The sequence below is a fragment of the Gossypium raimondii genome, chromosome 5 (assembly GCF_025698545.1).
Source record: "Gossypium raimondii isolate GPD5lz chromosome 5, ASM2569854v1, whole genome shotgun sequence".
Taxonomy (NCBI): Eukaryota; Viridiplantae; Streptophyta; class Magnoliopsida; order Malvales; family Malvaceae; genus Gossypium; species Gossypium raimondii.
The window spans coordinates 48,115,442-48,187,530 of record NC_068569.1 but is presented as its reverse complement, the minus strand read 5'-3'; the positions used below and the strand labels follow the sequence as shown (position 1 = coordinate 48,187,530).

At 33.6% G+C, this 72,089-nt stretch overlaps 3 protein-coding genes across 6 annotated transcripts; 1 reads left to right on the top strand and 2 right to left on the bottom strand.

Annotated features, from left to right (window-relative positions):
* The first annotated feature begins 5,215 nt into the window (after window positions 1-5,215).
* LOC105766307 (alpha,alpha-trehalose-phosphate synthase [UDP-forming] 1) lies at window positions 5,216-14,033 on the top strand. 4 transcript variants are annotated; one of them, XM_012585716.2, is made up of 19 exons: window positions 5,218-5,489; window positions 8,132-8,292; window positions 8,383-8,527; window positions 8,622-8,719; window positions 8,812-9,200; window positions 9,278-9,392; window positions 9,474-9,575; window positions 9,705-9,855; window positions 9,955-10,043; window positions 10,474-10,522; window positions 11,058-11,158; window positions 11,330-11,517; window positions 11,845-11,962; window positions 12,181-12,357; window positions 12,437-12,559; window positions 12,647-12,734; window positions 12,836-12,966; window positions 13,053-13,151; window positions 13,366-14,033. In XM_012585716.2, the coding sequence occupies exons 2-19, from the start codon at window positions 8,173-8,175 to the stop codon at window positions 13,828-13,830; spliced, it is 2,748 nt and encodes a 915-aa protein (XP_012441170.1). In that variant the 5' UTR covers window positions 5,218-5,489; window positions 8,132-8,172; the 3' UTR covers window positions 13,831-14,033. The 4 variants fall into 4 exon arrangements, with proteins under 4 accessions (XP_012441169.1, XP_012441166.1, XP_012441170.1 ...); XM_012585715.2 differs by having other exon boundaries at window positions 5,216-5,489; window positions 8,132-8,527; window positions 12,836-12,942; XM_012585712.2 differs by having other exon boundaries at window positions 5,217-5,489; window positions 8,132-8,527.
* Window positions 14,034-39,658: 25,625 nt separating this feature from the next.
* LOC105766306 (trifunctional UDP-glucose 4,6-dehydratase/UDP-4-keto-6-deoxy-D-glucose 3,5-epimerase/UDP-4-keto-L-rhamnose-reductase RHM1) lies at window positions 39,659-43,084 on the bottom strand. The gene is made up of 3 exons (XM_012585711.2): window positions 42,916-43,084; window positions 40,487-42,059; window positions 39,659-40,397 (listed from the first exon to the last, which is right to left on the bottom strand). Exons 2-3 carry the CDS (start codon window positions 42,044-42,046, stop codon window positions 39,954-39,956), a joined length of 2,004 nt encoding a protein of 667 aa, XP_012441165.1. The 5' UTR covers window positions 42,047-42,059; window positions 42,916-43,084; the 3' UTR covers window positions 39,659-39,953.
* An 8,666-nt stretch (window positions 43,085-51,750) lies between these two features.
* Window positions 51,751-65,306, bottom strand: LOC105767119 (uncharacterized). Its single transcript, XM_012586636.1, has 4 exons — window positions 65,007-65,306; window positions 64,662-64,886; window positions 64,359-64,553; window positions 51,751-51,903 (listed from the first exon to the last, which is right to left on the bottom strand). The coding sequence occupies exons 1-4, from the start codon at window positions 65,304-65,306 to the stop codon at window positions 51,751-51,753; spliced, it is 873 nt and encodes a 290-aa protein (XP_012442090.1).
* Between the last annotated feature and the right edge of the window lie 6,783 nt (window positions 65,307-72,089).

Here is a 72,089-nt window from a genome sequence, read left to right as displayed (position 1 = left end):
GCAAAATCTCTGGATTCATTATTGTTTCTGCTGCTCCAGTATCAATAAATGCAATTACAGTAATAGGTTTATTGTATTTGGCACATCATCATTTTTTAATTTTAGTTGTCACACTTCAACTGCCATATCAATTTTTAAATTTTTGTGCCTATCAACTTTCAAATAATTAATGTTAACTACCACGTCATCAATTAGCAGACATTAGGGTTTCAATGGGGAATATAATTTTGAGAGTCTAAGTAAATTCTAGTTTTTAATTAAAGACTTAATTGGATGTGATTCTCAATAAGGGGTTTAAATTGATTATTCATTTATTTTATGAGGATTTTTTTTACCATTTAAGCTTTTTTTTTCTTTTTTTACTTTGGTCAGTAGTGGTGTTCATGGGTCATATTAGGATGGGCTGAGTTTAGTTCTAAAAAAATTAACCCCAAGCCTAGTTTGTCCAAATGGTCCATTTTATTATTTAAAAATAATAAAAAGTATTTTTATTTAAATTTAATTATAATATTATATTAATATTAATATTAATATACAATTATTTTTATTATTTTTAAACAATTAAACAGATCAAACAAAGAAATTAAAAATATAAGCCTAAGCTTGACCCAAATCAAGACAACCAGATGGAACCATGAACATTCCTATTTTATAAAAATTTTTATGTAATTCTTAGTCCTACCCATAATCTTTAATCTCTTACATAAATAAAAACACACTTAAACACTCATACCCATGTCCTTCATTGTTGTAATTGTTAATGTTGAGTATAACTCCTATTTTAGTCAAATTTGAGAAATAACCTTCTAGCTAAACTATGTTTATTTGTTTCAATCAAACTCTGATTTGTCTAGATTATTTTATTATTTGACCTATGAATTTAGCCTATAAATAGGCTCTTTTACAACATTAGAAAATACACCCATTAGAGATTAGAACTCATAACACTTTTAGAGAATTTTGTGTTTACGTTTTAAGGATTCTTTGTTTTTGGGGTTTAGTTTTTATCTCCATTTTTTGTACTCTTCGTTCTTTTACCATGCTCGTAGTTTTTTATCCTCTTTGGAGAGTTTTTCCTCTTTAAATTTGTGTGTTCAATTTCTTAATTTCTTCCGTCATTTTTACTTGTTCGTTGCTTAATCGGGTCGATCCCTAACAAGTGGTATTAGAGCTAGTTCAATATTCATAGATCAGCCCGTTCAGAGATGGCAACAATAAGGTTTGAAATTGAGAAGTTCGACAGTGTCATAAATTTCAATCTGTGGCAAGTTCGGATGATGGCAATTCTGGTTCAAATCGGTCTCAAAAAGGTTATTACCGAGAAAAGGCCTGAGAATCTAAATCAAACTGATTAAGAAGAGCTTGATGAAAAGGCCTGGTCTGCAATCCAATTGTGCCTCGAGAATAAGTATTGCAGGAGGTATTGATGGAAAAGACCTCATCCGCATTGTGGAAAAGGTTAGAAACTCTTTATGCGACTAAGTCTATGGCGAAACATTTAATGTTGCAACAACGTTTATTTATGTTCTGTGTGAACGAATGTGAGCTTCTTAGAGATTACATCAGTCAATTCATTACTCTTTTAAATGATTTAAAGAATGTTGAGGTTCAGATTAATGATGAAGATCAGGTTATGCTATTATTGTACTTTTTACCCCCTTCATACAAGTCTTTCAGGAAGACCTTAATTTATGGCAGAGACAAACTCTTATTTGAAGATGTAAAAGGTCATTTGTTAAGTAGAGACAAGCTTAACAATGAGTTTGGTTCGGATAGCAGTGCAGATAGGCAAGCTTCCGTTTTGGTAGCATCAAAGAAGCAAGAAAAAAGGTGTCGCTATTGTAAAATGTTAGGTCATGTCAAAACAGATTGTTATAAACTGTAAAATAAAAGAGCTGCGCTGAGAGTAACAAGGAAGATGTAGCTGGTACTAATTTGGCCGATAAAAGCGGTGATGATTTCTTGTTAGTGTCAACGAGCGATAACTCCAAGTTTACGTCCGAGTGGGTTCGAGATTCGAGATTTTTTTTCACATGTGTCCTAATAGAGAATGGTTCTCCACATACAGTTCGGTTGAAGATGGAGTTTTGCGCATGGAAAATGATTCATCTTGTAAGGTAATTGATATTGGTATTGTTAAAATTAGGATGCATGATGGAACGATTAGGACACTTTCAGATGTTAGGTATGTACATGATCTACGAAAGAATCTCATCTCTTCGAGTATTTTAGACTTGAAAGGATGTAGAATTAACATCGATTCTAACATCATTAAGGTATCTCGTAGAGCTCTTGTTTTGTTAAAAGGTAAAAAGATAGACAGTCTTTATATTCTGGAAAGTTCTACAGTGACCGGTGAAATTGGACGTCTCTCATCCATTACGGAGTCGAAGTTAACTCATTTGAAGCGGAGGCAACTTGGTCATAGGAGGAAAAAAGGTATGACCTTTTCGTTGAAGAGAGATTCTCTTTTGGATTCAGATTTTGAAAAGTTAAGGCACTGTGTTCGTGAAAATCAGACCCGGGTTAGTTTTGGTTTGGTAGTGTACAAGTCAAAGGCTAGAAGTCTTCCAATTTCTAAGCACATATTCGATTCGGTTAATTTTTGCATAGTTCAAGATAAGCCCGTGACGAGCTTTGGCAAAGATGACGTTGTGGAAATATGAGTCAATGTAGAAATTTGTTGAATATGACTTTTATTTTAGTCAAAATTGAGAAAGAATCTTCTAGTTAAACTATGCTTATTTGTTTCAATCAAACTCTGATTAGTCTAAATTATTTTATTATTATTTGACATATGAATTTAGCCTATAAATAGGCTCTTTTACAATATTAGAAAATACACCCATTAGAGATTAGGACTCATAACACTTTTAGGGAATTTTGTGTTTATGTTTTTAGAGTTCTTTATTTTCGGGTTTTCAGGGTTTAGTTTCTACCTCCATCTTTTGTACTCTTCATTCTTTTGCCATTATAGTAAAATTATTTTTGCTTGTAGTTTTTTTATCCTTTTTGAAGGGATTTTTTCACGTTAAATTTGTGTGTTTAATTTCTCAATTTCTTCTATTATTTTTACTTAATCGCTGCTTAATTAGGTCGATCACTAACAATTAAAATAAGAAAAATTTATTTCGAGAGTTATTAAAGAGTTCTCAATAAGTAAACATATAGTTGACTAAATTAATTCCTTAGTCATAGAATCCTTTTATGTTACTATTAAAAAGAAAACCATCGAGTTTTTGGCAGAATTATTATTTTTGGCGTTTAAATCTTTCTTTAAATTATTCCAAAAGTTTAATGGGTACTTAACATTGAGGTATTCAATTTTCAATTCTTTGTGTAGATGACGATCAAAGAAAATCATTTCTGTTGTGCAATCGTGTATGTTGGATTTCCTTTTTGATAGACATCCACTTAATAATAAAATATTCATAATAAGCTTATCGTTATTTTTATTATTATTTTTCATCACACTGTCATTATTATTGTTGTATTTAAGGTTGTTGAAACCAAATCAAATCAATTGATCGAACTGGCAATTAACTGATATAGGGTCCGAAATAAAGAAAAAAATCTGTTAACTAGACTAACTGTCAATCTTTCAATTTTTTATCAAATAAGTCATATTTAAAAGGAAAAGTTGACGGGTCATTAATTGAGTAACGGTCAGTATTATATTATTCTCTGATGTAACATTCCATGTATACTTAATTATTAGTGAGACTATTTTTGTTTTATATACTATTACATCAACAAATAATATTAATATTATCTTTACCCTTTAATATTAACTCTTATTGTTCTCTTATTTATTACTATGTTTCCACTTTTAGTGGTCTATGATTATATCTTTTATTTTCTTTATGTTTGCATTCGTTTCGGGGAATGCAACAAATCTAGTTGGACAAACTTCTAAACGCTTCCATTGATTCTTTATTTCATAATCACCATCTCAAATATATATATATTTCAAATCAGAATCTATCTATTCATGTTGCCATGATTAATCTCCCATTATAATAAACATAATATAATAAATAAATCGTAGTAAAATATACTTAAAGATCTTTAACATCATCATCATCACCCACGTATAAAATGATTACATAGTGTCCACAGGCCTCAATTGAAGACTGAAATTGCAATAGCTCTAGAAGGCAATCGGCAACTACTTGAGCAGCAGATTTGGAGTGATCGTATTATAAAATAAAAGAAACCCGTGCTGATAACGTGTTATAAAATAAAAAGACAAAAAGTAAAGAACAAAAAAATAGGAGAGTAAAGAGAGAGCGCATTTTATTGATCAATCGGAATCACATACAATGCTTCTCCAAAGTGTATATTTATAATCATAAGAAGTATAAATGAAATATGACTCTACTTCTAATTACTATTAAAATTTTAAGTACATCAAAACTTATCTTGATCTTGATGGATATCTACTTAATAATAAAATATTCATAACAAGCTTATCTTTTTTCATCACACTGTCATTCTTGTATTTAAGGTTGTTGAAACTAGATCAAATCGATTGATTGAACCGGAAATTAATTGACATACGGCCCAAAGTAAAGAAAAATCACTTAACTAGACTAACTGTCAATCTTTTAATTTTTTTATCAAATAAATCATATTTAAATGGAAAAGTTGACGGGCCATTAATTGATTAACTGTCAGTATTATTCGCTGATGTACTATTCTATGTATACTTAATTATTAGTGTGGCACTTTTTTATTTTATATGCTACTATATCAACAAATAATATTAATATTATAAAATCCAACAAAAGAAATGAAAAATTTAGAAAAATATAAAAATTAAAATATAAAATTCAATACTAATTTTAGTTTCACCACTACTAATTACTATATATCTAATTTCACAATTACAATCATTAATTTCATTATCAATACTAATTTTCATCTCACCGAAACTGACATCAAAAGAACCATTAGCTTTTGTATAAGAAAGATAAACATTTGAGGTGAATTTTTTTTCTTTTCCGAAGGAAAGTGAATGCCAGACGGGATGGGTACGGGGAAGTGGCTAGCACGGTAGTATCGTCTCATCAGGTCAGGTGATTTTGACCAACCCAAAGGAATATGTGAGATAAATAATTTTTAAAAGGACCCACAAATGGAAGGTTACCAAGTCCCAACCTTCACTGCATGAATGACAAATTTATGCCTTCACTCTCAAAATTCCCTCACTCACCACCAATCCACCACTCTGTCTTTCTCTCTCTCTCGCCACCACAACCAATAATTCCAACGCAACTCCACACTTGCCTTCAATTTGCAGACTAAACAACAAACCCAACATGCAAATCTTTCTTCTCATCGACTCATTTCATATTTATTATGCTTCTTTTCAATAAAACTCATCTTTTCTTTGCTCATTTTCATCCTTCTTCTTAACCAACATAAGGTGTTCTATCCATTTCCCCTCAACCAAATCAATGCAGCAGAACCAGATTTCCTCTTAGATTGTAAGTAATGCCATTTACATCCTTACGATCTGTAGCATTAATTCATACTCTCTCTTTTCTTAATTCTTTTCAGAGGATCGTATTCTATTTATACGTAGGATATAAGTGATGGTCTTCTGATTTTCGTTTCTTATATGTTTCGCTTCTATTGTTTACTTAAAGGTGTAGTGACAAAATGTTGGGTGAAACTACCTTTCAACTCCCTCGATTTAATCCTTTTATCATTAGAAAAAATATAATTGAATATATTTCATGGATTGATTTAATCCTTTTATACATTCACCCAAAATGTCATGTCTTTATATGTTGTCTCGTTTGTATAAACCATGAATGAGTTATTAATTTGATGATTAAATCATAAATTTCCGTGATTATAATTATATATATATATATAGTTGCTAAATTGAATATAATTCATGCCTCATATCTAGCTGTTATATTCGAATATCAATAAATAGTTAACCTAGTAAATGACTCTTATAGCCAAAAACTGTTTTCTTTTAATAGGTATAATGATTTATTCGGGTTTTTTAACTCTTAAACTTATATTATTTGTCAAATTACTACAAAATGAATGAAAAAGTTAATGTTTGTTAACTTTTCTGACATAGTATTCATGCGGTAGTCTACATTTTTGCAATATCAACAATTAATTAATTTTAAAATTAAAAATATTTTTATAATATTTTTGTATCTTTTATAATTTTTATAATTTAAAAATTAATTAATTGCTTCTATGGTATTCACGTATGTTACATCATTAAAATTAACAAACGTTAATTTTTTATCTATTTTGAGGCGATTTGATAAATAATGTAAATTCAAGGACTAAATGAGACGAAAAATAAAATATATAAATTTAATTTTATTTACAAAATTAAAAGGTCAAATAAATCATTATACATTTTCGATATTATTTTTGGTATTAAAGAAAATCTTCATATAGAACCTAATAAGATTATACCAAATTTGACTAACTAAAATTTGCATTCAGGTGGTTTAATAGTGATAACAACAATAGTACCCAAAATTGGTAATGATGATAGTAACCGCTAAGGAAACTTTATTATTATTATTATTATAGAGAAAGTAAATAAGTAAATATGAACGCCTATTATTTTCTATTTATCTAATATCTTATCAGCTTTATTAATTTTTATAGTGCAGTCGCTTTCTAAAAAGATATTAATATGTAATATTTCTCTAAAATTCAAGGCGTAGTTGTTAAATATAGATAAGTTAAAATTATATTAATTTTTTATTTCATTATTTCGAAAATAAAATATTTATCTTTATATTATAAAGTAAAAAAGTGTTTCAGTTAAGTTCAATTCATTACCATTTATTTCCTAAGAAACATGTATTACTACCATTTTTTTAAATTTAATCATCTAAACTAAATCTACAATTAATAAGAAAAGATGTAAAATTTGGACCAACAAAAGGTGTAAGAAAAAACAGAAGAACGTTTCCAAAGTGCTTTCCTTGCCGAATTCTTTTATGGTAATCATTCCAACACCGTCTTAAATTAGGTGGTAGATTTGATATGTCCCATTTTCTTACATCTTCCGAGGTTTTGCATTTACTTATTTTCTCTGTTTTCTTTTTCTTTTTCCTGATTAATAATTTATTTCTCATTTCAGTTCCATATTATTACATCTCACTGGCACCCTGCATGGCTATCTTCATATAAAGATTTCACGAGAATTGTGTTTCATCCTTAATCTTTTCTCTCTCTCTTTATTATGTTAAAATCTTAAATCTCTCCAACCCCACAACCAAGACTCAAGAAATCTCCTTCTCTTTCATTTCTTATCTAATTCTTTTGCTGTCTCAGTCTTCAAGCAAGAGTTCATATTTTGTGTAGCAAAGCTTAACTTGGCCAACTTTGAGTAGAACAAATTTTGGGATTTTATTTTTCTTTTGCTTGGTAGATTTGATCTTAAAGGTTATATTGATTTTCTTTTTCTTGCTTCACCATATAATATACATACTTACAAGGGGGAAGGGGATTGAAGATTCGAACCATGAACCTAATTTTATTAAGATTTCAAATCAACAGAAGTCTTGTCATTGAACAAGTGGCTTGATGGACATATATATATGTGTGTGTGTGTGTGTGTGTGTGTGTGTGTGTGTGTGTGTGTGTGTGTGTGTGTGTGTGTGTGTGTGTGTGTGTGTGTGTGTGTGTGTGTGTGTGTGTGTGTGTGTTGCTTTAAGTGTGTTAAGATTATGTTAAGGTTGATTCTCTTAGTTTAATTTGAAACTTTCAATGTTTTACTTTATGCATGGAATAGACTGGGTTTTTTTTGGAGATATTGAATATATTTGTTTTAGTTATATGATGTTGTTTTTACAATTTTTTATATTGGTGTTTGTTCTGAATGAAAGAAATCTTGGGTTTAGTTATTACAACAGTTTTTTTTTTTTTTTGCATCAATTTTTTTGTATCCCATTTTATATGTCATCATTTCCTATGTTTTTCTCCTTTGTTCTCGAGGTATTTGAATAACACTGTGTATTTAGGCAATTATAAGTTTATATCTGCAGTGAAAATCTTATTAGCTAGCTGTTGGTACATAATCATTGGCCTCTTAATCTTTTTGATTGCTATGTTTTAATTTACTAAAATACAAATGCAGACATTAAACCGGCATTGGTAGTCGATTTCGAGACCGAGCCTATGCCTGGAAACAAGTACAATGGTAATTCAAACCATATTCCGACTCGTGTTGAACGTCTCTTGCGAGAAAGAGTGTTGAGTGAGCAAAGGAAGAGCATTAGAGCTTCACAGTCGAATGAGGTGAGTGATAATCATAAGGGGGATGAAGTATCTGAGAATGGCCAGTGTTATCGAGAAGGTGACAACTCAGGTGTTGCTTTTGTCAAACAGTACTTGGAAGAGGCTGGAGCTGCAAGGCCTTTCGGGCAACGACTTCTGGTAGTCGCGAATAGGCTTCCTGTTTCTGCGGTCCGGAGAGGTGAAGACTCATGGTCTTTGGACATAAGTGCTGGAGGTCTAGTGAGTGCTCTCTTGGGTATGATATCGACTACATTGTCTACTTGGTTCATATGCCAACATTGCTACATTTTCCATTAAAGGAATCTAATGATTCTAGATGAAATTTATAGGTGTGAAGCAGTTTGAGGCAAGGTGGATTGGATGGGCCGGTGTAAACGTCCCTGATGAGATTGGACAAAAGGCGCTTACTAAAGCATTAGCTGAAAAGGTAGTTAGTTGCAATTCAAACTTTCTTCTTAGGAAACAATTTGATTATATGTGACAGAGACCGATTTAGATCGAATGCACTTACCCTCGCAGCGGTGTATCCCAGTCTTCCTTGATGAAGAGATTGTTCATCAGTACTACAATGGTTATTGCAACAATATTTTGTGGCCTCTCTTTCACTACCTCGGACTTCCACAAGAAGATCGTCTTGCTACAACGAGAAGTTTCCAGTCCCAGTTTGCAGCATACAAGAAAGCGAATCAAATGTTTGCAGATGTCGTAAATGCACACTATGAAGAGGGCGATGTTGTATGGTGCCATGACTACCACCTCATGTATCTTCCGGAATGCCTTAAGAAATACAACACGAAAATGAAAGTCGGTTGGTTTCTCCATACACCATTCCCTTCTTCGGAAATTCATAGGACACTGCCATCCCGATATGAACTTTTGCGTTCTGTACTCGCGGCTGACTTGGTCGGGTAAGTTCTGCTGCTTTTTTACGGACTTTAAATCGCTTGATTGACTATTAATGTACTTCCTTCGTTGCCTGTTCCAGTTTTCATACCTATGACTATGCCAGACATTTTGTGAGTGCTTGTACTCGAATTCTAGGACTTGAAGGGACACCTGAAGGGGTTGAGGATCAAGGGAAGCTGACCCGTGTTGCTGCAGTATGTTCAGATTCTTATATGTTTTCACTTAATTGTTCCTACGCCTTTATTTTTCAGTTCTTTAATTGCTTGAAACTTCAGTTTCCTATTGGGATCGACTCGGATCGGTTCATACGAGCTCTTGAGCTTCCTCAGGTCCAAGAACACATCAAAGAATTGAAAGAACGGTTTTCTGGCCGAAAGGTAGATGCTCATTTACCTTATATGGCATTTTTATGCACTTGAATTTCTTCATTACCTTATGTCCGACACTCACATTCAAATTCAAGTAACATAGTTGTTGTCTGTGTGCTTGTTTTTTTGACTTTCCAGGTAATGCTTGGAGTTGATCGTCTTGATATGATTAAAGGAATTCCTCAAAAGCTGCTGGCATTCGAAAAGTTCCTCGAGGAAAATCCGTACTGGCGTGATAAAGTTGTTTTGCTGCAAATTGCAGTGCCAACAAGAACTGATGTTCCTGAGTGTACGTTCCTTTCTTTCTCTTGTTTCGATTTGTGCTCCAATACCGTTTTTTAATATGTTTGCCTTAATGTGATTCTTTGTTTCTCACTGTTGTTAACAGACCAGAAACTTACAAGCCAGGTTCATGAAATCGTTGGACGTATTAATGGCCGATTTGGAACATTGACTGCTGTTCCAATACATCACCTGGTCTGTCTTTTTCATCCAAAAATGATACTTAATGCGCTTGATATGTTTTCTTTATATTTTAGCTTCATCCATACTTCGATTCAAATCATTTTCCATGTATGATTTCTGAGTAGTTGAATAGTCTCCTTTTCCTTTGGACTTACAGTAAACTCAAAGATTTATCATAATCTGTTTGTATGCCCCAAATGTTGAATCATTACTAAAATGAATTATTGTACTTATAATGAGTCAGATTTCAGGTTGTGTATATATGTTGTAACCTGAAATGAATGTTTCTTAATGTGTTATAATTGAAGCCTTGTATGATCATCTGTTTCTTGGTTTCATCTATGGGTTTCTACAGATGTTAGAAGTTTGGACTGTATGTTTTCTTTGTTTTCATGGATTTTAATCACTGGGGAAATCTTCTATATCTTTTCGGTGTTTACAGGACTGTTCGCTTGACTTTCATGCACTATGTGCATTATATGCTGTTACAGGTACTGGTTCAATCACCAATGAGCTTTTCGAAATTAAGAGTCATTCTTCTGAATTTTAAGTTGCATTCTATGTGATCCTATGTCAATTGGTTTCGTTTCTGCTGTACTTGCATCTTCAGTTAGTACTTAAGGTGCGAACATAGATCCTGGTTTCACTTCAGTATATACTTATTATGTTTTGGGACATTAAAGAATCATATATTGCCTACTGTTCTTCAGAAACTTCCTTTGAATGCTGCATTTAGAGATTCTATTATGAAGTTATTGTTGTTGCCATTAATACTAGCTTTATCCATCACATTTTCCATGCATTGGAACTTGTTCATGTACAATCCCGTAACCTGAAATGTTGATTGATTACGATCACAGAGTTAGCAAGCGTGCCAATAGAATCATTCAACTTCCTTTAATTGTTTCTTGGTTGTCCATTAATCATTCAATCGCGTAACTCAGAATGTCATGAGCTTTTACTAATTTGTTCTAGAGAATGGTTCTTAGTACTAAAATATTCATTAAATTCGGTTATTCACTGCAGATGTAGCACTTGTGACATCTTTACGGGACGGCATGAACCTCGTCAGTTACGAGTTTGTTGCTTGCCAAGAGGCGAAAAAAGGGGTCCTCGTTCTCAGTGAAGTAATTACTTGCTAGTTTTAATGTTTTTGTACCATGCTTTTTGGGGTTGAATGAAAGTAGTTTCCACCGAACTTGATTTTCTTGCTACATAGACTCCTTATATGGTAATGAACATTCTTGCTTTTGAAGTAACAGTTATAATGCTTTCAATATCCTTGATGTATCTTGCAGTTTGCTGGTGCTGCACAATCTCTGGGTGCTGGTGCGGTCTTAGTGAATCCTTGGAACATCACTGAAGTGGCTGCTTCGATCGGCCAAGCTTTGAACATGCCGGCCGAAGAAAGGGAAAAACGACACTGCCATAACTTTCATCATGTGACAGAGCATACAGCTCAAGAATGGGCTGAAACATTTGTAAGGTATGCATACAATTCGAAATATATCTTTCAGTTTTCTTTTTCTTGTATTAGAGTTCCGAAACTCTCTACAATATGTCCGTTTGCCTTTGTAACCAATGTTCGGTTAGGTTGGAATCTTTATCATGGTAAGTATTTGACTTGCTCATTTTGGCAAATTTATTTAGTATTATCCCATATTAGTTGATGAAGTTTGGAATTGCCAAATTCAGCCTCCGCGTCTCGGACATTTGCTTGTAGCTTAGGTGCCTTAATAAGAATGTAAAAGCTAGAGATTATTTGAACTAATTCTTTCTGTTCAATCCTAAGATATTATCATTGTAATTGCAGTGAACTGAACGATACGGTTGTCGAAGCACAACTAAGGTCAAGCAAAGTGCCTCCAGAGCTTCCACAAAACGATGCAATGGAATGTTATTTGTTGTCTAGCAATCGACTGGTAATACTGGTATGATCGGTTAATCTAAAACCTGTCATCCTAAAAAAATGCCCCTCAGGTCGTAAAAAGATTTACTCAAAGTCTGCAAGTATATGATACATGTCAAGCCATAGGACTTACGAGGATTTTTGCCACATTTCTTATTGTATCGATATCAATAAATCCACTGTGCTAAGTTGAGTATGCTTGCCATGTTTACCTCATCTTTGGGATGGTCTGAAACTCAGGGTTTTAACACAACATTAACCGAACCAGTGGATACTCCTGGGAGTAGAGGTGATCAAATCAAAGAAATGGAACTTAAATTGCATCCGGCGTTGAGAGAACCCTTAACAGCCCTCTGTAATGATCCGAAGACAACAATTGTTGTCCTCAGTGGGAGTGACAGATGTGTCTTGGATAAGGTATGCTAGGATTTATATCTTTCTTCCTGGTCTAAGCCCCAGTTCATCCTCCACTGAAACCAACTGATTGCTCTCGCAGAACTTTGGAGAGTATAACCTGTGGTTGGCTGCAGAAAACGGAATGTTTCTACGACATACAAAGGGAGACTGGATGACGACAATGCCGGAACACTTGAATTTGGAATGGATTGATAGTGTGAAGGTAACCAAATTGTACTTGCACAAACACTTCATCAAGTTTCTCTTTTCCATCTGCCTCTTCTAACAAAAGCCAATGGCATGTTGGCAGCATGTTTTTGAGTATTTCACTGAAAGAACACCGAGATCACATTTCGATTTCCGGGATACATCGCTTGTATGGAATTACAAATATGCAGGTACTCAGCCTGTTTTGTTTCCAAGCTTCATCTCAGATCAATTCCAACCGTGTTTGTCCAATCCTTCCTCATGTTTTCCTCTCATGTTACTTTGTCTGTAGATATTGAATTCGGAAGACTTCAAGCAAGAGACATGCTGCAACATCTCTGGACTGGACCAATTTCTAATGCATCTGTCGATGTCGTTCAGGGAAGCCGATCGGTTGAGGTACGAGCAGTTGGCGTTACAAAGGTAACTGCCTATTCACCATACACATACTTTTAGTAGCAGTTTTGGAGATGCATGCTTACCCGTATGATAACTTCGTTTTAAACCAGGGGGCAGCCATTGATCGTATTTTAGGAGAGATTGTTCACACTACATCGATGACAACTCCGATCGACTATGTTCTTTGCATCGGACATTTCCTGGGGAAGGTAACCTTCTCATCAATCTTTGCTTCATGCAAATTCATATTCAAATCATTTGAACAACTTAGAGGTGTGGTTATCTTTGTTCTAGGATATTGAACAAATAGATCTAATTGAGGTGTAGTTATTTACGTAGCTTCGACTCTTCACTTTTCTTGAAGTACTCGTGTCCGTCACCTATAACCTATATCGATGTGATCATTTTTCATCACTTCACCAGGATGAAGATGTTTACACCTTTTTCGAACCCGAGCTGCCTTTCGATGCATTGAGCATAGCAAGAAGCAAGCCATTTGATGGACCACGGTTATTACCTGCTGAAAGAAGTCCTCCATTGAAGCTCCCAGCAAGCAAAAGTGGAGCTAAATCATCATTACATAAAATGACACAACCACCATTCCCGGCTCCCGATAGAAGAACTAGTAGTTATTATAGCGGTGAGAGTTTGCGGAGGCATCCGTCGGTGCCAGAAAAGATCTCATGGAGTGTGCTTGATCTCAAAGGAGATAACTACTTCTCCTGCGCTGTTGGACGGACTCGGACTAGTGCTCGATATTTGCTTGGTTCGTCAGATGATGTTGTCTCATTCCTGAATAGACTAACGAATGCCTCTTCTTCAAGTGACTTGGTGTTTGGAACAGATTCGCTGCACTTACATCCAACACATATTCGTACATCAGTATAAGGTACCATCCATCGAATATATGAAAACTTTAGGGAGGGGAAGAGTATAAGCGTATCGGGAACATACCATATCTGAAACTTTTGTTTTGAGTCCAGATAACTTGGTTGAATATATTGGAAGAGGAGTAAGTTTTATTTGCAAGGCACAACCAGAAAACAAACTATTCTATAAACATTTATTATACAAGTTTCCTTTTATAAAAATTTATATTATTGTTGTGCACTGCCAATATTTAATGGGTTATTTTTATTAATGAAAAGCATTTTATTGTTTTTTAAAAATTTATTTGTCAATAATATAAAGGCATATAAAACCTTTTCTGTAAAAACTTTATGACAAATTATACAGTGTATTTATTCATTGTACATTTATATATCAGTGCAAGAACGGTACTATGAGGTTGTTTACCGACAAAGGAACCTAGAAGAAATTTTTGCAGCAAAAAAAGGCATGTCAAATTTGTAGTTTGTTATTTTTGTATTAACTAGTGTTCATGGTTACGGTTTTTTTAAGTTAATTAGGCTGGCATTGATATTGTTGTTAGTACAAGAAAACTTAGGCTCAAACATGTTGAAGCACATTTATCTTCCTATTTAAAAAAAAAGGGACGATATGCAAATGCAAGATCGAGAAACGTTCTATTAATAGACTTAAACAATACTTGTTTTTTAACAATGATGATATTGTTTAAATATTAGTTAAACATGTTTTTGTTCAGTATTATGACTAAAATATTTGGTCGAGTCTTTCTAAATTAAAAGTTGTGTCATTAAATTTAATAATTATTTTCAAATATAAGATGAACTTGAAAAGTAATATCTTTTAAAGAGTTTTAAGCAGATGGTAGTTCACTTAAAACTTTATTCATTCTAATCAAATTTTTACTACAAAAGTTTTTTTTGTTCTTTTCATGAATATATATGTAAGTGTACAAGAATAGTCAACTAACTTTGTACTTGGTTTTATTTTAGTTATCTAACCATTAATGTTTTGATTTAATAACTTAATTTTTAAAATTAAATATTTTAGTCGGCCTCATATTATTTGTCGTTTACTTATTAACGAAAGTTTATCATGGGATTTTTTTACCTAGTAGTAATTTATCCCTATAATATTTATAGATTTTACTAATTTGATCTTAAATTTATAAAAATCTTTTCAATAAAAATTAAAAATATTTAAAATATATAAATTATAAATTATAAATAAAAATTAAAACATATGTATTAAAGATTCAAAATATATATTAAAACAAAACCACACAATATTCCCTCTTTGATTCCCTTTGAGACTACTGTTAAGTTCCTTAAAGTTGTTATTATTAGGTAAATTACAGTGGAATTACAAATTATTAATTTCTATTTTAGTCATTTAATTATAAAAAAATTATAAAACGGTTACTTAATTAATGGGATTTAAGTTTTTGTTTTTATATTTGTTGTTAAAATGTAAATGGAAGAATGACATGAATTTTCACGATCTCCTAATTTCCAGCTAAGATTAAATAAATAAAATGGGACTTAAAACCCTACTCCTTTTGTTGGAAAAATGGTTTAAAAAAGTATTTTAAGCATAATGGAAGATTAATTTAAAAAAACCCAATCAAAGTGATCAAAACTCGATTTGATTCAAAAATTTAAAAATTTTGAATCTTGAGTTAACCGAATAAGTAAACTCAAATAAATAATTCATGTTTCGAGTTCGAATCGAGTTAAATTTTATAATTTAAATAATTCTAACAACATATTGGTGTAAATAGTATTTTAGTCCCTATCAATTTTGAAAATAAGCAAATTGGTCTCTCTTAACAAAAAATTACAAAAGAAAATCAAAATTTATATTTTTAAAAATATATAATAATTTTTAAAAATCTAAAAAATATATAAAAGAAGTTAAAATTTAAAATTTTCTAAAATAATAATTTTTGGAATTTAAATAAGTTAATTAATAATTCAAGGTTTCAAATTAATATACTCTAACATGAAATTAGTTATACTGTAACAAGATTTTAATTTGACATTTTTAATTTTTTTAATTTCACTCGATTCGATTCGGCTCGAATTTTATTTTACTCGACTCGAATAAAAAAATTCAAATCGAGTTAGGATGACAAAATATGACTCATCAACTTGATTAACTTGAAATTTTTTCACTTGATTCGACTCGATTCGATTAAATATTCACCCCTAAAAACCAAGCCTTGTAATATTTATAGCAATAAACTTTTAACTGAAAATGTATTGTATTTTGTACGATACGGTCTAAGTCGATCCTGCTTTTTACCGAACAACCTTCTTCGCTGTCCCTGAACCCCAAATTGCTTTGATTATGGACTCAAACAAAGTAAACCAAGTGCACAAAAAAATTGTTCTTAACTTTCAGTGGGAATGTTAAATCTCTCAAGATAATCGGAAACTACAAGTTTTCACAAAAAATATAATTTATTCTTGAAAATAAATTACCACAATTTTCTGAAAAAATAACGACGATTGTATGTTAAATACTTTAGCCCATAGCCCTTATTTATAGAAAAACAATACAAGAGTTCTGCTTAAACAAGGTGTAATTAAATAATAATATTTTAATAGAAAATATGAATTCTACTGCAAGTAGAATACATAGGGGCAACGACTTCCTAAGGAATATTAGGGCTCCACCTTGCTAATTAACTGGGCTTGAGTCTTTCATGTATTAGATAAAAATTATATGTGTTATCTAAACTTTTATCCAATATTTATAATTAATCCAATTTAATAACTATTTTCTATTTTCCAAATGTTATTTGTTTAATTAAATTAATTCCCAAATAAATTCTTTTCTTAGTTCCATTAATATTATGATAGTTGTACTATATTAAAATCTATATATGAGAATCTATCAAGAAATATATATATTTAATTGTTTTATTCAACAAATCCACAACTTTGTTTTAGTACAAGGCAAAAGCGAGAGCAGTTAATGGGTTAGTGCCGGAAATATTAGAGCCACTCGTCGAAGTTTGCATTGCCGCTCTCCAGATGAAAAAGGTCCATTGGGTGGTAACCTTGTGTCGTTAGTCGATTCTGATGTGAAAGGCAGCAAATATCTTTCCATAGCGGCTCTATCTCCCAGCGAACAATGACTTTTCAAGAGATGATTGAGGACAATCTTTTGTTTGTTGTTATGATAACTTCACGAGAAATGCGAGTAGATTCCAATTTAACCAGGAGGTGTCGGAGAAGAACCAGTCGTCAATTTTGGAGTCCGTACGAAGACACAAACTTGTAATAAGAGATGTTGAGTTTTCCGACCCTATTATTCCAATGGCTCCCACAAACATACATGTTCTATGGTTGACTAGAAAGCAAAGGTCAATGTTACAACTGCTCTTGACATTCAAGTGGTGATTCATCGCAGGAGTGCGACTGAAATTGGTTACCAACTTACTACCAACCAATACGTTTGTGTGAACTTGTTTGTGCAAAGGACCATATTGATAAGTCATAGTTACGAACATCCAACAAAAGTCCACACATTTTAAAACTTTATTAGGATCTGATTTTGTGCCAAAAAAAGCATATTTGATTTATGTGTTTCCTTATCTACCAAGAAAATAATCAAATTTTTTCTTAATAAGATCCATCGGTTCTTTATGTTGGTAACCAAGATAATTCACCCACTGTAACACCCATTCCCTAAAGTGAGGAAAGGTTTCGCTATCAACTCGTAGGCCTAGTTTCAAGCCAAACCAAACAATGCGTGCAAATGTGCCTATTTGGAATAAATTATCAAACGTTTTTTGTTCTACATGGCATATTGGGCATATGTTATCAAAGCCTAACATTCAAGTAATATCATGATCATGCTTGCTAAAGTGTAAATGATGTTGGTAAGTATATGAATTAATTTATCAATTTGAAAAAGATGGTAATTAATGGACACATTATTTGAATGGTGCATGTTTAATTTCTTAATAATTGAATTAGAAATGATATTTATCAATATTATTACCTTGCATAACCCCTAAATATGGTGTTTGCATTGAAACCTTGAAGTTAATTAAACATAAATATATGTAAAAGAAACTAAAAGGTTAAAAGTGAGATATCATAGTCTATAGATTTCGGGTTAGGAAATTGTCAAATTGGCATGGGTCCACCGTAACATTCCTTAGCATTGGATGATCATAAGTTAGGGAGAAGCAATTTTTCTAGCCCGTCATGTCATTGTGATTAAAACTTGTGTTATGCTGCTTTACATTCTGTGTTAACATTTTTAGTTGTTGTGCAAACTTAGTTAATTTTAGTTAGAATAGTTAGTTAATTCATATTCACTTTTATTTAACTTCATCACCAACTTGTTAATTGATAAATTCACAATTATTGTCTTACATATACAGTCCCTGTAGAGACGATAATTCTATACTTACTACTTTATTACTTGTTGACGATTGTGTACACTTGCACACCATTCGATAATCCTATGACACTTATTTGATTTTGATTTGATTTTTAAATGTACGTAAGCCTGTACAAAACTTGAGAAACGTATCACTCCAAACCTGACCTAGACTTTATGACAAGATCTGGAGACGTTACTGCAATTTATAAAAAAAATCCAGGATTCGTTTGACTTGTAAAACATTTCTAGCTCTTGTTAAGGAAAATTCAAGTTTGTTTGGAGAAAATACCTTTCTTAAATATTTTGATAAATTTGTTGATTATTTACTTGTAAAACACTTACGTTGCAGCGGAAATTCTTAGTTGAGTCTAGTTCTGGAAAATACGGTTTGTTATTGAAAAATCTAACCTTTTGCAGATCAAATTTTTACCAACCAATATCATTAAAACAAATTAAAGCAGAAAATAAAACCCAAACTTAAAAACAGTCCCAAAAGTCTAAAAACAGTCCAAAACAAATTAGACCAAAATAAAATAGCATAATTAACAGAAAGTTGATTAACCGAGCTCCCGTCACCAACCCGTCCTAAGTTTGGGGGTTACCTGAAAGTAACAGACAAGTAGAGAATAGGCTTCGAAGCTCAGTAAGTAACATATCATATAATCAACAGAATTGTTTTCAGACATATCTCAAAAGCAAAAATAGTGCCAGAACATAATAGATGCAAATTTACAATCCTACCCCTATCCGCTACACACCATTTCCGACCATCCCAACACACCAAATAGAGTGTTAAATACCCATCCAGCCCTACACACCGCTTAGTGTCAGTATGACACTTTTTAGAATCTTTGCAGCTTAGCTGCCAAATAATGAGGCAACTCATCACCCATTACAGAAATTTATATGGCTGAGCCACCAGATACGACAGATTTATAACTGCCTACACTTCCTCCGTATACACAAATCACATCCCAAATGCACATAAAAAATTAAAAACTAACAGAATATACATGTCATACATGCTCTCAAAATAGAACCAATTCATGATAGACGATAAACAGATCAAACTTACCATTTTACAGATCATATTGAGCTAACAACATACTAAACATGCATACACATATCGAATTTTATGGTAACAAAATATCAGAAACCGTGTTTTATACCTTAATTTATATCATATGGACCTCATGGAAGGCCTACGTTCAACCCAAACGACGCTTATAGCCCTAGGGTAAAATTTTAGTTTTTGGGCCCACACGCCCACATGGCCTACTTGGCCAATCCTTGTGGCCCATACGACTTGACACTAGGTCTCACACACGCCCGTGTGACCCACACAGTCCAACACACGACCTAGCACACGGCCGTCTGACATCGACAACCCCAATTTTTTACTTTCACCGTTCGCTATTTTCTCGGGTTTTTGTTACACACCTTGGCTGATTTCGATGCAAAAACACCCACAAAACTCTAAAAACCTGAATTCAGTAATCACATGGCTGAATGGATTTGAAAGACAGCAGAGTTACGAGCAAGATAGAATTGGTAAATAGAAGAAAGGAAGAAAAACCATGATTGAACTTGAGTTTGTTTGGGGGAAATTAACATAAAGGAACTGCAAGAAAACAAAACATAAAGAAATAAGAGAAGTGGAAAAAACAAAACAAACGTGAAAGAATGGGAACAGATTTTGGGGAAACAAAACAAAATAAAATAACAGTCTTTTAATAATATCATACTATTTTATTTTAAAACAAAAATCAAATCCTAACCAACCTCTCACCTGGTAACTTATCATCTTTTCAAGAGTTTTAATTCAAATCAAACACCACTAATTAGGCAGCACACAAAGAATTAACAAAAAAAAAATAATTTCAATTTTGCTCATGTAGGGACTTAAACACAGAATCAAATGGTAAGCTAACACCTTATCACTAAACCAGCAAGTTCATTCTAACATGAGTTGACCGAAAATAGTATTTAAGCCCAACGAACAGAGATAGGTCTAGGAACAAAAATAACTGAATTTTCCCAAAAAGTGTGACTTGAACCCAAAACCTCAAACATACAATCAAAGTCCTTAACCACTAAAGTAGATACTTATTAATGACATAATTTAACAAATCAGAATTAGATTCTTGGGGCGTTATAGGAAAGGTTTTAAATTGTATCGAATGATTGATATGTTTGAGTTATCCAATTTTTATCTCGAATTATTCATTAAATGTGTGTAATTGTTCTGTTTGTACTATAGCACTCCGTAACTCAGTTCCAGCGATCGGGACGGGCAAGGTGTGTTACACTTTTATTTTCTAAAGAATTAAATATATTTTTCGAAATATGATTTTGTCTATTTCTATTTGAGAAGAGATTTTCATTTTCTCACTAAAAAATAAGAAAATTATTTCTAGTTGTGTTTGATTCGATTTGTTCGAGCCCATACTCAAAATAGTTCATGGTACGAGAATGACAAGGATTTGTTAATCCTAAAACACGGGTGCGAATTCGGTCTAGGGTTCATTGCTATAAATATCACAAACCGAGTCGATTTTCAAAATTTTTATTTTCCGCTATGTAAGAAAATCATTTTCAAACCAATTTTTTTCCAACACATTCTAGCACCCTAGGCTGCCTAGAAACGATGTTTTCTAATCAACATTTTGACCTTATGACATGCCAACCATATCAGACCCTGTCTGAACAACTAATAAGGTAACCAATTTTTCTAATTTCATTATATAATTCAAACTATATTCCATCATTCTCAACTCATTATCATTTCACAATTTCATCACATCATATGTAACACCCCTAACCCATCTCTGTCCCTGGATTAGGGTTATAGAGCATTACCACGCATATCATAACAAATATTAACATTTAACCATTCAAAAATCTCATTAAATAGCATATTATAAATTTCAAATGTTATTCACAACATAAATATAACTATTGACCTTAAATTAGGTTTACAGGGCCTTACAGATAATTCGAGAATAATTAGGGACTAGTTTCAAACAAAAGTTTTTTTTGAAAAATCTAAAAACTTTTGAAAACAGGGGTCACAAGGCCGTGTGACAAAGCCCAGGCCGTGTGGCTAAGGGACATGGACGTGTGGCCAAACCATGTAACTCATTGTGCCTATGTAATCAGGGTCACATGGCCGTGTCGCCAGGCCGTGTAACTCAGTGATGCCGTGTGGAAAATCCTGCATACAAAATAAAGATGACACACGACCATGTGATGTACCCGTGTATGACACACAGCATGTGGCAGCCCGTGTACAAGACCTTGTGGACCTGAAAAACCTTTAAAATCAAGTTATTTCAAACCCTATTCTTGCCCACAAAAACACATCGTTTCAACCTATTTCCACATGCATATAAACACTTGAAAAGACACCTAAAACATGCCAAATTCAATCATCCTAAGCCTAACCAACATGCCTTCATTTGGCAGCACAACTCATATATATAAACAATCAAAACAAATCTTATACTTTCATGTCACAAGTCTATACCAAATGGTTTGTACTTAAACTCAAAAACCATACATTAACTCATGTCAAAACTTACCATTATTCTTCTCATTCAACCACATTCATTTGTACCATAATTCAAACACTTTTGTAAATTTTATACCAAGTGATCAATTAACACACAAAAAACCATAAACACACCATGGTCTAAAACATAATTACATAAAAGCTATTACAAAATATAAACATCATTTAATGAACCTAACCTATACAACTTTTAATACACGGTCAAATAGATTCAAATTTCATCAATTACATGACAAGTTCCAGACCATTTTTGGATTCTCATACTAAACAATGAACAAGCACATTATTAACTAAAACCATACACTGATCGCACGAGTATGAAACACACCACTTGTAGTAAGTACTTAAAACAATACGAGATACTCCTATTACATACCACATATCCCAAAATTAAATATTTTCAAAATCTACCAAAAAGATTTTGGATAGTGTGATATTCGTGTTGATCCAATCGCCCGATTCTGTAAAATGTTTTCTATAAGGAAACAGGAAATGGCACGAGTAAGCTTTAATAAGCTTAGTAAGTTCATGGGTTAAAACAATAAAACTTACCAAATAAACATAATAAATCATTTAATAACAATGGTAATAGACATTAGTCTTGCCAACCACAATCAATCAATGGTGAGTTATACAAATATACAAGTTGCATAATCCGTTCAATCATACGAATTCAATCAATATTAAGTCATGATATAGTATCGGAAATCGAGCAAATAATTATGCAATACAATATACAAGTCATTTAACCATTTTAAATATGCTCGATGAACCATATAATATATTTGAATATGCAGTTATCCACCGAAACATACCAAAACTCTCCAACGAGCCAAACCAATCGAGAACATGCCTTGGCAGTAAGTGCCTAGCCTGCAGGCTAAAATCCCTTCAGATTACACCTCGGTACCAAGTGCCAAGCTCGAAGGCTTTACATTCACCCCCGATAACATGCCAGAAACACTGTAAATATAACACGATAATCCGCAACAAATGTTGGACTCTGGTATATTCAATGGACAGGAATAAATCATGCATCATCATCTCATCTCAAGTCAGACTCGTACAGCGCGCGATATAACCTATTGCATGATAATTGTGTCCTATCATATGTTCATCCGGGCTCAATACAGGTAATCGTATAACATTTTACAATTTAGTTCATTTTCTCAGCCTGTACCAATTTATTATAATTCAATTACATTTATAAATTTATTAACATACCACAACTTAGAAATCAATATAATAATATAAATCATATCTAATTAAATCGTATAAACTTACCAAGGCTAAACTGCAGAGATAAAAAATTTAGGAACTCATTATCAATTTCTCTTTTCCACGATTTTCTCTCGATTCTTGATCTATACGATATTTTATTTCATTTATCAGCCCTAGATATTTTTAAAAAATTAATTTAAAACATATAACTTCTTAGTTTACATTTTACACAATTTCCTATGCTATTACACTTTATTCAATTTGATCCCTAAGACCAAAACATAATTGTTTTCACCAATTAAACCCTATACCCATTCTACCTCCTTCATAATCATCCCAAACCAGCCTTTACATGCTGAAATTTAAAAAGAAAAATAAGCCAAATTTAAATTATTTTCAAGTTAATCCTTAAACTTAAAAACTAACAAAAATCACTTTACAAATTAGTCCAAACTTATTATCAAGCTTCCAACTAAACCATTTTCCATCAAGAATATCTAAGATTCATCAATGACAAGTTTTAAAATATTTAACAGATTTAAAATTGGAGATACGGGTTAGCTGGACCTAGTTGCAACGATTTCAAAAACATAAAAATTATTTAAAACATATTTGGATTTGACTTACATACAATAATTTGGTGTTGGCCGAACTTTAGGAGCTTTTAACCATGGCTTCTCACGCTATGGTTTTTTACATTCGGTGGTGGAAAGCTTAATGGAGGATGATGACCACTTTTTTTTTAATTTTAATTACTTTATTTTATTATTTTAATATTTTAACTAATAAAATTCTAAATTAAACCTTCTAACAACCGTCTATAATGTTAGATTATACTTTAATTACAACATAAACCCATTCATGATTGATAATTAAGCCATTTAGTTAATAATTTCAATAATGAATAACTTTTACACCTTTGACGATTTAGTCTTTTTCTTTAATTATCTAGTCAAACAATAAAATTTGTAAACCGAACCTTCACATACCAAAATAATAACTCGTAAATATTTAATAAAATATTTACGATTTTGGTTTATAGAAACGAGGTCTTTATACCTCATTTTTCGAAACCACTTGACTTTCAGAACAACCACTTAACTTTAACTAATTATTCAAACCGTAAAAATTATTAGGTCAAAATACTATATAATATAATAATTGACTCATAAATATTAAATAATAATATTTACAAACTCATTAGTCTTATTTTTGGTCCTGAAACCACAGTTTCAGACACCACTGGAAAACGGACTGTTACAACTCTCCCTTTTAAGAAATTTCATCCTCGAAACTTTTACCTGAGGATAAATTCGAGTATATTATGAAATCATCAGTACCTTTGCTTTCCATGTAACTACTTCGATACAGTGTTGATGCCACAAAACTTTCACTAACGGTGCGTATTTATTCCGAAATTCATTTACCCCATGAATTAAAATCATTATTGGCTCGTCTAAATATGATAGATAATGATCCGATGATAATCTCAAATAATACAAATTTATCTTCATTTTCTTTATTCAAGCCTATCTCGACTATCTTGTTTTCATTCAGTTCTAGTTAATATAACAGGGTTCTACATTTTTGTCCGTAATAAGCTTCAAACATTGCCATTTATTATGGCAAATAACTGTTATTACAAGCGAATTCTGTCAACGACATATATTCTTCCCAGTTACATTCAAACTTGAGAATACAACACTGTCACTTGTCTTCCAGAACCTGTATTACCCGTTCTGACTATTTGTCTGTCTACGAATGGAATGTTGTACCAAAGTTAAGTTTAGTACCTAGAGTCTCGTGGACTTTACCCCATAATCTCAAGGTAAATCTCAAGTCTTGATCAGAAAAAATAGACAATGATTCTCTGTATACTCTGACAAACTCTAATACATATAACTTAGCTAACTTTTCAAGCAAGTACTCTGTTATGACCAGAATAGAGTGAGCCAATTCGTTAGTCTGTCGACAACAACCTAGATCGAGTTTTTCTTTCTTTGTGTCGCAGGTAATCCAGATACAAAATCTATTGTAACTCATTCCCATTTTCTTTCAAGAATCATAACAAGCTATAATAACCCAGACTAAAATTGATGCTCAGCATTCACCTACTAACAACTAGACAATTAGTCACAAATTCTGAAATTTCATGTTTCATACCCGGCCACCTGTACATCTGTTTCAAATCAAAAAATATTTTAGAACTACCCCAATGAATGGAGTACGTACTATTGTGAGCCTTTGATAATGTCTCGTTTCAATTCCAGATAATTTCGAACACATAGCACTAAACTTTGTGAACTGACCATTCTGAATTTGCACTCGATTAATTAGCAACAATGTAATTTTTTTTCCAAAAAATAATCAATTATCAGATCATAATCTTTCAATAACTCGAGCCACCATCATTGTCCCATATTCCATTCTTTTTGAATTATTAAATATTTTAGGCTAGATCAGTACAGGAACTTTCGTCACTGAAGCCAACTAACAATTGTTGAAGTCATACTTGGATCAATTTTTATGTCATCCACAGATATCACGTTACCAAGAAATCTAACCAGTCTGAGCCAGAATTCACATTTACTGAATTTTGTGTACAACTGTGTGTCGCCTAATATTTGTAAAACAATATTTAAATGCTGAACATGCTTGGATTCTATTTTAGACTAAATCATTATACCATCAATAAACACAACCACGAATCTATCCAAATGAGGCTAAAAAACTCGATTCATTATATCCATAAAAGCAACAGAGCATTAGTTATTCCGAAAAGTATTACTAGAAATTCATAATGGCCGTAACAAGTTCGATTAGTAGTTTTTAATACATAATTATCTTTAACTCGTAGATGATAATAATTGGATATGAGGTTTATCTTCGAAGACACTATGGCGCTTTTCAACTGATCAAACAAGTCGTCGATACGAGGCAATTGATATAGGAGCAGTCTCAAGCATCAAGCCAATCCCAAACTAAATTTCACATTTAGGCGGTAATTCCCCATAATTCTTCAAGAAACATATTTGTAAACTCATTAACAATTGGTATCCACTTAATCTTTAACCCTGATTCTTGAGTATTAAGTATATACACTAGATAAGCTTCATAACCTTTTCAAATCAATTTCTGTGCAGAGATAGCTGAGATAATTCTAGTAGCATTGTTTGATCTATCAAACTCAACTGTAATCACTTCACTAGAGTAACATTTCAAATAAACTCATTTCAATCTACAGTTCACTACATCATTATATAATGTCAAGTAGTCTATTCCCAGAATAATATCGAATTCATGAAAAGATAACAATATTAAATCAGTAGGAAATTCATAGCCTATTACTATTAGCGGATGCTTACGACATATTAAGTTAACTATCACACTCTAACCTAGTGGATTTGTTACTCGAACATCAAATTCAATTAACTAAACAAATAAATTCTTATCTGTCACTAATACAGTGCAAATATACGAATGAGTTGACACAGAGTCAATCAGTACATACACAATAATATAAAAGAGATAAAATGTACCAGAAATAACATCAGGCGCGGTAGCTTCAGATCTAACAACTATATCTTTGGTCCCACTATGATTAGCTCTAGTATTACTACTCTAACCAAGGCATCTACCTTTCTGAGGCGTAGATAACTATTTAACACTCTGCTCATCAAATTTTTTCACTTTACTCGGGCAATTTCTCATAAAGTGATCCATCGATCCGTATCTAAAACATGTACCTAACCTGTCCTGAATTCACCAGCAGGAAATTTTCCACAATGCACACATACAAATCTACGACATTCCAAACATTGCCAACACTATCCACAGGCACAATTGCTCGAGTATATTTACTGAGCTGTATAAATCTCTGTCTAGATATCATTTGTTAACATATTTCTTTCTGAACTCAGATCTGAAGAAAATCCTAGTTAATCATGTCTCTCAGTACAACCGCTATTAATGTCGACCACAAGTTATAAACCTTATCTTTTGTCAAAGACGCATCGCATCTGAGATAATCATCACGGGAACAGGCCATATCATCAAAAATTCTCTGAATATTTTCAAGCCAATACTCATCCCTAGTTGGGTCATCATCTATTTTACCTCTAAATTCCTTAGCACCATACTTTCTAATTTATCAATCGAGAGTCGTCGAACCATTTCAGTCTGTTGAGGACTCGGGCATGCCACATGATACACAACAGGGGGTGGGGGTTACTAAACCACAAGATTGACTCGCATAAATTTTATGAACCACTGACTCTTAAGATCGAAAACGATATTTTTTACTTCATTATCAGACATTTGCAAAACCGGAAAGCTCTGACTTACTTCATGTTCAGAAGTCGGAACATAAGTATTTACTTTATCACGACCAGTATGATTAGATTCTACTGACATTCATTAAATCTAGAAGAAAAAAAGGGTTGGATCGGATCAAATAACATTACACTATCACAGGTTTATATGACATGTAATTTCTAGACTCCAAATATGCTATGTTTAGTCTGAGAATAGACTAAATCGTAGCTCTGATACCACTAAATGTAACACTCTCACCTGTCTCCATCGTTGGATTAAGGTTATAGAGCATTGCGACACATATTATAACAAATGTTAACATTTAACCATTCAAATATCAAATTAAATAACATATAATCAATTTCAAATGTCATTCATAGCATAAATATAATTATTGACCTTAAATCGACTTTACAGGGCCTTAAAGATAATTCAAGAACAATAGGGACTAGTTTGAAACAAAACAAAAAGTTTTAGAAAAATAAAAAATTTTGAAAATAGGGGTCACACGGCCGTGTGAAAAAGCCCAAGCCATGTGGCTAAGGGACATAGACGTGTGACCAAACCGTGTAACTCACTGTGCCCATGTAATAAGGGTCACACGGTCGTGTCGCCAGGCCATCTAACTTATTGGTGCCTTGTGGAAAATCCTATATACAAAATAAAGATGACACACGACCATGTGATGTGCTCGTGTATGACACACGGCATGTGGCAGCCCTTGTACCAGACCGTGTGAACCTAAAAAACCTTTAAAATCAAGTTATTTCATACCCTATTCTTGCTAATCAAAACATATCGTTTCAACCTATTTCCACTTGCATATAAACACTTGTAAAGACACCTAAAACATGCCAAATTCAATCATCCTAAGCCTAACCAATATGCCTTCATTTGGCACCACAAATCATATACCAAAACAATCAAAACCAATCCTATACTTTCATGTCACAAGTCTATACCAAATGGTTTACACTTAAGCTCAAAAACCATACATTAACTCATGTTAAAACTTACCATTATTCTTCTCATTCAACCACATTCATTGTACCATAATTCAAACACTTTTGTAAAGTTTAGACCAACTGACCAATTAACACAACGAGACCATAAACACACCAAAGTCTAAAACATAATTACATAAAAGCTATTACAGAATATAAACATCATTTCATGAACCTAACCTATACAACTTTTTACACACAATCAAACATATTCAAATTTCATCTATTACATGACAAGGTCCATACCATATTTGGATTCTAATACCAAACAATGAACAAGCACATTATTAACTAAAAACATACATTCATCGCACAAGTATAAAACACACCACTTGTAGTAAGTACTTAAAACATATATGAGATACTCCTATTACATGTCACATATCCCAAAATTAAACATTTTCAAAATCTACCAAAAAGAATCTGGATAGTGTGATATTCGCATTGATCCAATCGTCCGATTCTGCAAAATGTTATCTACAAGGAAACAGGAAATGACACGAGTAAGCTTTAATAAGCTTAGTAAGTTCACGGGTTAAAAAGATAAAACTTACTGAATAAACATAATAAATCATTTAATAACAATGCTAATAGACATTAATTAGTACTGCCAACCACAATCAATCAATGGTGAGTTATACAAATATACAAGCTGCATAATCCATTCAATCATACGAATTCAATCAATATCAAGTCATGATATAATATCAGAAATCGAGAAAATATTTATACAATACAATATACAAGTCATTTAACCATTTTAAATATGCTCGATGAACCATATAACAGATCTAAATATGTAGTTATCCACCGAAACACACCAAAACGCTCCAACGAGCCAAACAAATTAAGAACACGCCTTGGCACTAAGTGCCTAGCCCGTATGCTAGCATCCCTCTAGAACACACCTTGGAACCAAGTGCCAAGCCCGAAGGCTTTACATCCACCCCTGGTAACATGCCAGAAACACTTAAATATAACACGATAGTCCGCAACAAATGTTGGACTCCGGTATATTCAGTAGACAGGAATAAATCATAAATAATCATCTCATCTCAAGTCAGGCTTGTACAGCGCGCGATATAACCTATTGGCATGCCAATTGTATCCTATCCTATGTTCATTCGGGCTCAATATAGGTAATTGTATAACATTTTACAATTCTATTCATTTTCTTAGCTTGTACCAATTTATTATAATTCAATTACATGTATATATTTATTAACATACCACAACTCAAAATCAATATAATAATAAAAATCATATCTAATTAAACCGTAGGAAATTACCAAGGCTAAACTACAGAGATAGAAAAATTCAGGTACTAATCAATAATTTTCTCTTTTTCACAATTTTCTACCAGTTCTTGATCTATACGATATTTTATTTCAATTATCAGCCCGAGATATATTAAAACAATTTAATTTAGGACATATAACTTCTTAGTTTACATTTTACACAATTGGCCTGCACTTTTACACTTTATTCAATTTGATCCCTAAGACCAAAACATAATTATTTTCACAATTAAACCCTATACGCATTCAACCTACTTCATAACCATCCCAAATCAGCCTTCATATGCTGAAATTTCACAAGAAAAACATGCCAACTTTAACTTTTTTTTAATTTAATCATTGAACTTATAAACTAACAAAAATCACTTTACAAACTAGTCCAAACTCATTATCAAGCTTCCAACTAAACCATTTTCTATCAAGAACATCTAAGATTCATCAATGACAAGTTTTAAAATCTTTAACAATTTTAAAATCAGAGATACAAATTAACTTGACTAGTTGCAATGATCTTAAAAATATAAAAATTATTAAAACAAGTTTGAATTTGACATAGATGCAATAATTTGGTGTTGGCCGAACATTAGGAGCTTTTAACCATGGCTTCTCACGCTATGGTTTTTTACATTCGGTGGTGGAAAGTTTAATGGAGGATGATGACCACTTTTTTTAATTTTATTTTAATTACTTTATTTTATTATTTTAATATTTTAACTAATAAAAATTCTAAATTAAACCTTCTAACAACCGTCTATAATGTTAGATTATACTTTAATTACAACATAAACCCTTTCATGATTGATAATTAAGTCATTTAGTTAATAATTTCAATAATGAATAACTTTTACACCTTTGACAATTTAGTCTTTTTATTTAATTATCTAGTCAAAAATAAAATTTGTAAACCGAACCTTCACATACCAAAATAATAACTCCGTCAAAATTTAATAAAAATATTTACGATTTTGGTTTATAGAAACAAGGTTTCTATACCTCATTTTTCAAACCACTTGACTTTCGAACAACCACTTAACTTTAATTAATTATCCAAACCGTAAAAATTATTAGGTCAAAATTCTATATAATATAATATTGGACTCGTAAATATTATTATTTAATATTTATGAACTTAGTAATCCAATTTGTTCGAAACCACGCTTTCTGACACCACTGGAGAATAGGATGTTACATCATATAACATGTTTCAATTAATTTACATACCAAATATCACATATCAATTAAATCATGCTACTTTCTATTTTATTCAATTCAGTCCAGTATCTCGATATTCAATCTCAAACATACTAGATTAATTCATACGACTATTTTCAATTCAACTCGATACTACATTAACAAAAAATCATGAATTTGCAAGAATTATATTGACCTCAAATCGTAAAAATGCAATTTGTGATCGCGCGTCACTCGATGACAATTCTCATTTTCATTTCTCTCTTGACAACTCGACGTGGTCTTTAGTTGGATCAATTGCCGAAAGTCTAAAGAAGCTCAAACTTTTCTTTCTTTTTCACCTTCAATGGAAGGTGAGCTTTTAGGAAAGAAGATGATCTTTTGTCATCTCCCACTAACATTTCTATTTTTAGGTAGATTAATACTTGATTGGTTTAATTTAATTATAGTTTATACTTAATAAATCTTAATTTATTCATAATTTATTCATTAATGGAAATCATCATCAAAATCCAATAATATCCTATTCAAAATTTGTTTATTAACTATTTTACTCCGTTAGATAATTGCTATTTAAGTCCCAAAGTATTTTCCTAATTAAAACTCTATAGTGATTAGATTTTTACAATTTAGTCCTTGAGCCTTAATTAACGACATTTTTGACTAAATTATTCAATCGAATTTCAATATATATATATATATTATATTAACTCCATAAATATTTCTATTTAATATTTACAGACTCATTTTATAGAAATGAGGTTCCAGAACTGCATTTTTCAACACCACTAGATTTTAGATCATTACAAGAGTTCCATCAGGAAAGAACTAAAGATCACATGATGCACGATTTGTTTTGGCCAGCATACAGTCCCACACGACCCCTAGTTTTCGAGTACTAGTTCCCTAGAAACATTTGGTCGGGTGCAGAGCTTTAACGACTTCATTGAAATGTATGGCTTCAATGTTCTTGGAAACGATCTATTTGTGACACCGCAACCTCAGCTGACTCAGGCAACTCAAAATGAAGATGAAAGGGACTATTCTGGGAATGAAAACAATCTAAATAATCATCATGAGCAACCTCATTGACATACAGACCACCACAGAGGTTCACACCCAGAACGACACTGTGAAACCATATCTTTTTATGCTTGTATTTTCCAGTGTTAGTGTTTTGCCATTAATGTATTACTTTTAAGTATTTTTTCATTAATATAATAATTTTAGTATTTTTATTTTTTAGTTTTAATTTTGAGTATTTTAATTTTTAGTTTATTTATTATTTATTAATCAAGTAATTCTCACCTTTAATTATTTTGATACTTTTACCAACAACATAAGGTTATATAGTATACATAATAGTTAAGAAAAATTTCTACTTTATATTATCATTGAAGGTCATTGCTGAGGTTTAACGGCTGTCATAGACCTTAAAATAATGACACAAATTATTCATCACATCGTATTTCCGAAGAAAGAAGCTTGTCTTTGATAAAGGATTCAATGCGGACACTAGTTCTGACCGTGGCCAACATTTCTGACAGGCTGCACCTTTTTGGTTCATGTCCTTCCCTAGCATCCATATCCGTCCAAATCCATCTTGATTAAGGCCAACCATGGATATTTCTCACCATAGGCCCAAATTTGGTATCATCTCAGTTGTAGGCGATGGCATTTTCCATATCCTTTTGTCCGTCATTAGTGGGAACTCATTTTAAGATACTCGGAGAATTCACTACAACTGGTGAACTTTTCCCACATCTTGCATCCATTCGACATTGATATGTGCACATGCAACCATTACATAAGTGCATGTGTACCAAATAGTGTGGAACCTGCCACAATCACATATCCAATTACTAAGATCAACCTAGAACGATATGGTTGGGGTTTCTGCTCAGTGAACAACAAACTCGGTCACCTGGAATGTTTCATTTTTCTTGACAATATATTTGTACATTCATCAAGCTCACTTTGTGTCAGTTGACTTCAATCGCCTTTTTCAACTTCTGGCAATAAATGTGGCCTTTCGCCATCTACGTCTCTTGTTTATGCCACTTCCATGAGATGTATGTGGCGATCCTCTAGTATGTGGCTGAGAAGACAACCAGTATAGGAAAATGACGAACCTTAAGGACAACATTGATAGACTCCGCAAGGTTTGTTGTCATATGCTTGTACTAAGCCCCGTCATCGAAACATTGTGCCCACCACTTTGGATCCATCTCATTGAAAAATTTGATTGTTTCTTGACCAAGTTCGCTAGCAATATGCACCATCCTTTGGTTGAAGCGATGACGTTGTAACTCGTAACCTTGCAAATGTATTCATGAAATATTATTATAATTGGCTAACCTATAGTAATAATAAATATTACAAATAAGAAGAAGGAATGATAATGCAATTTGGTTTAGAGTATTACCCATGTTTACAACTTCTTTACACAACTCTGCATTAAACTTTTTATGAAAGTTGCTTGGATTGTGCCTGATGTAGTATCTTGACCACCACGGAACACCTGATCTTTGGATTGTAACGATGATCCCCTTCCATCTATTAGAAATTACACAAATATAGTATTGTGGAATAAGATGCCTTTGCAAGTTCCTAATGAAGAACTCCCATGAATCAATGCTTTCCTTCTCGACAATGGCGAAAGTAATAGGCAAGATATTCCTGCTGTCATCCTGTGCAACAGGGATGAGGAGCTTGCTAAAAATCGAAATCTTATATATTTGGATAAGTGGTTTCACATCCCAAAAATCAGGTTAGTAGAAATTGAGTTAGTGAACCAAGAGTGTCGCATCGTATCTTTGAATGAATGTTGTAGGAATTATCTTAAGTAAATTGATTTGGTTCAATGGTTAAGTGTATGGGATGAGTGCTTGAGCTCCTGAGTTCAATTCTTTGTCCTTAGAAATTTCTTTATTAATTTTGATTGCATATTTGATTTGGTTCATAAAGGTTATCTTTAATTTTTCTTAAATTGGTGACAAGAATGAGCTTGTTGGTTCAATGATAAGGCTTTAGCTTACCCTTGGGTTTTGAGTTTGAATCTTGTTTTATTAAAGTGGGAATTTTTTTTTAAATTCTGAGGAAATCTGTCATATCCCGAAATTGGGTCTAGAAGTTTCGAGGGTAATTTTAGAATAGTAACTCAAAATAAGTTCAGAAATTAGATACATGGTAAACCGAAAATGTTCTTGTCTATAGCCGTTTTGAAAATTAAATCAATTTGTGAAAATAGTGTGGAAAAGACCTTTAATTTTAAAGGGTGGATTGTTTTGAAAAAGGGGGTTAAAGTTGAGAGTACCACAAAGGTAAATATACCAAAGTTTTAAAATTAGCCTATTTATTCCCCTTTCACCCTTTTTTGACGTGAAAAAAAAAGAGAGCACCAATCTACCCTTTTCTTTGTGACTTCCGTTAGAGAGAAAAACCCCTAAACTTCATTATTCATTTTTGGTATTCATTTCTCCAATATCTTGTTTTCTAGCATCTTCCAAACATTAAACCTCCCTAGAATTACAAAAAGAGTATCAAGAACACCATTAATTTTGCTATTGATTAACTTGTGGGTTTTTCGGATCTTTTATCAAACATTCGTTTTTCCCTCAATCAGGGTAATGTTTTGTTTTCCCAATAGTTTTTAATATAATATATCCGTTGAAATCGAGTTTTTATCTATTGAATCAAAGGTTTTGTGTGAATGCTAAAATTTGAGGCGTTAAGGGTGAAATTCGTGATTTTGAATGAAATCGATGTTTCAAAGTGTTTTTCAACTTGTTTTGATGTGATTAGAAGGTTTCTAAACTCTTTTAAAGTTTCATTAAAAGTTTTTAAGGTTTTGTTAAGTTTTCATTAAAAATGGCCATTGTGCGTCAAAATTTCGAAACCATGATTTTGAGTAGTTTAGAATGGTTTGAAGGTTGTGAATCATTCTTAGGAAAGTAATTAGATTATTGAAATCACTGTTTGTAGACGCGATTCATAGTGTTAAATGGGAGCTTAGGAGTAGCCTAAACCCCTATCCTAAGTTTCTAGTGTAAGCTTTCTTAATCCTCTAATTACTTTTGTGTGATATGTGATTATGCAATGTGGATTGTGTATTATGATGTGTTAATGTGATATGAGATATATGCTTGAGATGACTATTTTGAAATATGTTAATTGTGGGCATGTTAAACACACCAAATGACAAGGATGATATTGTGTTAATGATATAAATGTGCAGTGAAAGTGTGTAGAAAATGGTAAAAAAAGATGTATGTTTTAATTGTGGATACTTTGGCCTTGTAACCTTTTGAGACTGTTGGATATAGTTGGCATGCCATAGAATTATGTGAGTACTCACCCTTGTGCTGCGATTTGGGGAATTAAGGCCCAGGACAGTTTTGGAGAGATAAAGGAATGTGAGCTCAGCTCCATTCACCGGGATATGTTGGTGTGTTGGAGAGTGTTAGCTAAATGTCATGCTTTTGGGATATATTCAACTTTTCGAGTCAATGGTGTGTTGGAGATCCGTGTATCCAATGTATGGTGATGGAGCCCACTTCTTTTGTTTCATATCCTCAAGTGCCAATTCATCATTAAATGAAATATTATGAAAAGTGATGTATGTCTAATTAGGTTATTATAAAGTTAAACGAGTTGATAGTTGATGCATGAATATTTTAGTATGTCACCATGGCTAAATATATATGTAAATGTGTTCTGGTTGCTTTCATTTAATGTATGATATCATGTTTATTGGTAGTTTTCCGATCATTCACTAAGCTTGTTCAACTCACACACTCCATTCTAAACCATTGTAGATAATTAGCGTTGTGGTGTGAGTAGTGCGAAATTTCAAGGAAGTTATCCAAGCTAGGCTTATTGTTTGAGTAGGTGATATTATTGTTATTATTTTTGAACTGAGGGAATAAGGAAATGTGGTAGAGTTTTTGGCTAATTAATGTTACATCTTAAATGATTGTTTTGATTTTAGACCCGTAGGTTTGATAATTGATGTTATTATATTATTGGTTTTGTTTTGGTTTGAATTATTAATGTTGTTTTGAACTATTAGCATGGTTGTTTCGATGTGGAATATTGAAGTATGGATGCATGTTGAAGTGGTATGTGATTGAATATGCTAAATGCCCTATTTTGTTATAAGTTTTATTGATTTATACAGAGGCATCGATGATCGAGGCTTAAGTCTCGATATCCCCATGTTGAAACGAATGTGCAGGAAGTCAATAGCTTAAATTGATATTGATACCCTTCTTCAAGTATCGATACTCGGGGTGAAAATATAAATACTTTATGAATTGTATCGATAAATTGTTGGGTTTTAAATTTTACAAAGAAACAGAATGCTAAAAAGGTACTAATTTCCTAAACGGTATCAATATCCACTATGAGAAATATCGATACCAACGAGTGTGTATCGATACCTACGTGACTTTTTGGAAATTTACATTAAATGGTTTTTAAGCATGTTCTTAACTTGATACAAGGTCGTTTAATGTATGTTTAGTAAACTTTAATGTCGCCTAGGGTATTTTAGACTTTAAAATCCTATAAATGATTAAATGTGATGATGTTAATTTGTATGCAAATGAGACGGTGTGTAATGTGTGATGTTGTGACGTGTGATGTGGCGTCCTATTACTCGGGCTCGATGATTGAGCTGAGTATAGGGTACAAAATCTTGTTAGGATAACTATTAAATAGGATTGGGAGGGGATGTGGGTAGATTTTTTTTTTTTAAAAAAAGGTAAGGGAGGAAAGATTTCCTAAAAATCCTCCCACTAATTACAGTCCCCTTTTGCCCACTTTCCATCTCTTCCTCGTTCCGTTTTTCATTCTAGGCTATAATCTCCCTTGTTGCTGAATATTTTTCTTTGCTTTCACTTTTCTCTTCCTTTTTCTTATTTGTTTCATATTTACTTGGTAACAACCTTGTTTTCCTTTTTGTCGTTCCAACCTACTGAATTTCCGCTGTCGTTCAGATTAGATTCTTCCTTGTGCCGATGCAAGTCTCTAGTTTGGGTTTTGGTCATGAGCGTTTTGGGATCTTTCAGTACAGTATCATAACTAGCTCGGTCGCGAAGATCAAGAGGCGCACAACCATCCACTGACATTTTAGTTGTTGATTTACTGCTGAATTTCCAGGGGTAAGTGCTCAAATGACGGTTTAGGGGATTGGTTTTAAGTGTTAAGCACTAAACTTGTGTTTCAATTTGTTATTAGTTGCTAATTAGGTTTAGTTGTGAATGTCGTGTACAGAAATTATTGTTGTTGTGGTGCCAACATTGCAACAGAAATCTGGTGTGTTTCTAACCCTAAAACACTGAAAACGATCATGAAAATTTGGAATTTCGTGAAAATCTCGAAGCTAGCAGATTGCGTCACATGGCCATGTGGTAGGCCGTGTGGCAAATTGTGAGGGACATACGACTTCATCAAGTAGGGTGTGTGAGTCACACGAGTGTGTGGGCCCATTTTGAGCGGTTTGTTGGGGGCCCGTTTGAGCCAGAAGTGTGACTTTGAAATCAGATAAGTAGATACTTTAGTCTCTATATTTTTCCACTTCATTCAATTTAATCCATATCTCAAATTTTCAACTCCACATATCAATACATATCCATGTGACAATCATAAAAAGTATTTATTCAATATCAACTCCTTTTAAAAAATGGTCATTTTGCACTTTTAATCCTTTAGCTTTCAAAAATTTGCAATTTAATACTTACTAAATTTCATTATTCATATTTTCTCTCCAAATACTTAATTCACCTTTAAAATACTTATCATTTCTCAAAGACTAAAATTTTCGGGTATTACAATGTCTCATTATAAATAGCCATAATCTATATAACATAACTTTATGCTCTACAGAAATAAATATTTCCCTTAAAATATTATATTTCTGTATTTCTAGTATAAGACCAGGATAACACATAAAAATCAATTTCTGCATTATCTAATTTACAACAATTATGTGTGCAACAACGCGTTTATTGTTAAGGTTCATTTTATAATTAATTTATTGCGCCTCAAGATTAGCCGTGTTTCTCTTTGCTCTCGAGTCCTTACACGTCTTTGAGTACGATAAGTCCTAGCCATTTTCACCGCCCCTATTATATAAGAAGATACTATTACCATTATCACTTACATATGTCATTTACTTACAATTATTAACTATGCTTATATATAAATTAATCACCATAATTATCAATGATATACGTTTCCATGTTTAAAAACAAATCTAAATAAGAAACATAATTACAAACTCATAAAAAATATATATATATTTTAAAATATCATGGAATGAAATTGCTTGCAATGATTTGTAGGGATTTATCGTTTAATATTCCAACCTTGTGCACACACACACAAAAAAAAGGATAATAATTTACAATAAACTAATTAATTTACGTTTTTTTTAGTTGTTTTGGATTTCTTTTCTTCTTTATGGAATTTATATAGTAGAGACTGGGGTATTTGGAATTGTAGGATCTTGTCGGGAAAGAGAATCTCTGCAAAATCGGCACTAATGGCCTGCATTTGGCACAACCGTCGTTTCAACAATAAAAAAGAGGGGTTGCTCCCCTAGGTGCCGACTTAACCTATCATTTGGGTAAATAATACCCAAAAATAAATTATTAAAATATATTATTTTGGTAATTTTCCCTTATATTTTTTTATACTTTTTTTATATTAAACAATATATTACTAGCAACCAAATTATTTTGCATTAACAAAATATTCAAGTCCATGACTTTTCCAAGTGCTCTCTATAATAATCATTTGTTATAATAATCTCGTTTATAAGAGAATTAATTTTTATATTTTATTTTAATTTTTATAATATTTTTTATTTATAAACTACCATCTTTATTAAACTCATTTTCTATAACAACATACCTAAAATTTTAAATAAATTTACAGTTTTTTCATATAAGCGGCCTATTAACCGTATTTTATTGAACCTCAAGTTTTGACTTAGCTTGAGCTTGAATATTGATGTACAAAAACAAATTCTGGTTTATAAATAAAATAATTTTATTTAAAATATTATTTCAATAAAATGTTTAAATTTCACGTGACAAAATCTATTAATCATATTTTATTGAAGTAAAATTAAATATATCAATTTAATAAACTATTAAGTTCCCTAATTAAATATTCTACTATGCATTTGAAATATTATAAACTTATAAATTAATTACTTAAATTTAATAACTCATGATAAATTAATAAATTTAATTTGATAACTCATTGATTAACTGAATTGATTAAACTTATGAATTTTATAATTAATCATGTGAAAGAATATACAATAAAATATGTGTAAAAGTAATAATGAATATACATTTTTTATTTTATTAATTTGAGTTTTACAGTTTCCTTTTCAAATTCTATGGTAAATTTACAACAATTATCTCTTTATAATTATAAAGTAACAACTGTGTCAATAAAATTTTAACAAATAAATAAAGCTATTATAGAGGAAAAAATTCATGATTGATTATTTCCTTTTGTTATGTTATGCTTCCACTTATAAATTATAACCAAAGTTGAACAAGGGAAGGACAAAAAATGATGTAACAAATGGAATTATAAGATTATAGAGGTTTGCAACTGCAAACTAAACAGGAAAAAAAGGTGAAAAAAGCTCTGTTTTTCCCGTCGAAGTAGTGCAATATGCAACTAAATTCTAGTATATATATATATATATATATATATATATATATATTCAACTTTAATTGCACAAACACATTTGAACTCAAACCCATAAATTATTCACTCATAAATAAGAGATAAATGCAGTTTTTCCATAAAAGACAAGTGCATGATTATTGAAAACCATATATTTAACTAATTGTAATGTAAAAATAATACACCAGACAGCCTGCAGACGACACAAATTATGAAGTAGCTCATGAGAGTTTCTCCATTGAACGACTGCTAAGCAAACTAAGATACAACTCTGCTGCAGCTAGTAATGATGAAAGATGGAAAAAGAAAACCTATAGTTTTCGAGTAAAATTAATGAGTGGGCCAATAACAGTAACAAATGAATGAAACTAAACAGATATGCAGAGGTTAATCATGGGGTACTACTACAGCTGAAAAGCCTGTTTAAAAGGGTCAGGTTCTTTTGTTGGGTTCGAATACGTACTTAATCAGTGATTCCTTGATCGGTAGCAACTCAGGGAACTCTTTTTTCAACTTGGATGCGTCCATCTCGTTATTGCTTCGAGGGGCAACAATCACCTTGGCTTGCTCTTCCAATGTGAAGTTCGCCCACTGGAACTTCGGGTCAATGTACTTCTTGTACATCTCCAGGATCTCATTGTGGCTCACAACGCCAGGGTTCGTGAAGTTCCATATGCCTGTCAAGTTCCTCTTTGCCATCTCGATAGAAATCGGTAGAAGTTCGTCCAAGATTGTCATGCTGTTGGGAATGTTGACCACCTTGCTGTATCTTGAAATCTTGGTGATGAAGTTGCGAGGGTTGTTTAGGTCGGATGAGATTGGCATTCGAACTCTGAGGGTGCAGACATTGTTGTATTCTTTCAGCAACTCTTCAACCTAAAAAATAATAAGGAAGCAAATTATGAGCATTTAAGACATTAACTAACAGACAAATTGGATCGAATTAAAGATATCAATGTAGTTACCATAGCCTTGGTTTTTGAATAGAAGGAACCAGTGAAATTGGGTATGTCTTCCTCTTTAAATCCAATGCCAGAGCCCTGAGGATGTCCTGCATCATACTCGAATATACACCCAGTAGCAAAGTTCAACATCAAAAGCCCATGCTCTCGGCAAACATCAGCCAAGGTCAAGGTTCCGGCCACATTGGTGCGAATTGTTTCTGTTTTGTGGGATTCACACCAATCAACATTGGGTCTACCGGTCAAACCAGCAGCATTAAAAACATGGGTCGGTTTTATATTCCGAATATCTGCTGTAAGTGACGAACGATCTTCCAACCTTCCTTTTCCATATTCAAAGGGAATACCTTGCTTATCACATAACTGACCTAGTAGACCTCCGATCCAGCCAGTCCTGCCATAAATCAAGAACTTCAAGGCTGGTTTTTGAGAAGAGACACTACTTTTGGAGGTTGGAACTACCATTTGGGTCTGATTAGGAGAACTTATATACGATGTATCTTTTCCCTCTTCTGAATCAAATTGTCTCCCACCAGGCATCATCAGCATTCTCGGGTGTGGAAGCAGTGCGCCAGACACATCGCCCCACCAATCAGGATTTTGGGTGTACCATTCTATAGTCTTCTTCAACCCATCTTCCCACACAGTTTGCTCAGACCATCCCAAGTTCTTCAATTTCTGATCATCAAGAAAATACCTCTGGTCGTTGAATGGTCTGTTTTCAACAAACTTGATGCTTGTCTCCGGGTCCATTGAAAAAAGTTTGCATATGTCTTTGGCTACATCAATCACTCTCCTCTCCTTCTTTGTTCCAACATTATAAACATGACCAACTTCACCCTTGTGAAGAATGACCTCAAATGCCTCGGCCACATCCTCGCAGTATAAATAACTCCTCACGTTAGTACCATCCCCATGAATTGGAAGAACCTTCCCCCTCATTGCTAAGAGGATAAACTTAGGAATCAACTTTTCTGGGAACTGGTTGGGGCCATAAACATTGTTTCCACGGGTTGTAATCACAGGTAATCCATATGATCTACCATATGCCATTACAAGCATTTCAGCACCAGCTTTTGTTGCAGAGTACGGGTTTGTTGGGAGAAGTTGGGAAGCCTCGTGGTTTCCTACAACAGCATCCTCATCTGTCTCCCCGTAAACCTCATCCGTGCTTACATGGATGAACCTCCTGATCTGGCCAGTGACTTTGCAAGCTTCAAGCAGGACATGAGTGCCGTAGATATTGTTCTTGGTAAACTCAAAACTGTTCCCAAACGAGTTATCGACATGAGTTTGGGCTGCAAAGTGCATTATTGTGTCAATAGACTCAGTAATGAGGAGGTAGTTAACAAGGTCAGCACTACCAATATCCCCTTTCACAAACTTAAAGTTCGGCGATGACTGAGAGGGAATGAGGTTTTTCAAATTTGAGCAGTAATCAAGCTTGTCAAGTACAACAATCTTGTAGTCTGGGTAGTTGCGGACAAGCCGATTGGCAACATGCGATGCAATAAACCCAGCAGCCCCAGTTATGAGGATGTTCTTCGGGGTATAAGTAGCCATCGCGAAACCAATTCTACAGAAAAGGGAAAAAAACACACACAAAACATAATTTTAGAAGAATGGGAAAAGTTAATATAAAAACCTGCACCAACTTGTATTAACAAAAACATAAAAAGTAAACATAGAATCTATGGTCAAACCTAAAATAATAGGGCAAAAATCCGAAAGAAAATAAAGAAAAACAGACAAGAGCACCAACGGACAGAGTTAGCATAATTATATTCTAACAGAAGATTCCATTAGATCTCATTCTATAGAAACAAAATAAGAAAGAAGAAAAAAGCAACCTTAAAAACAGATCTGCACTGCAGTAAACATAGGTGGATCATGCCATCCAATGCAATTAAATCACATTATCTCACTGTTTTATATCAATTAATTTGCTTCTGTTCATTAAATTAAACTTTAATGATCCTCCATATAAATTGAACAATAAACTACCTAGAGCGGTCATTTAATTTTCTTTCTCAAGTCAATGTTTGCAATCAAAGTTCAACAAACAGAGAATAAATGATCAATAAATTTATGACTTTATCAACAAGATCCATCTTTAATTGCCAGATCCAACGTAAATAAAAAGTCCATCTTTTAAACCCCATTTCATTTCATTCAGATAGTAAGAGAAAGAGACCCAGATCCAACTAATGAGCAAATAAACGTAGCCATCAGTAACAGCTAAAAGAGCAATCCAAACATTATATTTTCTTACATTTGATAACAGATCTAAGAAAATTAAGAAATACCCAGATCATATAATGGCCGAAATCAATATAAAAACAGCAAATTTTCAAAGAAACGCAATCATCAATCATATTTGATCTTCCAACAAATCACAGTGGAAAAGAGAGAGACACAGTACTAATACTTACAAGATGAAGAGGAATCAATCAAAATCTAGATACAGAATGAGAAACACACAAATCTACAGAGAGAAATGGCTGAGGAAGAAAATTTGCAGAAGGAAAACAGCTTGAGGGAATTGTGGAAAGTTCATGCCTACGTGTGAATGCATATATTTATTTGTATATTACAGCATTATAAAAATGTAAAAAGTTTCAGATAGTTGGACGGAGCCATGAAATTATTTTAAAGGTAAATTTCCTGGTTGGTCAGTGCTTTTGTTATGTTCATCTAAAATAAAATGATCGTATTTTTGTGGTTTAATTTGCAAAGTATTTTATTTTAGTCATATAACTGTTAAATTTTACGGTAATTAATTGTATATGTTATATTATATTTTATTTTTATTTTAGTCATTTAACTTCTAGATCGATTCTATTTTGGTATTAAAAAATGTCTTCCATTTTAAGTATTGATCGGGATATAAAAAGTATTAAAGATTAAAGTAAAAATATTATAGAAACTAAAATGTTTAAAGGTATAAAAAGTCCTCAAACTTTTTAAAAAAATAAACAATTAAGCTCTTGCTTTTTCTTTCTTCAGTCAATTCGGTTTTAAACTTTTAAAATATATCAAAAAGACCCTCAAACTTCTTCAAAAAGAGCAATTAAGCTCCTATTTTTTTACACTCAATTGGGTACTTGAACTGTTAAAATGCATAAAAAATATCTTTTGACCATTAACTTTAATAGTTGACCATTAAAGTTAATTGCCCCTAATATTTTTCAGTTAGAGCCAACCCGTGTCACAACTCACAACCATAGCGTGACATGCAGGAAAAATTATAAAAAATAAAAATCAATAAAATTTATTAAATTTTAATAAAAAATATAAATATCATTAAAAATATAAAATTTTATAAAATTTTATAAAAATCATAAAAGATTATTAAATGTATATAGAAGATCATTTAACCATTAACTTTAACGGTCATCGTTGACCGTTAAAGTTAACAACCCTATTTTTGTTTTTAGTTAATGCTTTCACGTGTCGCAACACAATGTGACATGTGATGAAAAATGATAAAATTAAAAATCAATAAAGGTTATAAAAAAAATTATAAAATGTTTCTTTTGATATGGTAAGTTTTTTAATTCTTTTACAAATTTTATATTTCTTTATTTTTTTTTATAATTTTCTTATGACTTTATAATATTTTATAAACTTTTTTCTATATTTCTATATATTTTATAATTTTTAATAAATTTTTAATATTTTTTTACTAAAATTTAATATTTTTTTAGAACTTTTATTGATTTTTAATTTCTATCATTTTTTGTCACATATCACGCCGTGATTGTGGCACGTGGTGGTTTTACCTGATGCCTTTTGATGTATTTTGGCAGTTCAAATACCCAATTGAGCAAAAAAAAAAAGGGCTTAATGTTTTCTTTTTTTGAAAAATTTTGAGGGCCTTTTTGTGTATTTTAAAATTTCAAGTACCCAATTGAATGCAAAAAAAAATGGCTTAATTGCTTTTTTTTGAAAAAGTTTGAGGGCTTTTTATACCCTTAAGCCAAACTAAAATAATACTTTAAAAAATTGTCAAATTGTACTTGTCTACCCCTTGCCACAAGTTCAAAATTTCTTTTTTTCAATATTAAAATTTTAAATTTCAAAACATCAAAATCAATTAAATGAATTATTGAAAAATTATTCCTTAATAGTATTCATCGATTTGTTACTATAATATTGAAATTAATTTATTTAATCCCATTCTAAATTTTAAAACTTTATTTTACGTTTCCAAATTAAAATTAACTTAATTTACTCATCTTTAATAATTGTATATGAAACTCAAATTTCTTTTGATTATATGATCTTGAATCTTCTATACTAACCTAAAAGTAAAAAAAATTCCTTTGCAATTAATCAAATGTATCTTCCATGCCAAACAAAACCCAAAAAATTTAAAGTCAAATTTTGCTATTAGACTCTGTACTTTGCATAACTTGTGGATTTAGCACTTGTACTTTGATTTGGTCATTTCAGTCCCTGTACTTTTAGAATTTGAAAATTCTATTAAATTCATTAAGTTAAGTTCTATTTTTTTTTCAAATTTTGATACGTGAAACATATTATCACATGTGTAATGCTATGTCGATTGTTATTTCCATATATTACTCAAAAATAAATCAGTTAATAGATTTAACAACTGTCCTTTGCATTAAAATTGAAATTTTGAAATTAAAAAAATATAGCAACTAAGAACTATCCAGTTAGAGAATATAAATTAAATCTATAATTTTACGCATAATACAAGACTAATAACATAATTCAACCAAACATATTTAATTGCTACCATTTGGTTTAGACTAAAATTTTTAAATTCGAAAAGTACAGGGACGAAAAATGACCAAATTAAAGCATAGGTGCTAAATCCACAATTTACACAATGTACAGGGTCTAATAGCAGAATTTGACCTTTTTTTATCACTTCTTTACGTAAATGAAGAATAAGAAATTAATTTAATTAATTACAATATTTTTCTTTGCTTTTAGTTTAGCATAGAAGATTAGATATTATATAATAAAAAGAAATATAAGTTTCGTTGATAATTATTAAATATGAGTTATTTAAGTTTATTTCATTAAGAATAATTTGAAAACATAAAATAAAATTTTCCGATCAATACTTAAAAATATATAGATTTTTAGGATAACCAAAATGAAAGCGACCAAAAGTTGGGTGACTAAAATGAAAATATAAATATGATGTGACGCGTACAAATAACCTTCGATAAAAATTCACGTTAAGTGACTAAAATGAAAGTACCATAAAAATTGGATAACTAACTTGATAGTTTAAAAAAAATACTCTTATTGAGGTGATAGATTTACTAATCTTCTTGTTTCTTGCATGTATAAGGTTTCAAGGAAAAGTAAAATGTTAAATTTAACCCTTAATGTTTACATCTTTTATTAATTTGAATCTTATTTTTAAAATTAAATTTGGTCCTCAACTTTTGAAAAAATTAGTATTCAGCCATCAATATTTCAATATTTAAAATTAATGTTTTAGTCAACATTTCATTTTAAAAATAATTTAACTCTTTTTCAAATGTAATAGAGTATAAATATCCTCAAGTCTTTTCAAAATTTGAAATTTGCAAATTGATCCCTTGAAAAGAAGAAGAAATTGACAAATTAATCTCTCTTGAAAAAAAATAGATTAATTCACTTCTTATATTTTTAAACTGAGCCATTAAATATTTTCACTGATATGTATCAAGTATCAAACTATGATTGGTTGAATAAAAAAAGATATTCAAATATCTAAAAGTAAAATTTATAAAAAAAATCAATAAAATCATGAAAAGATCTTAGAAAATTACAAATTTTTTCAAAAACAAAAAAAGAATATTTTTAAAAATAAATTTTGCTTAAAATTCTTTAAAAATCATAATTTTAAAAATACAAATTAATATAAAAAGTTTTAAAATAAATTCAAAAAATTATTATATATTACAAAAATAAAAATAAATTGTAGGTTATATTTTTAAAAAATTATTAAATTATAAAAATTCAATAAACTTTTAAAAGATCCAAAATTTTGAAAAAAATGTATGAAAATTTTTGAAAAAGAAAAATGACGATTTTTTTGTAAGTAGCACGGTATCACTTTTAAATTTTGATTTTTTTCAAAAATAGTATAAAATTAAATAGCCATAATTGAAATTAATTTTGATATTTTCATAATTGACTGGAGTCCGAGATGAATCCAATTCAAAGTTCAAATTTGTAATTCAACAATCATAATTGAGATTAATAATTAATATACTTTTATGATATTACTTAAAAGTAATTAATAATAATTTTTGGGCAAAATACCAATATATAAAAGTCCTTTTTTTTTAAATTATTGAAATGGACCCGATAAAAAATTAATTACAGGAATGGTCCAATTCTCCGAAAATGCGTCCACGTCAACCCGTTGTCAGGTGACGAGGTAGGAAAATGCTTCCTCAAGGGAGCGCTTTGCCTACGTGGACATAAAGTGTGCCCTCAAGGACGCGTTTTGCCCGTGTCTCTTGCTGGTTAGGGTTTTAGGTTTTTGTTTTAGGGTTTAGGGTTAGGGTTTTATGGTTTTTAGATTTAGGGTTTTAAAGAAAAAATTAAATAAATAAGGGATTAGGGTTTATTAATTAAATTAATTATAAAATTTTCAAAATTGGATTAGGTTTCATGTTTATGGTTTTTAAAGAAAAAATCAATTAAATTAGGGTTTAGGGTTACTTGAGTAAATTAATTAAATTTTTTAAAAAAATCAGATTAGGCTTTAGTGTTAATTTAAAAAAGCTCCCATGTGGACGCTCTTTTGCTACAGTAGCTCGTGAAAAAATAATTTCGAGAAGACGTTTCTAACCAAATAGTGTCAAAAACGCTTTAAGCAGGATGCATTGTCAGCAAAAGTACTGAAAGAAGCTCCCACGTGGACGCGCTTTTGCTACAGTAGCTCCAGAAAAAATAATTTCGAGTAGACGTTTCTGAGCAAATAGTGTCAAAAACACTTTAAGCAGGATGCTTTGTCAGCAAAGTACTGAAAGAAGCTCTTACGTGGACGTGCTTTTGCTACAGTAGCTCCTGTTTGGCTTAAGGCTATAAATGAGGCAAAATTTTTCTCAGATTGCATAAGTTACAGCAAAAAAATTTAGAGAGTCTAAGAAGGATAGAAATTGAAGATGAGTGAACGTATTAGTGCTGTTATTTACTATGATAGTGAGGTTCATCACACCGAGAACGGTGTTGTTTTTTTATTGGAGAATACAGTACGACCGATTTTTAACTAGAACATAGATTTGACAGAACTTCGTAAAATAATTAGGCATAAAATATTTGGAATGACGCCAATGAAAATTCTGTCTATTACATATCGATTTTGTTCTTCTATTGATCCGGTGACATATGACTCGTTCGACGTAAAAGGTGCTCGTAGCTTGGAGGCAATGGTGCAGACTCATCTCGCTAGTACAGCACTCTATATGGAGTTATATGTACAATTTACATCGCCAAATATGCACTTGCGACTGCTGTTCAAGAGGTATACACGACCCCTGCCCGACACTCGGTTATATATACAACGTAAGTGGCCGTTTGTATCGCTTGCTCCCTTTAAGCTATTACCGAATAGAGAAATGCGTCGCAAACCAAAAGGGTCGACCTTGCTCGACTAGAATACATAATGATATGGATATCCGAGAAACAACCAGTTAACAAAAGTTGTGCGGATGGTGTAGGAACCCAAGCCATACAAGCCGATCATGCCCTAATCGCAATAGTTGAACGTTGTTGTAAAAAATTTGTATTATTTATATTTTTTTAAATTTAATAATATAGAAATTTTCAGAATATTGACTTATTTAAAAGAAAATATATTTTATTAAAAATATTAAAGTAAATTACAATTACTTTATTCAAAACAACGTTTTATTTTATTAAATGAAATAATATAGAAATATTCAAAATATTGTGTTATTTAAAAGAATTTCTATTATATTAAAAATGTAAAAGTAAATTTCTATTTTATTACATGAAATAATATAGAAGAATTTCTATTTTATTACATCAATTAATATCAAAATATTCAAAATATTTATACAAATATATTAAAGTAAAAATCAATCTCCGTGTCCGCCGAATTCATTACCACATGGCAGCCGTCGACGATTACGCGCTGGTTTCCTTCTTTGTCCAGCTTCCGACGGAGGTTGTAGTTGTTCTGGCAGGGATTTTGGTTCATTCGGTAGGGGATCTGGTTGTCGGTGTTGGGACGATGAGCCACCTTGATAGAATAGTGACTGTGGAGGTGTTTGCATCACCAACAGCGAAGCTGTTTGAAACCCATATGGTGATGGAGATATGGTGATAGGCATTGGTAAAAAGAAGAGCTCCCCGACGGCCCCTCATGCGATCCCTCGTGCGACGGTGGCCTATACATCAGCGGTCCACTCGGCATAATTTAAAATGGAGATGAATCGGGCCATTGACTCCAACCTGCCACAGGACTAGAAAAAGGAAACATATAAGCGTTAGGATACATAAAAGGGCTAAGATGCGCACCTGACATCATCTGAAAAGGCTATGCTGTTGGTGTCGTCGTTTGAAGTGTTGGGCCCGGTAACTATGTGGGTGCTGTTGCTGGGCCTGGTGATGAGCCAGGTGATTGTGATGGGCCTGCGTCGTCGTCCCTTCTTCTTGGATTTAAAGGGCCATGTCGTTCCCTTTGGACACGCAATTTCGCTGCCTCTCCTCTGCTGACAGTATATACGGCTTGCCATGGATCCTAAACCATGGCATGTATTCTGGCACGAACGCTAACTCTGGAACAATGATCGGTTCTTGAGTAGGTATATAATCATACCGATCTTCCCACATTTGGATGTAGTGTGACCAGAATCTTGGCCAATCCGTATGCAATTGTCGTAGGTCGATTTTGTGATTATCATCCAACACCTCAGATGCCACAAGAATCAGTTACCGGAATCCAAATTGCCGTAATACTCTGTCCGACTGGTGCATCTCCACGGTCGCAAAGTTTACCAATTGGACTTTCACATGCCAAGCGTTTGGATTTTGGAAGTACTCATCCGGAATTACTGCCCGAATTACCGGATCCTCGTATAGTGTCCATTGAAACTATATGAATATGATGGAAATATTAGTTATATACATAATACATAATACTAAATACTAAATACTAAATACTAAATACTAAATACCAATCGACTATCTCATGATGGAAATATCTATTTTATTTAATACTTACTTGTGCTTCCGACCATTGGTCTAATAGAAGTCGTATCTCTTCAAGAGAAGTAGGTAATCGAGCATAACTTGCCGAATGGTTCCACCTAATTAAATAAAGTTTTAGCATTCGGTTATATTTTAAATCTACATAATAATTGTAAAATCTAATATAAAATTTACCTCGTTATGAGTGGGAATGTATACGGGTGGTCCACTCGAGAACGTAAAAATGGAAAGCGAAACCGTGCCCATGACTGCAGTAGTGATAGACAACCTCCGATTTTCGCTTTATTCGGTCGCGTCGCCCCGCACATCTCCTGGTACAATGTTGCCAACACGGCAGACCCCCAACTAAATTCACCAGTTGCTCTAAAATCAACGAGTTTCAGCAGCCATCTTAGATGTACAAGGTTCCGTGACAAGTCCGACATCAGATAACCTCCAATTATTTGAAGAATGTATGATCGAGCATATCGGATTTTTTCCAGTTCGGTAGAATCATCATCCGGCTCCTAGAATGTGTCCCGTAACCCGCCCATCTCGATCCAACCTCCGTTAACATTCTCCGAAATAGCGCCCAAAAGCTTGTAGCATACCGCTCCCCAATCACCTGATTGAACAGACCCGGTGACCGCGTACCCGTCCACCGGCAATCCCAATTGCAAATTTATGTCTTCCAAAGTGATAGTGCATTCTCCACATGGAAGATGGAATATGTGCGTCTCAAGTCTCCACCTCTCAATCAACGCACTGATGAGTTTCGGGTCCAACTTGTATCCCCGGCCTACCATCGCCACGTGCCAAAAAGCCACTTCTCGCTAGTAATTCTCTACCAATGGTGATGGAGGACCATGCATATTACGGATATAGCATTGCAATATCCGATCTACAGACTTTTATAAGAAATAATAAAATAAAAAAATATTTAAAAATTATAAGAAACTTCTAATAAAATAAAAATTATTTAAAATTGCATAAATCAAAAAAATCTTAAATAATATTTAAAAATTAAATTTAACACTTACCATTTTCATTTTTTCGACGGATATGTGCTTGTTATCGAGAAGAATTAATTCTCCGGCCATTGCTAACACGATCAAATTTTTATGATTTAAAAAAATTCAAAAAAAATAAAATTAAAGCTTTTTTTAAAATAATTAAAAAAATTAAAGCATTTTTAAGAGGAATTTGAGAGGAATTTGAGAGGAATTTGAGAGAATATTGGAGAGAAATTGAGAGAAAGGATTTAGGTGTGAAAAAAATAAAAGGGGGTTTTTATTTTTTGACCGTTTGGGGGGTCACCAACGGTAAAAAAAGTAGCTGTTGCTACTGTTCACGAGTGGATAAAACACTTCCTTGAGGAAGCGTATTCCTGCTTCGTCACCTGACAACGCGTTGACGTGGACGCATTTTCGGGAAAACAGAGCCATTTCAATAATTAATTTTTTAATGGGCCCATTTCAGTAATTTTAAAAAAATAGGGCTTTTATTGGTATTTTTCCCATAATTTTTTATGTTAAATTATAAAGTGAAACAATTTTTTAAAAACATTAATGTAATATAAAATATTTTTAATCCTATAATTATATATGTATAATAAATATAAAAAATAATAATCATTATTTAAAATTTAACTTTAATGATATTATAAATATATAATTATAGAATATATTACTTTAATAATACGATAATTTATGTTATACTTATCACAAATAATTAAACATGATTTATTATATGATATTAATAACATTACTAATAAATTTAATTTTAAACGATATATCTTTTAATAAAAAAACTATCAATAACAATATTCTGAAATTCATAAAGTTCAGTAAAGTCATACGAATATATTTTAAATGGGGGTTAGGTATGGGTTTGGTTGGTATTGGCCTGGTTTGAATTTATATATATTATATTTAATAGGAATAAAGTTTGTAACATGCCAATTTAGTCCAGATTTACAAACAAAAAATAAATTATTACAGGCCCAAAACAAAAATTACAAATGACCCAAAATGAATAAAAACTTAATGGCCCAAATGGCGCACTATCTTAAGCTAGCAGGAAACCCTAGCTCCCCCTAAGCCATCAGCGCCACTGCCCTCCACGTGAACCGGCATGCCGCCCGAGGTCTGACGTGCCTTTGCCGTCATTTCACCAAAATGGCAAGGGTAGGCTTTTTGCCCCGTCGTTGACTCTCTAAGGGCCACCTGCAAAGAAAGAAAGCACAGAAGCAGCAGAAAGAACACGCAAAAATAGTAGCGAAACAGTGTATGGCATAAACAGAAAAAGAAAAAGAAAAAGAAAAAGAAAAAATATTGTAAAATCGGCTATAAGAGCCAAACACTAGATGTATTTTTTGACACAGGGAGAAATACAAAAAAAAAGAAGAAGAAAGAAATAGAAATCAGATATAAACTCAAAGAAAGGTGATTTTTTTATATATATTTTCATTCTTTATTTTTTATTTTCGAAAACATACATATAAAAAAAGTGAAACCTATTTACCGATATCGTCGTCTTCTCTCTCTGTTTTGAAAGACCGACGGATCCTCGGGGTTCGCCGAATGGTCGCAACGAAAGAAGATAGGACCGAAAGGTTCCTTTGATTTTTTTAAAAAAAAATTTTGGTAGGCTTTTTGGGCATTTTGGTCTCAGATTGGGGTTAAGGGAAGTAAAACGATCAAAAAGGTCCCTTTTTTTATTTTGCCGGCAGCCGTGGGTCTTACAGGACCTAATGGCCGGACGTGGGAGGGTTGAGAGAAAAATGAGAAAGCTAAAGGTTTTTTTTTTTAAACCAGGTAAAATTATTTTTTTTCTAACCTTTTTTACTTATATAACCCATGTAAAACGACTTTGTTTTGGGATTTTATTTCAGAGCTGAAGTTTTTTTAAAACCAGGTAAAATGATTTAATTTAAATGGCCGACTCGATCCATCCCCTAGGATCCGTGTGTTTTCGCGACAAATGGGTTATTTGCGACTTCGGTCATTTCGATTTTTAAAGGTTTTTCAATCTGGTCTTATTTTCATTTTTCTTTTTTTTTTAAATTTATCCACTTAATTTTATTTTTTTTATTTTGGTCCTCTGGTCAATTGGTCCCTTGGAACAGTGCGTTTAGGGGTGTCTGGGAATAATTTTCCATTTGATCTCTGCTCTTTTTCGCGCGTTCAGTTTTGGTCCCTGATTCTGCCCTTTTTTATTTACAATTTATCCCCTTAAATTTTATTTTAATTTCGATTTAGTCCTTATTTATTTATTCATTTACTAAAATTTAGACTCTCAATTTCATTCTGATTTCGATTTAATCCTTAGCCTATTTTATTTCAACCTTTCCACATACTTTTATTTTATTTATTTATTATTATTTCTTCATCCTTTTACACTAAAAATAGATTATTCATACTTTTTAATTGTGCATTATTATATTATCGTTATTATTTTATTTTTAATTTTTGTTATTCTTATTGTTTTATTATTTCTTTTATTATTTTTAATATTTTAATATTATGTTTATTTATCTTTTTTTTAAATTGTGCATTTTCCATTTTCATTTTAAGTTATCTTATTTATTTTATTATTGCGATCGATTATTAATATTGTTATCATTATTATAATTACATCATTATTATCATAGTATTATATTATTTATCATTTATCATTTTAAAATTCTACTCGTATAGCTATTTTACATTATTTCATTAGCATTGTACTATACATTACGTTTAAAAATATTTGTTCGTTTTTATACGATGCTGAATAAATTATATATATCATTTTAAGTGTTACATTAATTTTTTGCACGATGCACAAAAAAGGAAAATTTTTAAACTGAATCAATGTTCATTATTTTTTGAATTAACAGAGTCGTGTTCCTAACTTACGGAATATGGTTTCTTTCTAAAACTGAAATAGTCGAATATCCATTTCAAAAATATCAAAACGAGATCTAAGTAATGATTAAAACAATGATTATTCTGATTTTTGAAAACTAAAGGCGTCGTATCCTAACTCACGGGGCATGATCCTTCTTCTCGATTAATTCGGAATAAAGCCTTTTCTATTAAAATTCTTAATACAAAGGGATCGCATTTTAAATTCTCTTCAAATTTTCAATTTTCGACACTAAGACATCAAGTAATCAATTAGGTACCAATTTTGGGCGTAACAAGGGTACTAATCCTCCCTCGTGTGTAATTGACTCCCGAACCCATTTTCTGGATTTTGTAAATCGAAAAGTATCATTTTAATAAGTCTAACATTTTATTAAAATGAGTTTTAAGGTGACCCAATCACACTTAAATAAAAAGGATTGGTGGCAACTCTCATTTTCGTTTTAAAATAAAAGTCTATTTCAAAAAAGGTTTCGATAGCTTGGCGACTTCGTTAGGGACAAAAATAAGATAGTCAAACCACACGTTGATTACTTTTGGTCTTTTTTATCGAAAATTGATAATTTGGTTTAAATTTATGATCCCTTTATTGCATTTCATCCTTCATGTTTTGACATCTCGGGTTGTATAGCGATATAGTATACTTATTTTTTGGTTCAAAAGTTTCTTTTTGTGTGTTTTCCGCATATTGCATCTGCATAACTGTTCAATTTTGCCCTTTTTAAGTGGGAGTGAGAAACTATTCCTTTGTGAGGTATTTATATCCGTATAGGATAGTGGATCACTTTTGGGATGCATTCATACCTATGTCTTCGTGAGATTTTCATCTCTGTGTAGCCATAGGGAAATGTATTCCCCTGAATTGAACTTAGCCCGTATGAGCCTATAATGGGCGAGGATCGAGGAATCTACCGGTTCAAGTACCCTTACTTTAGAACTGAACCATATATAATGAGCCCTAAGAACCTATCCTAGGTAGAGCCACACCAAACCCCTAGTGGTCGCCCGAATAGGTGCTCTATTTATTATCTCTTTCTTTGAATTCTAGCTTTGTATGAAATGTACTGATTTATTTCGTTTTGTTTTTATTGTGGTTGCATTGCATTTTCATCATAGAAAAGGGTATTGATTCACGTTTAGTTGCTAAATAGAGAGTTTGTCATGGAAAAGGGATTTCTTGATAAAGTGAAAGACAATGCAGCCGTCCGAATATGGTCCGAGAAGATACAACAAGAGAAGGGTGATAGTTTGATGGAGGGGTACATGTCAAAATTGTGGGATTTCAAGCGCATCAGTGTGACCTAGAATAATCTCAAAGAGTTGAAAGAGGTATGAGACCAATGGGATGACAAAACCAAGCAACTATTCTACTGTAACTATGGTGGTTTGCCTTATTTACTCAATGTCAAGGTGGATAAGCACTTGTTTCAAGCTCTGGCTCAATATTGGAATCCTGCCTACAGCTGCTTTACTTTTGAGAATGTTTTGAGAAGGTAGATTTGGTGCTTACTGTGGAGGAGTACACTTTACTTTGTTGCCCAAGGATTCAAGCCGACAAAGCTTATTCTAGAGCCGCCAATGTCCCGACTTTCTTAAAGAAGATAATGAGCATCACGGGGATGAGTGAGCAATGGGTCGCAGCCTAGATCAAGCAAAAAGGAGATGATAAATGTATTCATTGGAAAAGCTTGCGAGATTTTATCTTAGCACATCTGAATACAAAGAAAAGGGTCGATGTCTTCGCTTTGAGTATTTACGGGTTGGTTATTTTCCCCAAAGCACTAGGGCACGTAGATGAGGCAGTTTTAGACTTATTTGATCGACTTGACAAAAGGGTCATGCCTGTTGCAACAATTTTGGCCGAAACTTTCAGATCTTTGAGTGCATGCCGGAGAGTGGGTGAAGGAAGATTTATTGGGTGTGCACAACTCTTGCTATCCTGGTTTCACAACCACTTTTGGAAGGTAGAAAAGATCTCTTATCGAGTATTCTCTGAGAAATACTCTCTGTTGAAAGAATTTGTGGCTACGCCAAGGTGAAATGACATTTTGGAGGAGAAATGGGTGGCAATTCTCCAAAATTTCTAAGATGAAGATGTTGAACGGAGGGCCCCTTGGATGATCATTGATGAGATTTTGTATCGATGTGGAGACTTCGACTAGGTTCCTCTACTTAGGATATAGGGAGCTGTTGGGTATGGTCCTCTACTTGTGTTGAGACAGTATAAATCGAGGTAGTTTATATCGACAATGCAATGGTTGACCCAGTGTGAGTTTGCGTATAGGGGTGATAATTATAGGAAGAAAGTTCGTGAAATATTGAACGCTTGGAATCAAACCCACAGATGAAGAGATTTACCGCAAATCCTATGATGATCCTCGAATATGATTGGTGGTGGGGTAAAAGAGTCAATGACAATATCACTGTGTCAAGTCAAGAAAACACTCGGCCAATAGAAGAACACCTACAAGTGATCCCATCTGAGCTAGAGACCATAAAGCAAGACTTTGAAAAGAGAAGTTCAGAACTAAGGAAAAAGATAGAATAGTTGGAAGAGGAAAAGATGCATCTAGGATTAGATGTCGACGTCTAGAAGTTAGAGGCTGAGAAGATGAGAAAAGGAAAGAACAAGGCTGAGGAAGACTTGGATAGTCTAAAAACAGATTAAAAGAAGTTGCCTTTGTCGATAAGGACTATCGGGTTGGGTAAAACATCGGAATAATGGCGCCAAGAGATCAAAGAAGAAAAGATTAGAGGCGATTAGTGGGAAAACAAATTCCAAGATGCTCAAGTTTGAGAAGATGCTTTAGAAAGGAGTTTGTTAGAAAGCCAAAATGAAAAGGTTGGATTAAAAGCCTGGGTAGCAAAATTAGAAAGGTCAATTAATCAGTATCGTAGTCACAACTCCGCCATTGAGTTGAAAGCAAGCCTAAACAAGATTGAAGAGCTAAAGGAAAAGATAGAAAAGTTCAAAACCGCATTGCAAAATTGTAAACTTCGAGCTGAACTTTTTGAAATGAATAATGAACACTGGAAACAACAACTCCAATGCTCTCAAGGTCAGATTAGGGATAGAGATCACATCATGGGCAAAGCTGTGACTCAAGTACAGGAAGTGGCTCGAGAAGTGGCTGATCATTTGCAAACCCTAGCAGTTCAAACTGACATGCTAAGCTTAAAATACGAATCAGAATCGATTCGGGGCCGAGAATTAGCTTGGCTTATTAAGAAAGTCAAGGCTTTGAGTATTAGGGCAAGACCGTATATGTAAAATATCCATTTTATGTAAAGAGATTTGTTTTCTAGTAAAGTTGTTCTAATAGAATTGAATCAGAATCAATGCCTCTTTTTTGCATTCATTTCATTTATCTGTATTACATTTCATCATATGCATTAAGTTTCATAAAAAGACCCCAATTGAGCGAAATTATGACAGTTACCCTGGAGACCAACAAAAATCAACTAACTGAATATCGTTATGGTACTCGCAGTAAAACCAAAGCAATGGATCAAAGATTAGAGAGATTAGAACAAATTCAGAAGGAAATACAAGATCATTTGCAAGCGCAACTGCAGTAATAATTAACTAAAGTACAACAAGACATTAGAGATCAAATACAAGAATCCTAATGAAGTATAATAAGCTAGTTGACACAGTTGCTGCCTGGAGGGATTGAAAAAGGAAAAAGCACAGTGGTTAACTCAGGGAATAATAATGAGTACCCTACCTACCCTCCAGGCTTTACCCCGGTAAATGTCCAAGCCCAATTAGATACATATCCACGAAGGGTATCCGTCATCATAAGACCTCAACCATATCAAGCAGGTACCTTAGCACCGATTTATTACCCGACGGATTCAGGTTCCAATCCCGGAGATAATCTAACTAATCCAGTTGTGCCCGATTTGGACGACATGGCTAACATAGATAGAGTAAGAGTTGAGCTGCCGAAATAGCTGGAAGATAGGTGTAAGTGGTTGGAGGAGAAATTTAGAGCAATGGAGAATGCTAACTGTCTTTGCAGGGTTGATGTTAAGGATCTGAGCTTAGTCCCAAACCTAGAACTCCCACCAAAATTTAAAACTCCAGAATTCAAAAAATATAATGGGATTAGTTGTCCTGAAGCCCATATCACAATGTTCTGCCGAAGGATGATGGGATACATCAATAATGACCAATTATTAATCCACTGCTTCAAGGATAGTCTGATCGGGTCAGCCGCCAAGTGGTACAACCAATTAAGCCGCGCCAAAATCAACTCTTGGAAAGACTTGTCACAGGCTTTCATGAAATAATACAGCCATGTGACCGACATGAAACCTATCATAATTACATTGCAGAGTATGGAAAATAAGCAAAGTGAAAGCTTCAGGCAATATCTTCAGAGATGGAGAGAGGTGGCAACGCAAGTCTAACCACATCTTTTGGAGAAAGAAATGACAATACTTTTCATAAATACTTTGAAAGGCCCGTTCATTAACCATATGTTGGGAAGCGCTACCAAGAGCTTCTCAGATATAGTAATGTCCAGTGAGATGATTGAAAATGCAGTAAGGAGTGGGAAAATAGACGCGAGAGAAAATGCCAAAAGATCAGCCCCGAGGAAGAAGGGAAATGAAGTGAATAACACAAGCGTGTATAATAAAGGCTATTCAAAATCGGTCACTGTGGGCCAACCAATGACTGTAACAACCAGCCACTAATGTCCCTCAAGACAAGAATCTAACTCAAGGCCAAACACAGAAAAACTCTAGTTCACACCCATCCTGATGACATATAGGGAGTTATATCAGAATTTGTTCGATGTGCATGTGGTATCCCCATTTTATTTAAAACTCATGCAACCTCCGTTCCCAAAATGGTATGATGCGAATGCTCAATGTGAGTATCACTCAGGAATAACGAGAAACTCAATTGAGAACTGCACTACATTTAAAAAGTTGATTGAAAGGTTCATCAAGATGGGGATCGTAAGGTTCAATGACCCATCGGGACGTAATGTGGCTGGAAATGTGTTACCCAGTCATTCAGATCAAGGTGTAAATGCGATAATTGAGAATGGAGGAAAGAGGACCAAAATTGATGTTGCAGAGGTGAAATCTCTGCTAAAATGGGTCTAGCAAAAAATGATAGAGGATTAATTATGCGAAATTCAGAGGAGGCACCTAAAGGGGTGAGGAGCTACTGTGAGTTCCACAATGAAGGTCACGAGAGCCAAGAGTGCACTGAATTCAGAGCTTTGGTGCAAAGAATGATGGATAACAAAGAAATCAAATTTTATGAAGATGTCAAGGGCTTAAAAGGAGGACATGTTTACGCTTCAGAGGAAGGATCGACTGAAAAGGTCCACAAGGTCAATCACTCGATGGTGATTATTTCACGACCAAGAAGTAATCAAGTGGGAACACAAATTGTGCCGAGGGTCATAATTCAGAAACCCGTGGCTTTTCCCTACAAGGAAGACAAAAGGGTTCCATGGAATTATGATTGCAATGTGATGATCCTCTGGAGAGGAGAATTCGGTTAGCACTTCAGAAGAGTGCCAGGATATTGGTTTCTATACGCGCAATGGGAGGCGCTATGATTCTACAAATATAAGAATTGAGCTCGTTAAAGGAAAAGCCTTGGTGGTCAAACACAAAAAAAAAGACAGCTAGACTTGAATCATTTGTTAATGAACCGGTAAATGAGAAAGAGGCTAAGAAATTCTTGATATTGTTTTCCAATAAAAACATCCACATCATTTTAACTTTTGTTTTTATTTCGGGGTGATTTGTCACAGCGCACAAGTTTAAAAACTAAAAAAGGAAAAAAAATTTAAATGAAGGGTTAAAATGTATTTTTTTCTTAAGTTGGAGAGCCTTATTTTACAAATAAACAAATTGCTTTTAACCATAAGTTGTTCTGTTGAAAATCTACATTCTTTCAACTGTATCTTTCAGTTTCTCATCCTGCTGAGGAAGTATATATATTAACTGTACAGTAAGTTTCTTCTCTCTTCCATCTTTTGAGCCAACTATATATATATCTTTGAACTGTACCTTTAAGTTTCTCGTTTCTTCCAATAAAAAATAATAAACATTATCATGGGTCGGTCCGGTCGTAGCTCAGACGTAGAGAGAAAATAAACTAAAGATATAGAAAACTAAAGTCAAATGGGAGATGCAATCGCAATGGTAATAACTGGGACAAACCTGAGGTCTCTAAGGTATCAAAATGGTTTTCTATCTTAATGTTACTGATTTTGATGATTTTCTGGATTAGACTTTTATTTTCATTCTTTAATGGTAATTGAAATAAAATGCCGCTAATCTATGGATTATGTTGGGAACTCGATGAGCCCAACACACCCACTATAGAGGACCTAGGACTTACAACTAATGTTACACCAACTCTCTGAAGTCGGCTAACTTTTTACTTTTCTAACTTCTTAGTGTATTATAAAACTCAAGTAGCAGAGCCAACCATATATCATTCAGGCAGTAGAGCTGACCATATATCGTTTAGGCGGCAAAACCAGCCATATAAAAAACCTAACCCAAATGCACTAAGTGTTTAAAAACCTAAGGATTAACCGAAACTTAAAATTATAAGAGAAGATAACACTTTTATTATTACAATACAATTACAATATGATACACACTTCTCTCTCTTTCATCATTACATGAATGAAAGCTCCTACCCCTATTTATAGAGTTTAGGGATCGTTGGATTGTTGACACATGTCAACATCCTTACCATTAATTTCAAAAATATCTAATAACTAGAATGTTCATATATAATATCTAGTCTTCTATCCTTACCATTAATTTAAAAAAAATCTAATAACTAGAATGTTCATGTATAATATCTAGCCTTCTAGAGAATATCCTATTTCTTTATTTTATATATATTCTAGAATCTTCCAAAGAAAATATCTCTTAAAGGATAAGTTTGGCTTTTATCTAAAAGTTGTATTGGCTTTCAACATTTCCCCTCATTGCAAACTTCTTTCTATAGATGATTTACAGATCATACTGAGTACTTCTCTAAACTTCTCAAACTTTGGTCTACTCAGACTCTTTGTGAATATGTCTGCAACTTGCTCATCTGTCTTTGTGGGTACCATCCTGATTTCCCCTTCAAGGACATTCTCGCAAATATAATGATAGTGCACTTCTATACCTTTTGTCCTTGCATGAAAGATCGGATTCTTTGCTAGACGTATGGCTGATAAATTATTGCAGAGAAGCTTGACTTGATAGTTTATTGGCTGATGAAGATCCTCCATCAGTTGTTTTAGCCAAGTACTCTCTTGTGTCACTAATGCTGCCGACCAATATTCCGCTTCGGTGCTTGATAATGACACTATTAGTTGTCTCTTACCGCACTATAATATTTCTCTTGATCCAAGGTTGAAGATGTACCCAGTAGTTGATTGCCGTGTATCATAGTCTCTAGCATAGTCGATATCACAATATCCAGCATACCTTAGGATGTGTCGCACTACATCGAGATTAGGCTTCTTAGAATTGCTCATGTATCGACTAGCCACTCTAACTGCATAAGTTATGTCTAGTCATCTTAGAGAGAGGTAAATAGGACTTCTGACCAGTTGTCGATACATAGTTACATCTTCTAAGTGTTTTCCTTCATTTTCTCGTAGTTTTATATTAGGATCTATGGGTGTGGAGATAGGCTTGCAGTCAAGCATCCCATACCTTTGTAGAAGATCATTTGCATATTTCTATTGCCCCAAAAATAATCCATCCTTCGTGCGATCTACTTCAAGTCTAAGAAAGTGTTTGAGTTCTCCTAGTTCATTCATATGAAACTAATAAAAATATTTTCCTTTGTTTACTGGATTTCCTTGCAATAATCTCCAGTGAGGATTAAGTCATCCACATATACTAGCACTATGGGCTAGTTTTCCTTGATTTGCTTTCACAAATAAACTAGAATATGAAGGAGAAATTGTAAAACCACTTTGTATTAAGAACTCACTGATCTTCTCATACCATGCTCTTGGAGCTTGCTTCAAGCCGTAGAACACATTCTTCAGTTTATAAACTTACTCGAGATGGATCTTGTTCTCGAAACCTCTTGGTTGCTCTATATAGATGTCATTGTCAAGTTCTCCATCTATGAAAGCATTCTTAACATCCATCTACCATAGCTTCCAAGACTTTCTAGTGGTCAATGCTAGCAAGACTCGAACAGTTGTGATCTTTGCCACCAGGCTAAACGTTTCTTCATAATCTAGCCCATATTGTTGAGAGAAACCTTAAGCAACAGCTTGAGCCGTATACCTTTCAATTGAGCCATCTGGTCAAGTTTTTACCCTATAAACCCATTTGCAGGATATTGACTTCACATCTTTTGGCTTTGGCAAAGTTTGATTTTCTTTTAGTGCCTTAATATCTTCTTCTGTAGCTTTCTGCCACTCAAGGCTTTGTGCTGCTTCTTCAAAAGTAAATGCCTCAAAAGGTATAGACTCATCTACAAGGGCAGTGTTGGTGTAACACCCCAAACTCGACCTAGATGTTATGGCCAGATCGGGAAGTGTTACGTAACTTGATTGAAAATTTAGTGTTTATATAACTTGAAATCGTCACAAACTCTTAAAATTCCATATTATTCGATGATATATCTTTTCTAGCTATTTTATTGAAATTGTTGTTTACTTATCTTTTCTAAAAACTTACAATTTTGCAACGGAAACTCTTAGAATGTTGATGTTTTGAAAACACTGTTTATTGTTGTAATTCATTACTTTCGCAAAAAATATTATCGATAAAATTTTTAAGTCGCATTTTGTGCAAAAGGAAAATAAAATCTCAAAACCCAAACAAACCAACATAGTCCAAATATTAAAAACGCTTAAAAACTAAATTAAAATGATTCAAATGAACATGTTTAATATAACCGAGCTCCTGTGGCACTGACTTGCCTAAGTCTGAGGATTAGCTGGAAATATTAGTCAAACAAAAAGTAAGTTTTTGAAACTCAGTGTGTAACAAATAGTTCAAACTTATAAATTATATCAGACAAATCTAAAAGAAACTGAGTTTTAATAGAGCAATACAAATACAAATATATTTTCCTACCCTCATCCGCTACACACCATCTCTGACCATCCCACCACACCATATGGGGTATGAAACAGCCATCCAACCCTACACACCACTTAGTGTCGTTAAGACACTTACAGAATAATTGCAGCTATCCTTCCAATATAGTGGGTGATATATCGCCACTCATAGAAAGGCTTCCTCCACATATTTTAACTCATCCCAGATGCAGATATAAAACAAAACATAAATCATACTTGCTACAGTTACGCATGCATGATATTACAAATACAAAATATTTACAACATTTATTACGAAGTTTGCTTGTCACATGATAACTCAAAGATACGAACACATATCAGAATTATTTGTAACAGAGGACAGGATTTCATGGTTTACCATACATTTAATCACATATCGACCCTACAAAAGGCCCACACGCCCGTGTGGCCCACAAGCTCATATGGTCCACACGATCCAAATAGCCTAAATTGTGTGTCATACACGGTTCAGTACACGACCTGTCACACAGTCGTGTGTCACACACGGCCTACCACATGGCCTGACACAAGACTGTGTGGCATTAATAGTGAACTTTTTTAGATTTCACCAATTGCTGTGTTTTATGTTTTTCAATACACACCTAACTCGAATTTTGATGTTAACCCACTCACAAGAATTCCAAAACCTACACACTTAAAAAAAAACTACTAATTTCAATAATGATTCACGAAATCTAACTAAGAATTAACCACAACCGAGCTTAAACAACCCTCCCCAAATCCATCCAAACACTTACCGTTAAACAAACTACAATACGCGAATCCTAAGTTGCTGGAGGAACACCAAGCGTCCCTTGATCCTCTCTTAAAAACACATTGATACAATTAAAAATAAAACCCAATGTAACAACCCCTTGTTTGATTGAACATAACAGCTAATAAAAGCACAAAATACCAAACGTACAATAGACAAATCGATCTATTACCCAACACTCAAAAACACAGAAGCTTGAAATCGCGAGAAAAGAATAAAAAATAACAAAAAAGGGCCGCACTGCTTCAGTAATTAAGAAAAGAAAATTAGAATTGAATAATCCTTGCTTGGGAATAAACAAAAGACGACAAAGAAAGGGCAAGAAAATAAACATATAAATCTTGATATATATGTTTTTTTGTTACTGGAAGCCAACTGAAACATATAAACAAAAATCTTGATAAACATGACTAAGGTAGAAGAATTTTTAAGAGCATTAATCTATTTTTAAAAAAAAAAATTCAAAATAGAATGATAGAGGATAAAAACAAAAAATAGATAAAATTGACTAAAGAATTATGCCCACTATCTCAACTACCCTAATACACATCTAACAGATTCTTTGTCTTCAAATTAAATTCAAATTCTTCTAACCACACAACCCACCAAATATTAACAAAACAACAAAAGAAAAAAAGTATTCAAATAGCTCATGTAGAGATTCTAACTTAGGACCCACAACACACATCTTCAAGGCCCTTAACCACTGGAGCAAATACTTATTTACGACAGAATTTAACAAATTAGAACTCATATTTTTAGGGCATTACAACTCTATCCCCCTAAAAGAAATTTTGGCCTCGAAATTTACCTAATTTAAATAGATGCATATATTGCTGTCGAATTGAGTCTTTAGGTTCCCATTTGGCTTCCTCGGTGCCATGATTCTGCCATAAAACTTTTACCAAAAGGATGGACTTCCTCCTCAAGACCTTAATATCTCGATCCAAAATCTGAACCGGCTCCTCCTCAATGGTCAAATCTGGTCCTACCTCAATCTCCTCGACAGAAATAATATGAGATGGGTTAGACCGATACCGCCTCAACATGAAGATGTGAAACACATCATGGATACGGTCCAACTCTGAAGGTAGCTCCAACTGATAAGAAACTTGTCTTACATGTTTTAAAATCTAATATGGCCTAATGAACCTAAGGCTCAACTTGCCTTTACGTCCAAACCGGAGAACCTTCTTCCACAGATATACCTTAAGGAAAACATAATCACCCACAGAATTCTTGATATCTCGCCTCTTCAGTACCGAATAAGACTTCTGTCTATTAGAAGCTACCTTAAGATGATCCCAAACTAGTCTAACTTTATTCTCAGTCTCAAAAACCAACTTAGGACCCAAAACTTGTCCCTCACCCAACTCAGTCCAACACAACGGAGTACAACACTTACGACCATACAGAGCCTCGTAAGGTGCAGTCTAAATATTGGACTAGAAATTGTTATTATAAGTGAACTAGGTTAACGATAGAAACTCCTCCTAACCACTTCAAAAATCGATCACACAACTTTGAAACATATCCTCTAGTATTTGAATCACCCTTTCAGATTGACCATTGGTCTGAGGATGGAACGTAATACTGACGTCTAATCTCAAACCCAGAGCCTCATGAAGTTTTCTCCAAATCTGAAAAGTGAAGCGAGGATCTCTATTAGAAATAGTCGAGACCAGAACCCCATGAAGTCTCATGGTCTCAGAAACATATAACTTAACCAATTTCTGAAGGGAATAGTCTGTCCTAACAGGAATGGAATGAGTAGACTTGGTCAACTGATCCACAATGACCCACATAGAATCCTTCTTAGTAGGTGTTAAGGGAAACCCACTAACAAAGTCCATAATCACCCGTTCCCATTTCTAAAAGGAATCTTAATGGGTTGAAGAACACTTGAAGGCATTTGATGCTCAGTCTTAACTTGCTGGAATGTTAGATCCGTTACCTCTTGTTTGAAACCAGGCCACCAATATAACTTACAGAGGTCTCAATTCATCTTATTTTCGCAGGATGTATAGCATAAGGGCTATTATGCGTTTCCCGTAGAATAGGGTGCCTCAAATCAAAGTTGTTAGGCACATATACCCGACCTTGGAAACATTAAACCCCATCATTGTTCAGCCTAAAATTAGAAGTATTACAATTCTCAACCTGATGGAATTACAGAATCAAAGAGTCTTCCCCCAACTATTTAACTCAAATTTGCTCAATCCAAGTCGGTTTAACTTGCAACTCGGCTAACAAACTCCTATCATCAAACAGTCTTAGGCAAGCAAAGATCGCCCTCAAATTAGACATTGCTCAAGCATCGGCCACCACATTGACCTTACTGGGATGATACTCAATAGTGCAGTTGTAATCCTTAAGTAACTTAACCATCTATGTTGCCTAAAGTTTAACTCCTTCTTAGTAAGGAGATACTTGAGGCTTTGGTGATTAGTGTAAATGATACACCTTTCACCATACAAATAATGCCTCCAGATTTTTAAAACGAAGACAATCGTAGCCAACTCAAGAAAGTGTGTAGGATAGTTGCCTTTTTGTGACTTAAGCTATCGAGACACATAAGCCACTTCCTTACCATCTTGCATAAGAACGAAACCCAAACCAACATGTGATGCGTCACTATAAACCATGAATTCCTTGCCTGATTCAAGTTGTATCAAAATAAGAGCCTCAGTCAAAATGGATTTGAGCTTCATAAAGCTTGATTGCTGCTCATCAGTCCATATAAATGGTGCGTTCTTACGCAACAACTTAGTCAGAAGAGTTGCGATAAGTGAGAACCCCTCGACAAACATTCGATAGTAATTTGCTAATCTAAGAAAACTACATATATCAGAAACATTCCTAGGTTGTTTCCATTCAAGCACAACCTCAATTTTCTTAGGATCAATTCGGATCCCCTTAGAAAAAACCACATGACCTAGAAAAGTGGCTTCTTTAAGCCAAAACTCACACTTGCTTAACTTAGCATAAAGCTGCTTCTTACGGCGTATCTGAAAACTACTTTAAAATGCCCATCATGATCCTCCTCATTCTTAGAGTATACTAGAATGTCATCAATGAAAACCACGACGAATTGATCTAAAAACAGTTGGAAAACTTGGTTCATAAGATCCATGAATGCAGTCAGAGCGTTTGTCAAACCAAATGGCATAACTAGGAACTCGTAGTGCCCATAACGAGTCATAAAAGTGGTCTTATAAACTTCAACCTCCCTAAACTTAAGCTGATGGTACCCAGAATGGAGATTTATCTTGGAGAACATAGAAGCCCCATGAAATTGATAGAACAAATCATCGATCATCGAAAGCGGGTACTTGTTTTTTATCATCAATTTATTCAGATGGCGGTAATCTATACACATCCTCATAGTACCATCTTTATTCTTCACAAAAAGAACTGGTACCACGCATGGAGGCACACAAGGACGGATGAACCCTCATTCGAGGAATTCCTAAAGATGAGCATTTAGTTCTGTAACACCTCGAATTTTGGGCCTAGAAGAAATAGGTTTTGAGCAAGGGAACAGTTAGGAGATTGCACATAAATATTTAGTTGTGCAAGAAAGTGACATAAATGAATGCCTGCTTCGGTGGTTAAGTGATTTATGAGTGTTTGGAAGTGTCTGAGAAGTTAAGGGTTCAAGCCTTAGCTTATGCAAAATTTTTTATTTTAAGTGAATAAAATCCTTGGATCTAGATAGTAGGTTCTTAAATTATTGTGATTAAAATATAATAAAAAGGATTTGTTGGTCTAGTGGTAAGGGGCATGTGGAGTGTACATGGGGTCTAAGGTTTGAGCGGTGGTGCATCAAAAAGAGAGTATTTATTTTGCTGCCTAATTCGTGTGGGTGGTAGAGTTGGATTGAAATACTGCTAAATGAAGTTTGAATTGGTCATAGAGAGATTTGAGGAGAGAATATTGAGATTTTGGGAGGTTGTTGTGGAGAGATATATATCATATCATTTTTCCTTGTTCTCGATGGGAGATCGGTGAGGTTTTCAAGGTTTTCGTCGCTTTCTCCAACCTGCATTGCTTCCATTCCTAACTGGTGGTGGTCGAGGTTGATTGACACATTGCCTGAGAACCAAGGGTGTGATGATCATTGATTTTTGAAATAAGAGTTTTCGAAACGAAGGGAATCTACAAATCACAATCAGGTGTGTAACCACCCACTGTAACTGTAGAACGGCAAAAGCCGAAAAGCCAAAATATGGTGTTGAGACCACACGAGTGTGCGAGCGCTCGTGTGGAAAGCCAAACTTGCGAATCTTGGGTGATAAACTGTAGAGGCCTCCATGAGTATTTCCATGGGCTTAGGCTGTAATGGGCACGTTGGGCCGGAATAGGCCGTGTGGGCTCAATGGGCTTGTGGGCCCTACACGGATGAAATCCATGATTTGTGGCAAATTCTGGACTGAGTTGTGTAGATCTCATAACCGTGGCGAAATCTGGGCTGAATGGGCCACACGAGTGTGTGGGCCCACTTAGGTCGAGTAATGGGCCTTGGGCCCACTTAGGTCGAGTAATTGGCCTTGGGCCCATTTACACTATTATGATCGAAAGACCCTCATATGGTAGAATAACCGAAATACCCCATAGGGTAAAATGACCAAAATACCCCCATAGGGTAAAATGACCAAAATACCCCATAGGATAAAATGATTGAAATACCCCCATAGGAAAATGACCAAAATACCCCTATACGGTAAAATGAACAAAATACCCCCATAGGGTAAAACGACCAAAATACCCCCATAGGGTAAAATGACCAAAATACCATCATAGGGTAAAATTACTATGATACCTCTATAAGATGAAATTACTGTTATGGCCTTTTGTTATGTGTGACTGAATTGCTCTATGATATGTATGACTATTATTGAGCATGACATTTTGCATACACGTATGATATCATTGCACGACATATTGGATGGGGATGGGTTGTTATATTTGGAGGAAGTGTACTGTACTGATAGGGTCGCACGGGTCGCCCAAGACGATTGTGGACCTACTGGTGGCTTTGCCACATATACTGTTAATAGCAGGTTTGCTGCGATACTATTAATGGAAACTTTGATGCGATATTGGTGTGTTGGCTGGGTGGGTCGATTTTATCCCCATATGGTGTGTTGGTGGTACAGAGTGGTGTGTTGGCTGGATTGGGATGAGTTGCATTATTGAACTGTACTAATACTGTATTGGGCTAAGGCCCACACTGTTACTGCATGTTGTATACTGATTGACTGATAGGGTACACACTGAGTTTTCGTAAACTCACCCCTTTCTTTTATTTACTTACAGGTAATCCTCAGCCATAGGCGATTTGGTGCTGTAAGGGAATCGGACGTGGCCACACAACTGTAACTGACTTCCACTTATTTTTATTTAAATTTAAAATTTGTGTTAGGTTTGGTTTATGTAATAAGGCCATTAAGTTTGTTTAAATTTTTAACTTGGCTTTTGCTTACTTATTTTGAACTGCTGGTTTAGGAGAAGACGAGATTTCAAAATAATAACGGTTTTTCAAAAACACGAAATTGAAACATTAGAGTTTTCAAAAGCTTCCGCAATTTTAAACCAACCTATTATAACAATAGCAGATAACAACGCAAACGCTTGACTAGATGATTTATTATTGTTATTAATAAAGGAGATTTTAAATTTAGAAACGAATTTTTACCAACAAATTCGAATTTCAAAAGACACTTCAATGTGACACGCTAGATTCAGCCATAACTTCGAGGCCGACTTTGGGGTGTTACAAGTTCCCTAAGCTCTTTTGGTTCCATGAAATAGGTAGTAATGGACACTAGAGTTGTACTCAGTAGAACCTCGATACTGAACTCAACCTTACTATCTGGAGGAAAGCTTGACAATTCCTCAGGAAAAAATCCAGAAACTCCATAACCATCTAAATGTTCCTAATAGATGAATCCACAGAAGTCGATTCACACACATAGGCCAGAAATGCCTTACATCATTTACGAACCAATATTTCAGCCATAAGGGCAAATATCACATTAGATAAGTAATCTCGATGCTCGCTGATCATAATCACTTCCACATCATTCTTCAATCTTAGGACTACTCTTTTAGTATCACAGTCCAAACTGACCCGATCCACCACGAGCTAGTCCATACCCAGAACCAAATCAAATTCCCTAAATGACAACTCCATCAAATTAGCCAGAAACACAACCCTTTGTATCTCTAGCGGTACATTCCTATAAAGCCTATTAACCCAAACTGATTGACCCAGTGGACTGATCACAGTAATCTCTCAAGAAGTGCTCTCAACAGACCTACCCAAATTCACAGAAAAAGAACTAGCTATATAGGAGTGTCTTGATCCTATATCTATCAAAGTGAAATAAGGTGCAGTATTAATGAAGAACGTACTAATGATAACATCTACGACGTCTCTGTCCTTGCGGCGTCTAGCCGCATCTACTAGTCCAGGCTGCCTAGCCTCTACTTGGTTAGCACCTCTACCTAGTACTGTCTAATTCCTATTCTTACCGTTACCACCCATGGCGAGAGCATGATCTGTAGGTGGTTGCTGAACTGCTCGCTGAGGCTAAACAAATCCCAAAGCTGAAGCTTGCATATATCATAATGCTGTAGACAATCCTTGATGTGGTGCTCCATCGACGACAAGCTCCTAACCTTCTCCAACACTTGCTTGGATGGTGTCTACCATAATCCCTACACGGTTGAGCCACAGTAGGAGCAATTGGAACCTCCACCCTCAGAGGCCCACAAGATCTGGCTCATTTCTTAGGCCTCTGAGCAGAACTAGAGGGCTTCGAACCTTTTTTATTCTTACCCCTCTCACGCTCCATGTTTTCGCTCTCAACGCGGTTAACCACCTCAGCAATTCTTGCCTTGTCCACCAAGATGACAAAAACTCGCTCCATCTATGAAGCTATTAGAACTCTCAAGTTATCCTTTAATCCTTCCTTGAAGCGAATGCACTTATCATAATTGATTGATACCATCCAACGAGCATATCATTTCAATCTCAAAAATTCGGCCTAATACTCGACAACAGTCCTATCTCTTTAAGTAAGGCTGATAAACTCGAGTCTACGAGCATCCCCATAACTTTCCCCCAAATATTTACTTTGGAAGGCGCTCTTAAATAAGCCCACATAATCCAATCCAGCTGAGTACCCTCCTTAGTCGTAAACCACCACTAATACACCTCATCACGAATTAGAGATACGACAGCCTTCAATTTCTGCTTAGGGGTACAATTGATATCATTCGTAATCCTCTATATGGCCTCCAACCAATATTCAGCTACAGTCGGGGTGACTTCAATGACACCCCTACATAATTCAGCGTCGTTGGACCGAAGTCGTTCAGTTACAAATCCATGGCTCCCAAAACTAGAATGGGGCCCAGCAACCCTTTCCAAAACTCTCAGCATGGCTTGGGACAATCCGTCGTCCCCAGCAGAGCGATTGTGAGACCTGGTCTTAGTAGTAGGTGTTGCCAGTTTCTCACTTGTATCCAGATTGGGCATACTGCCCAATGAGGACGACTCAGCTCGAGCCCCTCTTCGACGCCCACCGGACCCACGGGTTCCGCGTCCACGTGATCCATGACTACTCATCGTATATATTATCTACATTACGAGTTTTATGTATCAGTTCTAGTATTTATTTAACAAACATTTTATGCTAAAAAAGATATCAAAAGAATTTACAAAGATGTTTCAATCTCTAACTATTGCAGTACAATTCTAAACATTTTAGAGTTTTCTAAACTAAAGTTTATCTAAGTCAGAAGTACTTACAGGATCAGGACCGGAGACTCGATATTTCACAGAATTATTTTTTTCAAATTAATATAGAAATGAACTTAACTCCAAAAATGATATTCACAAAAATTTTGAAATCCAAAATTTTACGGCTCGAGTTTTGCAACTTAACTCTAATACCACTAAATGTAACACCCCAAACCCGACTTAGACACTATGGCCAGATCAAGAAGTGTTACGTAACTTGATAAAAAATTTAGTGTTTGTATAACTTGAAAATCGTCACAAGCTCTTAAAATCCCAGATTATTCGATGACATATCTTATTTGACTATTTTATTAAAATCATTGTTTGCTTATATTTTCTAAAAGCTTACAATTTTATAGCGGAAACTCTTAGAATGTTGACTTTTTGAAAACATTGTTTATTGTTGAAATCTGTTACTGTTGTAAAAAGAAAAAAAATTATCGATAAAATGTTTAAGTGGAATTTTTGCAAAAACGAAAATAAAATATCAAAACCCAAACAGTCCAAAATAGTCCAAATATGAAAAATGCTTAAAAACCAAATTAAAATGATTCAAATGAACATGTATAATATAATCGAGCTCCCGTGGCACCGACCCGCCTAAGTCTGAGGATTACCATGAAATATTAGTCAAACAAAAAGTGAGTTTTCAAAACTCATTGTGTAACAAATAGCTCAAACATATAATTTATATCAGACAAATCTAATAGTAACTAAGTTTTAACAGAGAAGTATAGATACATATATATTTTCCTACCCCCATTCGTTACACACCATCTCTTACCATCCCAACACACTATATGGGGTATGAAACACCCATCCAACC

Excerpts from the sequence above, each read along its gene's own strand:
- LOC105766307 (XM_012585712.2), top strand. The coding sequence starts at position 8,173 with ATGCCTGGAAACAAGTACAATGGTAATTCAAACCATATTCCGACTCGT. Across the intron at positions 9,856-9,954 it reads AAGAACTGATGTTCCTGAGT|ACCAGAAACTTACAAGCCAG; the intron begins GTACGTTCCTTT and ends TGTTGTTAACAG. Across the intron at positions 10,523-11,057 it reads TGCATTATATGCTGTTACAG|ATGTAGCACTTGTGACATCT; the intron begins GTACTGGTTCAA and ends TATTCACTGCAG.
- LOC105767119 (XM_012586636.1), bottom strand. The coding sequence starts at position 65,306 with ATGGACTTTGTTAGTGGGTTTCCCTTAACACCTACTAAGAAGGATTCT. Across the intron at positions 64,554-64,661 it reads GTGATTATGTTTTCCTTAAG|TTGGAGCTACCTTCAGAGTT; the intron begins GTATATCTGTGG and ends GTTTCTTATCAG. Across the intron at positions 51,904-64,358 it reads GGAGGAAGTCCATCCTTTTG|GTGGCCCTTAGAGAGTCAAC; the intron begins GTAAAAGTTTTA and ends CTTTCTTTGCAG.
- LOC105766306 (XM_012585711.2), bottom strand. The coding sequence starts at position 42,046 with ATGGCTACTTATACCCCGAAGAACATCCTCATAACTGGGGCTGCTGGG. Across the intron at positions 40,398-40,486 it reads ATTCAAAAACCAAGGCTATG|GTTGAAGAGTTGCTGAAAGA; the intron begins GTAACTACATTG and ends ATTATTTTTTAG.